This window comes from Lactuca serriola, chromosome 8 (assembly GCF_051521515.1).
Source record: "Lactuca serriola cultivar US96UC23 chromosome 8, Lser_US96UC23_V15, whole genome shotgun sequence".
In the NCBI taxonomy this organism is placed as follows: domain Eukaryota; kingdom Viridiplantae; phylum Streptophyta; class Magnoliopsida; order Asterales; family Asteraceae; genus Lactuca; species Lactuca serriola.
This window is the reverse complement of record NC_136415.1, coordinates 90,542,549-90,614,637: the sequence shown is the minus strand read 5'-3', so window position 1 is coordinate 90,614,637 and position 72,089 is coordinate 90,542,549. Positions and strand designations below refer to the sequence as shown.

The 72,089-nt window shown below is 34.3% G+C and overlaps 1 protein-coding gene and 3 long non-coding RNA genes across 5 annotated transcripts; 1 reads left to right on the top strand and 3 right to left on the bottom strand.

Annotated features, from left to right (window-relative positions):
• Positions 1–25,156: 25,156 nt before the first annotated feature.
• LOC145071137 (uncharacterized) lies at positions 25,157–26,200 on the bottom strand. Its single transcript, XR_013690265.1, has 2 exons — positions 25,822–26,200; positions 25,157–25,559 (listed from the first exon to the last, which is right to left on the bottom strand). It is a non-coding gene; the product is annotated as an uncharacterized LOC145071137 (long non-coding RNA).
• Positions 26,201–27,173: 973 nt separating this feature from the next.
• LOC145069296 (uncharacterized) lies at positions 27,174–29,878 on the bottom strand. The gene is made up of 2 exons (XR_013689424.1): positions 29,491–29,878; positions 27,174–29,026 (listed from the first exon to the last, which is right to left on the bottom strand). It is a non-coding gene; the product is annotated as an uncharacterized LOC145069296 (long non-coding RNA).
• Positions 29,879–45,666: 15,788 nt separating this feature from the next.
• On the top strand, positions 45,667–49,105 carry LOC145067795 (uncharacterized). 2 transcript variants are annotated; one of them, XR_013688886.1, is made up of 2 exons: positions 45,667–46,523; positions 48,441–49,105. It is a non-coding gene; the product is annotated as an uncharacterized LOC145067795 (long non-coding RNA). The 2 variants fall into 2 exon arrangements; XR_013688887.1 differs by having other exon boundaries at positions 45,667–48,326.
• A 9,367-nt stretch (positions 49,106–58,472) lies between these two features.
• Positions 58,473–59,083, bottom strand: LOC145067151 (L10-interacting MYB domain-containing protein-like). The gene is made up of 2 exons (XM_079014352.1): positions 58,766–59,083; positions 58,473–58,691 (listed from the first exon to the last, which is right to left on the bottom strand). Exons 1-2 carry the CDS (start codon positions 59,081–59,083, stop codon positions 58,473–58,475), a joined length of 537 nt encoding a protein of 178 aa, XP_078870478.1.
• Between the last annotated feature and the right edge of the window lie 13,006 nt (positions 59,084–72,089).

Sequence of the window (72,089 nt, the reverse complement as noted above, 5' to 3'; positions counted from 1 at the left end):
ACTCTTATTCACAAGTGGAATCAGCCACTGTCTCCTGCTTGGAACTCTTCCAAGTGATTGCTCCTCCGTTTAAGGTAAAGACCCAGCCCGACTGAGAGCGGAAATTATCCCTATCAGTCTGGAAGCTAGCATCACTATACCCTACAACTCTCAAGTCATCACTCCCACCGAAGGTAAGGACCCAGTCCTTAGTCCTTCGTAGGTACTTGAGGATATTCTTTACCGCAGTCCAGTGTTCCTTTCCAGGGTTCCCCTGATACCTGCTAACCATGCTCAAAGCAAAGGCTACATCAGGTCGAGTACACGTCATAGCATACATGATCGATCCTACAGCTGAAGCATAAGGAAGTCGACTCATTTCTACTATCTCAGCCTCAGTACTAGGGCTTTGTGTCTTACTCAATCTGGCATTACTCTGAATGGGTAACTCACCTTTCTTGGAGTTATGCATGTTGAATCTTTTCAACACTTTGTCCGAGTAGGTACTTTGACTAAGTCCAATTAGTCTTTTACTCCGGTCTCTCAAAATCCTTATCCCTAGAATATAGGCAGCTTCTCCTAGGTCCTTCAAAGAGAAACACTTCCCAAGCCAGGACTTAACTTCCTGCAAAGTTGGGATGTCATTTCCTATGAGTAGTATGTCATCCACATACAATACCAAGAAGCTGACTATACTCCCACTAGCCTTGACATAAACACAAGATTCATCTTCACTCCTAGAAAAGCCAAATTCCCTGACCTTTTCATCAAAGCAAAGATTCCATCTGCGAGGTGCTTGCTTCAATCCATAAATGGATTTCTCAAGCTTACACACTCTATTAGGGTACTTGTTGCTGACAAAACCCTCTGGCTGACTCATGTAAACATCTCCAGCCAACTTTCCATTAAGGAAAGCGGTTTTGACATCCATTTGCCATATTTCATAGTCATGAAATGCAGCTATGGCTAACAGAACCCGAATAGATTTAATCTTGGCTACTGGAGAAAAGATCTCATCATAGTCCACTCCAGGAATTTGAGAGAAGCCCTTTGCAACCAGTCTAGCCTTATAAGTGTGTACTTTACCATCCATGTCGGTCTTCTTCTTGAAGACCCATTTGCACCCTACAGTCTTACGACCTGGTACATTCTCAACCAAGTTCCAAACTTGATTGTCATACATGGATTGTATCTCGCTATCCATAGCCTCTTTCCATTTCGCAGACTCGGGGCATGCCATGGCTTCCGCGTAACTGTTAGGTTCATCCAGACCTACTAGTGTCTCATCACTAATAAGTGTCTCACCTTCCGCAGTAATATGAAAACCATAGTAGTGCTCAGGTGCATTCCTAACTCTCGTGGAACGTCTTAGAGGTACAGAATCGTCAATTGGCTCAACAGGAGTTTCCTCCTCAAGTTGAGGGCTAGGGTTTGAAGTTCCTTCACCACTTGACTCTTGAAGTTCTTCAAGGTCAATTTGCCTCCCACTGTCTCCTTGGCTTATAAATTCTCTCTCACGAAAGACTCCTCTTCTTGCTACAAAGACCACATTATCACTAGGTCTGTAAAAGAGGTAACCAAAGGATCTTTGTGGGTAGCCGATGAAAATACACCTCTCGCTTCGGGGTTCTAGCTTATCATGAGACTCGCGCCTCACAAAAGCTTCGCAACCCCAAATCTTGATGTGGTCTAGTTTGGGTACTTTACCAGTCCACATCTCGTGAGGAGTTTTGGCAACTTTCTTTGTAGGGACTAGATTAAGGATATGGGCGGCAGTCTCTAAGGCATACCCCCAAAATGAGATTGGTAGCGAAGCTCGACTCATCATGGAACGAACCATATCCAACAAGGTTCGATTACGCCTCTCAGCTACACCATTCAACTGTGGTGTCCTAGGAGGTGTCAATTGTGAGACTATCCCACATTCCCTTAGATAGTCGATGAACTCTGAACTAAGATACTCACCACCACGATCGGATCGAAGCATCTTAATGTTCCTGCCCAATTGATTCTTGACTTCTTGTTTAAATTCCTTAAACCTTTCGAAAGTCTCTGACTTATGCTTGATTAAATAGACATAATCATCAGTAAAAGTCAAATAATAACGATTAGCATCCCTTATGGCATGTTTGAATGGGCCACACACATCCGTGTGTACTAGGTCCAACAAACCTTCACCCCTCTCACAAGAACCTGTGAAGGGTGACTTTGTCATTTTTCCAAGTAAGCACGATTCGCAACTATCATCTGACTTTAGGTCAAATGATTCCAAGACTCCATCCTTTTGGAGTTGGCCTATGCGCTTCTTGCTTATGTGTCCAAGTCGACAATGCCATAATGATGCTTTATCCAAGTTATTAATAGAATCAATACACATCACATTATTTCCTAAGTTATCAACCACATATACTGTTTCATACACGCCATCACAAGGTAATGCTTTGAAATAAGGAAAATTATTAAAGAAAGCATCAATAGAACCAACTTCGTTATTAAATAAAAAGGTAAAACCTTGTTTATACAATGCATGAAACGAAATAATATTTCTTTCCATTTCTGGCGAATAACAACATTTATTCAAATCTAAACTAAACCCACTACTTAGCGACAAAGTATAAACTCCAATCTTGGTGACAGGTGTAACTTTCCTATTCCCCATGATTAAGTTTATTCTGCCTTGCTCCACATTCTCACTTCTTCTTAGTCCCTGCAAGTCACAACAAATATGAATACCACAACCGGTATCAAGGACCCAAGATTTAGAATGGGGTGATTTATTAGAAATGATAGTGTAAATACCTGCATGGTTGGGTTTAACTTTCCCATCCTTTCCATCTTGTTGGTACTTTGGGCAGTTCTGCTTCCAATGTGCCTTTTCATGGCAATAGAAGCATTCAGCCTCTTTTGGGTCAGAAGGAGTGATGAAACCTTTCTTGGTTCCACTTGAAGAAGAGCCATCAAGGGTCCTAACCTTGGTACCCTTCGAAGAACTTTTTCTCTTCTTCCCTCGTCCTTTCCCGATTGCCAAAACAGGGGCGGAGTTTGTAGGAGTAGAAGTAGTAACAACCGCCTTACCCTTAAGACCACTTTCCGCGGTCTTTAAGAGTCCTTGAAGTTTGCTGAGTGTGACCTCTTCCTTGTTCATGTGGTATGTCATGCGGAATTGATCATAACATGAAGGTAAGGAGTGCAAAATGATATATATTGCTAGCTCCTCGGGGAAGTTCACATTAAGCTTCAGCAAACGGTCCACAAATCTTTGCATTTTCTGCGTGTGGCCCGTGATGGGTTCACCATCCTTCATGCGAGTTGTTATCATGGAGGAGATGATTTCATACATCTCTTGACGAGCACTTTGATGGTATCTTTCCATCAAGTCTTGGTGCATCTCATAGGGGTAGAAATCTTCATAGGATTTTTGGAGATCCGCGGTCATTGTGGCCATCATGATGCATGCCACTTTGGTGGCATCTCTTTCATGTGCCCTAAACTCAGCGATCTCTTGAGGAGTAGAAACTGACTCATCAATCTCCTTAAGTTCCTTATCAAGGACATATTCCTTGTTCTCGTAGCAAGTAATCATCCTGATGTTTCTGATCCATTCATTAAAGTTAGATTCATCAAAAGTGACTTTCCCACATAAGTTCATAAGGGTAAAGGAGCCATTGGGATTAGAGCCAGAAGATAGTAGTGTTTGCAGACATCTGAAAAGAAGAAAGAAGGTTTTAGTTTAGATATAGAGATAGTCCTTTGTTGGATTAGTGTCTAAGTCCATAACTATTTTGGTATGTACTTGACCCGATTATGAGCATGGTCCTTTTGGGTTGCCTTCACCATAGCAATATGTAGGATGATTTAAGGAGAGAAAGGTTTAAAATATGATTTATTAATATATTATGAGAATAATATATTAAAGGAGAAATCATATTGTTTAATTAATATTAGTCAAGAATTAATTGTTAATTAATTTTGTGGCTAAAAGAGATTAATTAAACTTAGGGGACTGAAGTTGTAATTATAAGATAATTATAATTGGGCTATGGATCACCTAATAATATATAGGTTGGACGAATTCTATGGGAAGCCCATTAGAAATCGTCCAAGGGATATGTTTAAGGAGTCCATGGGCTGCTTAGGGCCTAAGCAGTCAAATTAGGGTTTCCTAGTTGTAAACCCTAATAGCCTACATGTATATAAAGGGCCCCTATGCCCCAAAAACGTGGACAAGTCTTCCATTAGGGTTTCCAGCCGTTTTTGGTGCCTCCCCTCTCTTCTCCTCTTCATCCAAGTTGTATATGGTGTTTGTGACTCCATTAGAGGTGCAGCACTTGAGGCACTAAGCTTTCTAAGGCTAATTCAAGCAAGGAATTGATTGTTATTGCTATATAACAATCAAAGGTAATTCTCTAAACCCTAATTCATTTTATAATATGTTAGATCTAAGTTTGTTAGTCTTGGATCCAAAGCATGTACAATAGAGAAACCTAGATCCAAGCATTAGGGTTTGTATGAGCACATAGGATTGTTCTTATGCATAAAACCCATCAGTGGTATCAGAGCCTTGATTGGTTTCAGTTGTATTTGATGCTTATATGTTTTATGAATTTGACATATTAGGGTTTATGGCTAATAAACCCTAAAGGCTAGGTAATTTTCGCAATTAGGGTTGCAAAACCCTTGATGGCGATTTTTGCTAGGGTTTTCCAAATCCTTTCCTTAGCCTCCAAGATTTTGAAATCTAGGGTTATCCAACCCTTGGATTTCGAAATTCCCTCCTTCCCCAAGGTTAGATCCTAAATTTTAGGGATTTGGATAATCCCATATCTTGTAATAATCTTTTAATTGTTAAATATGGTAATTAAAGATTTTGATTATCCCATCCCTTATTTTCGAGATTTAGAGAGGGATTCAAGGGATTAGGATATCTTAGATGTATAACTGGTAATTATCCTCATGATCTAGATAATCCCTTGTGATTTAATAATTTAAATTAATTGTTTAATTTATGGTAATTATTAAATCAAGAGTTTTAATATTTAAAATTTTAATTTAAATGTCTTAAATTCGAAAATTTTAAGTGAGATTAAAACCTAATTGTTTTGAAGAGTTTCAAAACTTGCCCTCAAGTTTTGGAATTTAAATTGTTGATTAAAAGTTAATTTTGAAAGTCTAAATTCCAAAACCCTAATTTTGAAAAGTTCAAATCTCACCCTCATGGTTTTATTAATTAAATTAAAGGTATGATTTACTAAGATAAACCACCTAGTATTTTAAAAGTGTAAAATACACCCTATACTATATATAAAATTAAAAGTCTAATATTATATATATGTATGAGTAAACAGTCAGTCTTACCGTTAGTAGGCCTCATTCACGAAGCTGGTCTATAAGGGGTGTTTAAGGAAATTGCCTATAAAATGGCGATTGAATGGGTATCCACTCTTACCCACCGCACTCTTGACTAGTGGAGGGTCGTTAGCCGAACGGGTAGGATAGGACAGAAACCTTCCATTATAAGTATAATGAAGTACAAAGTAACTAAATGCTTTTTCAAATTCCCAAATCATAGTTACTTTAGGAAAAATGTGAAATTGTATGCTAATCCATAGAATTACACTTCGTACCCCTGTCAAACGTTAGTGGAGCGTGTGTGGTTAACCGGCACACTAATTTGGGGATGACATTGGTAGCGAAGGGTGACTCGATGTTTGTCATAGATCAATGGAGCGTGTGTGGCTAACCGGCACATTGATTAGGTGATTGTAGCATTGGGTGCACCACGTGATTCGTATGGTTATTCACACCTAATTTGTGATCCTCGGCATCCCAGTCACAAATAGTAGGGCATAATCGAGATTAAACATGCCATTGAAAAGTTCAATGGATCTCAAAAGATCTAGGAGTTTCAATTCATTTAAAACTTAAACTTCCTTTTCGTTTTTCATGATGGAAATTGGTAAATCGTCATTTACCTACCTTCAAATATTCTGCAACTAGATTACGGCATCCCTTTTCTAGGTTGTAGAGTATTGTGTTGGATCCTAGCTTGATGTTTCATTTGGGTGTTACATCAAGAATTCTAATCAACTTAACTTGAATTTTCTCCCGTTCTGTAGATGTCTGAATCTTACAATGGTCTTCCCAAATCCCATGGAACAAGCTTTCCAAATGAAGATGACGTTCCGAGATATGATCAAGGAAATGAGAGTCATGCTTCACTTCCTCCACCTCCTCCAATCGTTCTCCCTGACCCACAAGTTCAAAGGCTTGAAAAATTCAAGCTCACTCAAGCCCTTTTGGCAAGTAAACACGAAGATGGGAAACCTGTGTGTGCACACGTCTTAGAGATGAAGTCACACATTGATAGGTTAAGCATGTTGGGTGTCAAGATTTCAAGCGAGTTGGTTGCTGACTGGGTTCTTCAGTCACTTCCTGAATCATATAGTGAGTTCGTTAGAGAGTACCATATGATGGATCACGACGTGACCCTTATTGATCTCACCTATTTGCTTATAGCTGCTGAATCAGCAATGATTTGGCATGCTAATCAAGCAAATTTGTCTGTTGAATCAAACTCCCAAACTTCAATGGACACTGGCAACATTGGAAGTCCAGAAAGAACTAAGTCTGTGATTGTCCGATGTGCTGTGCCAAAGGAGTCCATTTGCTTTTATTGCCAAAAGAAAGGGCATTGGAGACGAAGTTGCCCAAATTACCTGAGAGATCTAAGAGATGGGAGAGTCAAGTCGTTTGGCTCCACTTCAGGTAAAATCCATTATCTAACTCTTTTAAGTTCCTATTCTAGATTCTTAATACATGATGCGATAAGATTGCATTTTGATGTTTTGTAGGATCGAAGAAAAGAGAGGAAGCTTAAGGGAAGAAGTGAGCTGAATCTGATCGTGAAGAAATGGATTTCGATCGCATTACTTGAAGATTGGATTTTTGAGCTACTACTTGGAGTTAGAATAGATTGTTAAGAAATATGTAATAACATAGTTTTTCAATTGAGTTGAATTGTAAGGACAAAATTTTTCCGCAATAAAATGAATTTTGACTTTATCTTATTTATTTATCCTTGCAATGGCATGTATGAAAGAATTAATGTTTGAATGTTTCTATTATTAGCAACAATGGATTTGATTCTTAATTGTGTTATTTGTGGAAATGTCAAAATTTTACCAAATAGGGAGAGTTTCTCATCACCCAAGTTTCAATTGGACAGAAACTTGGAATCATGCAATGTGCATTGTATGATGAATGAAAAACTTTCACATTTGGGAAACTTAGACTAATTCTTTGGCAAAGTGTCAATTGAAGGACTAGGAGATCGAGTACACTAGGTCGTACGTTGATCAAGTCTACCATAAGAGTGACAAAGATATTCATCATGATTTACTAAAGTTTAGTAAATATGGTTATACTTATAAGATTGAGTATAATTCTGAGTTAACTGAAATAGTTTCAATCAATAGCAGAATGAATAAGAAGAATCAAGAAGGCAGAAAGATAAAAGTTTCTCTATTCTAAGAAGAAGGGAGAGTACCTTTTATTGTGTTTTATGATAAGTCTTTATGATTAAGAACCATGTCTCAATTGATCCTCTAAGTGAGTCTTAGTGCAATTGCATGTCTAAGAAGAGGAATCGAGAATTGTAGAAATGGTTAAATCAAAGAGTCAATCATACTTCGTTCCAATATCAAGTCTTAGAGTCATACTCCAAGATTGTGACATTGAGTGACAAGTCTTAAGTAGGTTTATAACACTCATCAAATGTGAAATTTGGAAAAGTTTTCTTATTCTTGCACATTAGAAATTGGTAAGTTGTGATGTCTTGGATAAGACAAAGACCAACTAGGACCAATTTGTGAAGTGTTTTGTCTTGATAAGAACTACACTAACTCTTGAATATTTGCTTTGTCAAGAAATGTTTCTTGACAAGAGAATCTTATATGTCAAGGAGTCAGTGGGAGTATTAATGGTCTTGAAAGGTTTCAAGAACAAATCAAGAATAAACCTTATCGATCATCACTAGCACACGACTTGAGGTTTACAACCTATCGTGCTGACATTATTTTGTTTTTGTGCCATTCCAATTGAGTTAATTGCGTATGTGAGTTCTATGAGTTCTCATTTGAATGCATACTGGAGCCTTAGTCGATGGAAAGTACATTGATATGTAAGGACAAGTTACTAAACTACTTGGAAGACATGGTGGGCACTCGTGTTACCATAAGGCAAGAAATCAAGATTAAGAAAGTTCAGTCCATATGAGTTTGGATTTGTCGCAAACCTTGGTTTTGACAAATTCACATGGATAGGAACTCATACACCATAAAATCTAAGTGTCATAAGATTCCCTCCTTCATGAAAATGACTGTGAGGAAATGCTTTCACTAAAAGAGATTTTAAGAAGATAGCGATTGTGAAAATTGTATCCTCAAAATTCGATTATGGTTACGGCATCCCTTTCCATAGTTCGAATTATGAGATTTGGCAATTAGTTTCAACATTTGGAACTTAGTAACATAAGTTCTGAATTGTTTAAACACACATATGAGCTATCTAAGACAAAGGTGTATAAGGTTAAGAAGCCTAGATAAAGGCTAATCGAAGCATCTGGTATTAGAAATATGAATTTCAGAAATTCAATAGGCATTGTTTTCGGAAAGTTCATTTGTTTTCTGAATACATGTCAAAGCTAGTGGGAGCATAAGTGTTATGCTTATATGATAATAATCATGATAGTGGGAGCATAAGTGTTATGCTTGTATGATTATTATGGCGAGTATTGCAAGTTAGCAATATTAATTATAAAAAAAACAATGATTCAATTTGCAAAGTTGCATGGGTTGAAAAGTTGTTTTAATATAATTAAGGGAGAGAATATTATACTTCGTTTCAAAATCTAAAGCTTAGATTGAGAAATTTTAATATTTTCAGTCAAAGGATACATTGTGTGTTCTTAAAATTCGATTATGATTACGGCATCCCTCTTCATAGTTCGAATTGTGAGAACATGACACATAAAATATTATGGCAAAACATGAAGGTAAGGAGTGCGGAATTGATCATAACATGAAGGTAAGGAGTGCAAAATGATATATATTGCTAGCTCCTCGGGGAAGTTCACATTAAGCTTCAGCAAACGGTCCACAAATCTTTGCATTTTCTGCGTGTGGCCCGTGATGGGTTCACCATCCTTCATGCGAGTTGTTATCATGGAGGAGATGATTTCATACATCTCTTGACGAGCACTTTGATGGTATCTTTCCATCAAGTCTTGGTGCATCTCATAGGGGTAGAAATCTTCATAGGATTTTTAGAGATCCGCGGTCATTGTGGCCATCATGATGCATGCCACTTTGGTGGCATCTCTTTCATGTGCCCTAAACTCAGCGATCTCTTGAGGAGTAGAAACTGACTCATCAATCTCCTTAAGTTCCTTATCAAGGACATATTCCTTGTTCTCGTAGCAAGTAATCATCCTGATGTTTCTGATCCATTCATTAAAGTTAGATTCATCAAAAGTGACTTTCCTACATAAGTTCATAAGGGTAAAGGAGCCATTAGGATTAGAGCCAGAAGATAGTAGTGTTTGCAGACATCTGAAAAGAAGAAAGAAGGTTTTAGTTTAGATATAGAGATAGTCCTTTGTTGGATTAGTGTCTAAGTCCATAACTATTTTGGTATGTACTTGACCCGATTATGAGCATGGTCCTTTTGGGTTGCCTTCACCATAGCAATATGTAGGATGATTTAAGGAGAGAAAGGTTTAAAATATGATTTATTAATATATTATGAGAATAATATATTAAAGGAGAAATCATATTGTTTAATTAATATTAGTCAAGAATTAATTGTTAATTAATTTTGTGGCTAAAAGAGATTAATTAAACTTAGGGGACTGAAGTTGTAATTATAAGATAATTATAATTGGGCTATGGATCACCTAATAATATATAGGTTGGACGAATTCTATGGGAAGCCCATTAGAAATCGTCCAAGGGATATGTTTAAGGAGTCCATGGGCTGCTTAGGGCCTAAGCAGTCAAATTAGGGTTTCCTAGTTGTAAACCCTAATAGCCTACATGTATATAAAGGGCCCCTATGCCCCAAAAACGTGGACAAGTCTTCCATTAGGGTTTCCAGCCGTTTTTGGTGCCTCCCCTCTCTTCTCCTCTTCATCCAAGTTGTATATGGTGTTTGTGACTCCATTAGAGGTGCAGCACTTGAGGCACTAAGCTTTCTAAGGCTAATTCAAGCAAGGAATTGATTGTTATTGCTATATAACAATCAAAGGTAATTCTCTAAACCCTAATTCATTTTATAATATGTTAGATCTAAGTTTGTTAGTCTTGGATCCAAAGCATGTACAATAGAGAAACCTAGATCCAAGCATTAGGGTTTGTATGAGCACATAGGATTGTTCTTATGCATAAAACCCATCAGTGGTATCAGAGCCTTGATTGGTTTCAGTTGTATTTGATGCTTATATGTTTTATGAATTTGACATATTAGGGTTTATGGCTAATAAACCCTAAAGGCTAGGTAATTTTCGCAATTAGGGTTGCAAAACCCTTGATGGCGATTTTTGCTAGGGTTTTCCAAATCCTTTCCTTAGCCTCCAAGATTTTGAAATCTAGGGTTATCCAACCCTTGGATTTCGAAATTACCTCCTTCCCCAAGGTTAGATCCTAAATTTTAGGGATTTGGATAATCCCATATCTTGTAATAATCTTTTAATTGTTAAATATGGTAATTAAAGATTTTGATTATCCCATCCCTTATTTTCGAGATTTAGAGAGGGATTCAAGGGATTAGGATATCTTAGATGTATAACTGGTAATTATCCTCATGATCTAGATAATCCCTTGTGATTTAATAATTTAAATTAATTGTTTAATTTATGGTAATTATTAAATCAAGAGTTTTAATATTTAAAATTTTAATTTAAATGTCTTAAATTCGAAAATTTTAAGTGAGATTAAAACCTAATTGTTTTGAAGAGTTTCAAAACTTGCCCTCAAGTTTTGGAATTTAAATTGTTGATTAAAAGTTAATTTTGAAAGTCTAAATTCCAAAACCCTAATTTTGAAAAGTTCAAATCTCACCCTCATGGTTTTATTAATTAAATTAAAGGTATGATTTACTAAGATAAACCACCTAGTATTTTAAAAGTGTAAAATACACCCTATACTATATATAAAATTAAAAGTCTAATATTATATATATGTATGAGTAAACAGTCAGTCTTACCGTTAGTAGGCCTCATTCACGAAGCTGGTCTATAAGGGGTGTTTAAGGAAATTGCCTATAAAATGGCGATTGAATGGGTATCCACTCTTACCCACCGCACTCTTGACTAGTGGAGGGTCGTTAGCCGAACGGGTAGGATAGGACAGAAACCTTCCATTATAAGTACAATGAAGTACAAAGTAACTAAATGCTTTTTCAAATTCCCAAATCATAGTTACTTTAGGAAAAATGTGAAATTGTATGCTAATCCATAGAATTACACTTCGTACCCCTGTCAAACGTTAGTGGAGCGTGTGTGGTTAACCGGCACACTAATTTGGGGATGACATTGGTAGCGAAGGGTGACTCGATGTTTGTCATAGATCAATGGAGCGTGTGTGGCTAACCGGCACATTGATTAGGTGATTGTAGCATTGGGTGCACCACGTGATTCGTATGGTTATTCACACCTTATTTGTGATCCTCGGCATCCCAGTCACAAATAGTAGGGCATAATCGAGATTAAGTTGTCATTTTATAGGCAACAACCTTATACCCACCTTATAGATCGGCTTCGTGAATGAGGCGTACTAGCGGTAAGACGACTTTAATCTTATACATATATATATATAATTATTAAATCATAATAATATAAGTATAAGGGTTGAATTTTAACTTTTAAAATTCTAAGGGTTGGAACTAAAGTTTTTTAATATGACTTTACTTGTTCCAAAACTTGAGGGCAAGTTTTGTAAACTTTCAAAACTTTTCACTTCTTGTAACTTCTGAGTTTAATAGAGTAATAAAATGAAGACTCTTCATTTTTCTAACTCTTGTGTTCTTTTAATGATTTTTAATTCAAGTGACTTTTGGTTTTCCATAACTTGAGGACAAGTTATGGACTCCATTAAAACACATAATGATCAAGAATTAATCTACCACATAGGTTACAAATAATTCCTATGATCATCTAAACATCATAAGATCAAGAACATGAACATGAACACTTTCATGAATCAAAACTACACTAAAAACTTTGTAATTTTGATATCTTGTTGTTGTAAATGGATTAGCATGAACATTACACCATCTAAAACAAGTTTTCAAGTACCAAAACAGTTTAGGGTAATGTTTCTAGTCCATTTCCAGCAACTAAAGTCGAAAATCTGCACTCTGTGGCTCCTACTCGCCGAGTGCATGAACCTACTCGGCGAGTAGGTTGAAGATACACATGAACTCGGCGATTCCCCCCATGGACTCGGCGAGTTCATCAGGCATACAACAAGTTTTTCGACTTTTTCAACTATTTTGCATCAAATATCAAACAAACAAGCCTAGGCTCTGATACCACTAATGGGTTTTGAGCATTCTAACACTTCCTAAGTGTACATGCAACCCTAATAAACGTTGGATCTATGTTTGTCTAAGATACATGCAAATAATTATTTTTCCAAGGTTCATATCCTAACTAGCATGGCATGGGGAACTTGAATCAAATAAAGCTAGTAGAAACACTTACCTTGTAGTTGTAGTTAATTCCTTGGAGTTTTAGAGCCTAGCACCAATAGTGTGGATGCCTCAAATGGAAATCACAAATCACCACAAACTTGGAACTTTGAGAGAATAGTCACTACTATCTTGAAATCGGCCCTCACCTCAACAAGTGTCAACTAGTGTGATTTCAAGAACCAAAGCCTCCTTTATATAGTGTGATGGATTAGGGTTACACCCATGTAAACCCTAATACCCATGTCTCTTCATTTCCATGAGATCCATGGGTTAAAGCTCCATGGAGTATCCATGGACTTTTCCATGCAAGCCTAGCCCATTCCAAATAAGCCTTAGCCCACACTATATAAATATAGAAGCCCATATTTAATTAGTAATATCTTTGATCTCTAAATTAATCCTAGATTAATTATAGATCAATACTAATTAAATAATATGATCTTATATTAATATATTAGAACTTATAATATATTAATAAATCATAACCTGTATTATTCTCAAATATTATCCATAAATTGTTCGGGTGAAGTGCAACCCAAATGGTCCATGCCGGGTCGGGTCAAGTACATACCAAATATAGTTATGGACTTAGACACTATATCCAACAAATGCTTTCACTAAGAGAGATTTTAAGAAGATAGTGATTGTGAAATTGTATTCTCGAATTCGATTATAGTTACGGTATCCCTTTCCATAATTCGAATTGTGAGATTTGACAATTAGTCTAAATTGTTTAGACACACATATGAACTATCTAATGCAAAGGTGTATAAGATTAAGAAGCTTAGATAAAAGATTATCAAAGCATTAGGTATTAGAAATATGAACTTAAGAAATTCAATAGGTATTGATTTCTGGAAGTTTAGCTATTTTCTGAATACATGACAAAGCTAGTGGGAGCATAAGTGTTATGCTTATATGATAATAATCATCATGATAGTGGGAGCATAAATGTTGTGCTTGTATGATTATTAAGGCAAGTATTGCAAGTTAGCAATATTAATTATAGAAAACAAGAGTTATACTTTGCAAAGTCGTAAGGGCTGAAAAGTTGTTTTGCTATAATTAAGGGAGAGAATATTGTACTTCGTTTCAAAATCTAAAGCTTAGATTGAGAAATTTTAATAAATTTAGTCAAAGGATACATAGTGTGTTCTTAAATTTCGATTATGATTACGGTATCCCACTTCATAGTTCGAATTGTAAGAACGTGACACATAAAATATTATGGCAGAAGATTGATAAAGTATAGTATCTTTATGTAAGACATTATGCATCGTGTCCCATACGATTCAGGTATAGGATTGATTTCAAGTGCTATTATATTTGACCATTCTAAAATTTTCCAAATGTCTAGCGCATTTAGAGGGAAAAAGGACAGAAATCGGTTTTGACTAAGATAATTAAACAGCTATCAAAGGACGATCCAAAGCTCGCTGAGGATTGGTCGCTTGTGAGTAGTTGGAAGTATGATATTGGATGGATCATATCGACATTATTATGAATAGATAAGATTCTATTAAGAATGAGTTGTCGTATGACAAATACGGAAATGTTTCCATGTTGGGAGTTGGATATTGAGAATCTATGTCTAGATTAGAAACTTTTATGCAAAAAGGATGTTCAAAGGAATGTACTTTGAGTGAGAGACATCATATCTATAGAATTGTTTCTGATAGAGATTGGCCAAGTATTGATGATTTTGAGCTATGACTTTACGAAAGAATCATTGCATAAAGTGTTAGAATCTAGCATAAGTAACAAGAATTTGATATTCTTATACTTATGATAAGGATTGGGAGTTGTGAAATGAGTATGATTGGAAATGTGCTCATTTGATCTATTTCACAAAGTAAGGACCGTAGATAAACATTGTGTGCATGCTGAGAGCATGGGACAAGTGTAGTTATAATTCTAGTAAGAAGTTGATTACCCAAAACAACAAATAATGAGTAATCAATATGGTGATTAAATAAAATGTTTTATTTATACCCAGAGTTTGGGGCCATATGGGATTAGTATTATTCTTGTGTTTCACTTTGCATGTTTTGACTTCCTGAATAATTAAATTGGTTCAGAACAATCAAATTATTCAAACGGACCACAGTCGTTCGTATGTTGGAAGTAGGTATGAATAAAGACCGTCGTGAATTGGTGTGTGGATTGTCTAAAGTGTATTAGACATAAGCAAATGTTTGCTGCAACGTTCATGAGTGCTTATGAATATGAGTTTGAGCATTGGATTAAACCCACGCTCACTTGGATCACTTCATGGATTTTATCATGAGTGATTGGTGAGATGATAATATCTTATATTCTTGAAACCGAGATGTGTGAGTTGTATCTTGCGAGTCGGTTACACATTGATAATATGTAAACGCACCAGTAACTTGGTGTCATAAAACATATTGTTGGTTGTGATTCGGTAAGTGAGTGCAAGCAAGCATTGAATCCAAGTTTATCCGTTACTTTTATCCAAAGTGGGATGAAAGCGATATATGTGGGCCCCTCGATGATTTAGTGATGACACCTAAGCGCTTGGCCAAGCCGAGACTAAGTTGATGTGTTCACTTGTAGTCTGTTGTCAGTTGTCATAAATCGGAAGTCGGGAAACAGTATAGAGAGAATGATTGAAATCCATGTCTCATATCTATACGATATCTAGAATGGAGGAATATATGATCCCTTATCTAAAGGACACGCTTCTGATAAGGTCAGAGTTGACAGCGGCTTTTGAAAGCTACGATTGCAGATCAGGATCTGAAGTCATACGCATAATAGTTATTAGACTTATCCAAGTGGGAGACTGTTGCATTAATGTCTAAGTCCATAACTGTTTTGGTATGTACTTGACCTGATGGTGCATGGTCCTTTTGGGTTGCCATCACCAAAGCAACTTGATAGGATGAATTATGGAGAGAGATGATTAATTGTGATTTATTAATATATTATGGGAATAATATATTAAAGGAGAAATCATATTGTTTAATTAATATTTGTCAAGAATTAATAAGAATTAACTTTGTGGCTAAAAAACATTAATTAAATAAAGGGGACTAGAACTGTTAATTGTGTGATAGTTGAATATTGGGCTAATGGACTCCATAGAGGATGGAGTGGACAAATTCTATGGGGAAACCATTAGAAATCGTCCAAGGCATCTAAGGAGGGAGTCCATGGGTTGCTTAGGGCCTAAGCAATCAAATTAGGGTTTCCTTGTTAGATAACCATAATAGCCTCACTATTTAAAGACCCCTAGGGCACCAAAAACGTGGCCAACTGATTCCTTAGGGTTTCTACACGTTTTTGGGTGCCTCCTCTCTTATCATTCTTCATCCTCTTGCTCTTGGTGTTTGTGACACATTAGAGGAGTGACACTTGTGACTCTAAGCTTTCTAAAGCCATTACACGGAGGATTTGAGATTGTTATTGCTACATAACAATCAATGTAAGATCCAAACCCCATTCATAAGTTAATATGATTAACTGTATGCTAGATCTAGGGTTTATAGCTTTGGATATTCAATTGCATGTTCATTAGACAAACTAGATCCAAAAGCTATTAGGGTTTGCATGTACACCATAGGAATGATGTTTTGCTCAAAACCCATCAGAATCAGCTACGGTTTCTTGTTTGGAACTTTTCCAAGTCACTGCTCCTCCATTAAGGGTAAAGACCCAGCCCGACTGCGAACGGTAGTTGTCCCTGTCGGTCTAGAAGCTGGCGTCAGTATACCCTCGCACCTTTAAGTCATCACTCCCTCCGAGGACTAAGAACCATTCCTTGGTCCTCCGAAGGTACTTAAGGATATTTTTGACCGCAATCCAATGAGCTCTGCCAGGGTTCCCTTGATATCTACTGACCATGCTCAAAGCAAAGGCCACATCAGGGCGAGTACAAGTCATAACATACATGATTGAGCCAACTGCGGAAGCGTAAGGTACTCGGCTCATCTCAGCTATCTCGACTTCTGTACTCGGACTTTGAGTCTTGCTCAATTTGGCATTACTTTGTATCGGTAGTTCTCCCTTCTTCGAGTTTTCCATACTAAAACGTTTTAGTACCTTATCCAAGTAAGTATTCTGACTAAGTCCTATTAGTCTCTTACTTCGTTCTCTCACTATCCTTATTCCCAAAATATAGGAAGCCTCTACGACGTCCTTCATAGCGAAGCACTTCCCGAGTCAGGACTTAACCTCTTGCAGAGTCGGGATGTCGTTTCCTATGAGCAGTATATCATCGACATACAAAACGAGAAAGCTAACTATACTCCCACTGGCCTTGACATATACACATGATTCATCTTCACTTCGTACAAATCCAAACTCTTTGACTTTCTCATCGAAGCAAAGATTCCATCTGCGAGATGCTTGCCTAAGTCCATAAATGGACTTCTCAAGCTTGCACGCTCTATTGGGATGCTTCGGATCAACAAAACCCTCTGGCTGAGCCATGTAAACATCCTCAGCCAACTTCCCATTAAGGAAAGCGGTCTTGACATCCATCTGCCATATCTCATAATCATGAAATGCAGCAATGGCAAGCATCAACCTAATAGACTGAATCTCGTTGTCTTACGTCCGGGCACATTGTCAACCGAATTCCAAACTTGGTTTTCATACATGGACTGAATCTCGCTGTCCATCACATCTTTCCATTTTGTAGACTTTGGGCCTGTCATGGCTTCCTTATAGCTATTAGGTTCATCTAGATTTATTAGTGTACCATCACTAATATACGTGTCCCCTTCGGTAGTAATATGAAATCCATAAAATTGGGGTTGAACTCTAACTCTTTCGGAACGTCTAAGAGGTAAGGACTCGTCAATTGGTTCAACCGGAGTTTCCTCCTCAGTTGAGCGCCAACGATAGAGGTTCCTTCATCACTCGACTCTTGAATCTCTTCAAGATCGATTTGCCTCCCACTATTCTCTTGGCTTATGAGTTATCGCTCTCGGAAAACCCCTATCCTCGCAACGAAGACAACATTGTCACTTGGTCTATAGAAGAGATATCCATAGGATTTCTACGGGTAGCCGATGAAAATACACCGCTCACTACGAGGTTCGAGCTTGTCGTGAGTTTCTCGTGTTACGAAAACTCCACAGCCCCAAACCTTGATATGTGCCAATGAGGGAGCTTTCCCTGTCCACATCTCGTGAGGTGTTATGGCAACCTTCTTTGTAGGGACTCGGTTAAGGATATAGGCGGCAGTCTCTAAGGCATACCCCAAGAATGAGATAGGTAGTGAAGCACGACTCATCATAGAACGAACCATGTCTAACAGAGTTCGATTACGCCTTTCTGCCACACCATTCAACTGCGGTGTCCTAGGTGGCGTCAATTGCGAAACTATTCCGCATTCCTTGAGATAGTCGTGGAATTCAAGACTTAGGTACTCTCATCCTCGATCGGATCGAAGCATCTTGATTTTCCTGCCCAATTGATTCTCCACTTCATGTTTGAACTCTTTGAACTTTTCAAACGTTTATGACTTGTGCTTGATTAAGTAAATATACCCATATCTACTATAATCATCGGTGAAAGTCACGTAGAAGCGGTTCCCATCCTTTGTGGTAGATCTAAAGGGACCACACACATCGGTATGTATGAGATCCAATAAACCCTCACCCCTCTCACAAGTGCCAGTGAAGGGTGACTTGGTCATCTTTCCAAGTAAACAAGATTCGCACGTGTCATCTTCCCTAAGGTCGAATGACTCCAACACTCCATCCTTTTGGAGTTGGGTTATGCGCTTCTTGTTGACATGTCCAAGACGACAATGCCACAAAGATGCTTTATCCATACTATTGGAAGAATCCATACACAACACATCATTTCCTAGGTTATCTACAACCATAACATTTTCATAAATTCCATTACAAGGCATTGCTTCAAAAAATAAAACACCATTTAGATAAGCATAAATTGAACCATTCTCATTATTAACGAATATCTAAATCCTTGTCTAAATAAACCATGAAAAGAAATGATGTTTCTTGCCATATCTGACGAGTAGCAACAATTATTTAAATCTAAATTCAATCCATTACTAAGCACTAAAGAATACACTCCAATCTTGGTCACAGGTTACGATCTTTTGTTCCCCATGATTAGATTTATTCTTCCACGCTCCACATCCCTATTTCTTTGTGTAAATACCTGCGAAAGATGGCTTGATCTTCCCATCCTTGAGGGCTTGCAGATATTCCGAGCAGCTTCTCTTCCAATGCCTTATTTTGTGGCAATGGTGGCACTCTGCCTCCTTTGGGTTTGGGTTGGGCTTAGCAGGATCAACCTTGGTCCCACTAAAAGAGGAACCATCTTGGGATTTTCCCTTGTGGTGGTTCTTTGAAGAAGCCTTCCTCTTCTTGCCCCTTCCCTGCCCAATAGCCAAAACAGGAGCAACGAGTGGATTGGGAGTTAGTGCAACAGACTTGTCCTTGAGGTTGCTCTCAGCAGTCCTTAGGAGCCCTTGGAGTTTGCTTAGGGTAACCTCTTCCTTGTTCATGTGGTAGGTCATCCTAAATTGGTTGTAGCATGAGGGCAATGAGTGAAGAACAATGTCGATAGCCAAATCTTCCCCAAAGTTGACATTCAACTTGTGAAGACGATCAACATACATTTGCATCTTTTGCAAGTGCACGGTTAGAGACTCTCCACTTCCCATTTTAGCAGTGATCATATTCGTTATGATCTCATAGCGCTCTGGCCTCGCGCTTTGGTGGTATCTCTCCATCAAGTCTAGATGCATCTCATAAGGATACATGTCCTTATAGGACTTTTGGAATTCGGAGTTCATCGTGGCCAACATGATGCAATAGACTTTCGTTGCATCACGCTCATGGGTCTCAAAGACAACCATTTCTTCGGGAGTAGCAATTTATGGATTGATCTTCTCGAGCTTCTCATTGAGAACATACTCTTTGTCCTCGTAACGCGCGACCGTGAGAATGTATCTTATCCATTCGCTAAAGTTTGATCCATCAAAAGTCACTTTTTGACAAAAGGCTCATTAGTGTGAATGAGCTAGCAGCAGCGTTGTTCACGTTAGACATCTACAAATAGAAAAGAACAAAGTTTGATTAGAGTTAAGTCCCTAATTAACACCCAAAATAAAAATTAGGGCTAGAACCCAACAACATTATCTACACATTAGAAAAGGGATGTCGTAATCCAACATGCAAATAATTTGGAGGTAAGTGAATGACGATTCACTAATTCTTTACCATGAAAACATAAGCTTTAAGTTTTAAATGTATTGAGAATTCCTAGATTTCTTTGAGATACATTGAACTTTTCAATGACATGTTTAAATCTCGATATGCCCCTCTAGTTTGTGACTGGGATACCGAGGATCACAAAGCGGGTGTGAATAACCATGCAAATCTACATGGTGCCTTCATTATTACAATCACCTATTCGATGTGCCGGTAAACCACACACGCTCCACCGAACTATGAAAAACAATGAATCACCCTTTGCCACCTTTGCTTAGAACCAATTAGCGTGCCGGTTAACCACACACGCTCCACTGACTTCTTAGCAAGGGTGCAAAGTATAATTTTATGGGATTGCATCAATTCACTTTTCCTAAAGTAACTAAGATTGGGAATTTTATGAACACATTTAGTTACTTTATATAGATTCATTATACTTATTAATGAGGAAAGGTTTGCCCTATTCTATCCGTTCGGCTAACGACCCTCCACCAGTCAAGCAAGCGGTGGGTATGAGTGTACACCCATTAAGCGCCATTTTATAGGCAACAACCTTATACCCACCTTATAGACTGGCTTCTTGAATGAGGCCTACTAACGGTAAGACTAGCATTTTAACTCATACATACATACATATATATATATATATATATATTAAGCCTGTAATCATATAATAATATAGTGTTGAATTTTAAACTTGTAAAATTCTAGGGTTTGAAATTTAAATTATTCAAATTAAACTTTTAATCACAAAACTTAAATTTCAAAACTTGAGGGCAAGTTTTAGACTTTTCAAAACATAAGGATCAAATAGGAAATAATATAAATCAACTAATTAGATTATCTCAATTTGATCTATTCAATGTTACTTGCAAGACAATTCACCAATTCAATTCAAATAATCAATTATTATCATATAAGGAAATTATTATTCAACTAATTGGTAATTATCTTTTGTTTGGTCAAGAATATACTCATATATATGATTAAGATCGGATTTTAATGACCCAAAATAGTTAAGACAAGTATCCTCAAGCAAAACAACAAGAAATCCCGAAACTAACTCCAACTGACGCTCGAACTCGCCGAGTTCCACTATGGACTTGCCGAGTTGGAGCTACTCGCCGAGTCCACATTGGAACTCGCCGAGTTCACCGGTTAAAATCACAAAAATCGATTTTTTCAAGCAACAAGCAATCAACCAAAGCATCAATTCAATAGAAATCAATCAAAGCTCTGATATCACTGATGGGTTTGAACCGTAAGAACTTTCCTATGTGCACATGCAAACCCTAATGCTTGGATCTAGGTTTCTCTAATTGAACATGCAATGTATCCAAGGCTTATAACTCTAGATCTAGTGTAAACAATTGAATCACATCATATGAAATCAGATCTAAAAGAATACCTTATGTTGCTTGCTTGAAACTTCTTGTTCTTGGAGCTTATAGTCATAATTGTCACTCCTCTAATGGATTACAAACACCAACTAGCAAGAGGATGATCTTGAGAGAGAGAGAGAAAGTGAGAAATCGGCTCTAGGGTTTCTTGCTTTGCATGAGTGCCGATTTCCCTCACCCAATGGATCTATTTATACTATGAGCTACTAGGGTTTCACCCTTAACCCTAATTGAATAACTTAGACCCTAAGCAATCCAAAGATCCTCCTAGATATGAGGCTTGGACGATTTTAAGGTATCCATAAGGATACATAGCCCAAAACACAACTATCACACATTTGACAGTTTATGCCCCTTTACTCAATTAACCTCTTTAAGTCACCAAATTAATTCTAAATTAATATATGACTTATATCAATCAAATAACATTATTATTCCTTTTAATATATTACTCTCATAATATATCAACAATAATATCTCTTATCTCTTTACAAATCATCCTGTCAAGTTGCTATGGTGAAGGCAACCCAAAAGGACCATGCACAACCGGGTCAAGTACTTACCAAATATAGTTACAGCCTTAGACACTAATCCAACAACTGAGTGGGTCAGACTTGGGAGCCTGGTGAGCACATAGGGTTTTCAACCCACAATAAATAAGTTATTTAATTTCATCAATCAACAATAACCCGATTACCCGTTCCCGTTATCCTCACTTTACGTCCCTAAATACCTATCATAAGGGACCTAGCCTAATAATGATCATCATCGGGATGGACACTACTGCTAAGGGGATTCCTCAGCAACAAATGTCCTTAAGGCAACCATGTGGGGGATGTAGTACACCGGTGAACACATCGTTCACAAACACCTACAGGTTGCGAGCCTACTAGTGTTCCACTGGACTGTCTAGAAGAGTCTGTGGTCGTCATCCATACTCCGCTAGATGACATAATCAACAACATCAACATTGAGGCCTCTCATCATTTTAACACACGTCATCTATTACATCTACCCATGTTTTACCCCAACATTTTCGTAGATATAAAATACATACACAATTTAAATCATTTAAAACATATATAAAAACGTTCATCCAGCATAGACAGCAAGTATTCAGATAATATGCACACATAGCACGTAATTTATATAAAATACTTCATATCTATGTGTAAGCTGAAAGTAACTATGCACTCACCTGATTAGGTGGTGACTCGACACTCGGACAACACTTCGTTATTGTTAAAACAATTTCCTTTGGACAAAACCTAGTATCAATATCACTAGGGTTTAGTCTAACATTAACCGCGACTAATTAATAGTCTAGCTATTATTATTATTATTATTATATAAGCGTTGAAAAACACTCTATATAACTCATAATAACAGCCCAAATAATTATTTTAATGACCTAATAACATTACTATAATTATTTAAAAGCTATATTAAAAATTTCATAGGTGTAGCTCACTTAAAGCGGATTTTAAAGAAAACCGGGCTTCGCTTGGAGCAGCGTTTCGAAACCGAAAGACCCTTTTTCTCAGGACTCCGGGAGCCTCGGGGCTTCCTTCGGGTGCTAGGGGTTCACCTAGGCTTAGGGGAGCTCAAAATGGGCTAGAGAGAGAAAGTTTTTAGAGGGAGAATGAGAATTGGTGTGAAATGCTCGGATCCCTTCGCAGCCTTTTATAGGCGGTCGACAGCTCGGTTACGCTGTGCGTTCAGAAGGGGGACGATGGGCGTTCCTCGGATAGGGTTGCCAGCTTCGCACCAGCTGGCTCGCACATCGGATGGGATAAGACCGAAGCTACGCGGGGCGTTCCGACCTCGTACATGACGCGTAGGTGAGGCGATGTGGCGCGATCCGACGGGTGCTCTGCGATCAGCGATGGACGGCTGAGATGAGGCCACGTCATCCCTCTCACAATAGACTTCGTGATTTCGATTCCAAACTTCAAAAATTCGTATCTTCCTCATACGAGCTCCGTTTTTGACGTTCTTTATATCCACGCGTAGGCGGGAACGTACTCTACAACTTTAGTTTAGACTCCGTCGGCTAATTTTGATTTTATTTTAAATTTTATATTTTTAACAGGCCGGGACATGATTGGTCCGTTAAAAATCCATAACTTCTTTATCCGACGTTCGTTTTCGTTTGTCTTTATATCGTTACGCTACTATTAACAAGATCTTCGATTCTCGTTTAGGTTGTGCCGGCTAAAAACCGCTCGATCTAATATTCGAACTTCGGGTTGTACACCGCTAAGCCGAAATTTCGAAAAATCATAGCTTCCTCATACGAAGTCAGATTTGGGCGTTCTCTTTATGGACGCTCTCGGTTTAACGTATTCTATGCCTTTCGTTTAGATTGCTAAGGCTAAAACTCGCTCTATCGTAAATTTACTATTTACGCTTCCCGGTATCGTGTCGGTTCCGTCGCGAAACTTCGACGAGTCATAACTTCTTCGTTACAACTCGGATTTCGGCGTTCTTTATATCTCCAGAATCCTTGTTTCGACCACTACAACTTTATGTAAAGATTCGGGTATATCTCACACTTTAATTCTGACGCTTATTTTTGTCATTTATTTACTATACATTTATAAATAAGTATTAAGCACACAAATACACATAATTCACATAATACTCAAATATTTCATCTTTAATATTTCAAAAAGAGTTACAATAGTTGACATAGACTATTATATCATCTAAAATGCTTAGCCCCGAAACGCGGGCATTACAATATCATTTTAGAACTCATGTTATAGAGAGGTCTTTTCGATAAGAAAACTTATTTTTTTGTCTTTTATGTTTATTATTATGATGGAGGGTATGGACATGGTATTGGAGGATTTTTTTGGTCAGAGTTGTTTCGTGGTGCTTTTGTTGGGACGGAGAATGTTACACTCACTCGTTTGTTGTTTTTCGGTGAGTGGGAAGAAACAAATATTACAAACTTGACTAATGTTCTTCATTGCTTTTATTTAGTTTATGGGTTAAATATCAACTTGCTGAAATCTATTTTGTTTTTTGTCATAATTTATGAGCATGAAGTCGAAATTATGGTTGTTGGGTATGGGGTGTCCTGTTGCTACTCTCCATTTTTCGTATCGGGTCTTCCGATAGTAGATGTCAATATGGGAAGACTTGAAAGTTAGAGTGTGGTCGTTTAGAGATTTAAAAAGCGTATCGCTAATTGAAAAGTTAAATTAATTTATGTTGGAAGTCATTTGACTTTGATTAGGTTTGCTATTGGCAACCTTTGTATATACTACATGTTTATGTTCAAAGTTCTTAGAATCATTGAGGTTTATGTTCAAAGTTTTTAAAACATTGTGTAAAATGTTAGAATCATTAAGGTCTCATTTTCTTTGGTGGCGAGGAAAGTGCAAACCGCACCACAACTGCATTTACAAATACTACAAACCAAAATTGTACCATGAAAATGCAAAACCACATTATGGGGTGAGGACGATTTACATGGTTTTATGTACATCCTTACATACATGTGTACTTTTGTATTAGAAACACAACTATCTATAATCATCTCACTTTATCTTGATTTTTTAGGTTTTGGATTCAATTTCCTAGTTTTACTATTATAAATGCTTACAAGAATCAAACTATCTTACTTGGTAAAAAACTAACTTTTAAAGTAGATATTTTTAGATTTTTTAAAATTAACATTTTATGCTTTATACAAGAATACATAAATTACAATTATAAAACTTGACATTAACGTTTATAATATTTATGATGTTAAAGTTATTTTTCTTGGCAAATATCGTAATATAGATAAATACATGTATCTTAAAATTTATATTTTTTTACCATTCAAACAATTTATATTTCTTCATGTGCTAACATAAATTTCCAGTTTTCGCAAGCTAGATTAAAAATAATCACAAATGCCTATTAAAAAAAATCGATAATTCCCCCAAAAAAACCTTGTCAATGGGGTAGACTAGAACAGTAGAACTGAATGCCACCTGCTATAAAAGAAGAACTGCACAAAATTAGGGTTTGGGGCAAAAAGAACAGCTCAGACAACAAAGAAACGAGGCATCAGAGGGAAGGGATGTTTCTAAGGGTGGTTGACCCCCTCTGCAGCCCATGATCTTCGATTTGCCCCTTATTATCAACTGCCCTTTTCTACGAATGATGCTTGATCTGAAGTCTTTGAGTTATATCGATGTTTCTTTTTCCCCTGAAACTATATCGTAATATCATGTCCTCTTTTGATCATATTCATCATAGAGGTGTACAACAAAACCGGTTTTTTTTTTTTAATTTGGATCTGGATCCGGGTCCGATCATCGGAACAATCAAAATCAAAATCATAAGTCATTACGCTTTGTTCTCGAGTTTTTATAGAAAGGTAATATGAAAATTTTGAGGTGAAAGAACAGCGAATCAGAGGCGATGACGAAGAATTTGTTGTTGTCTGAGTAAATCGGGCAAAGTTTGAGACTTACCGTATCTTGGCGGGGTAATTTCCAGAGGCTTGGTGATGGATTTTCCACCATTGAAGCATCTCTGATTTTTGCAGCCATGGCGATTTGTTCCTCTTTGCTCTGATTATTAATAGATCTGAGTCTCTATGCTTTCTCCCACTCAATTTTCTCCTTTCCTTTTTTCACGATTTATTCATCACTTAAATTTGGGGTTTTGAAATTAGACTTTAAAAGAAAAATCCTTCACTGTTTCCAAATTAGTATGGTTTATTGAAATCTTGTAGTTGTAGAATGCACGCAAAATTTAGGTTATTCAATTTAAGCCGATGATAATTTCCAAACACAAAATAGTGCATGGATTAATGAGTGTTTGGAATTGTTTGTATAAATTTAAATTGATTGTTACCGTATTGGCTCATAAACTACTTGGAGTAACAAGTTGAATAAGTTCTTTGGCTGTTTTTGGATTGTTAGTTTTGTAAGGCTGTATTCGGCGCTTTGCAGCGGCTAGCTTATTTCGAGTTTTTTTTTTTTTTTTTTTTTTTTAATTTTATGTTGTCGTGTTTGAAAAGCTACTTAGACTAGTTTTTTTAAAAATTTTCAAATACACTCCTTAATTAATTATAGAAACATATATTTTTACATCTTTTTTTATGTAATTTTATATATTTCAGCTAGTTTTACCAAACATTATTTTTTATCAGCTAGTTTTTATTTAACAGCCTATTGCATTTTGGTTCCTTGGTTCCTGTTAAGTTAAACTTTGATCTTTTTTTTTCGTTCTTAAACACTAATAAGAAAAAATGTTTTAAATGAACAATCCCATAGGCCCTATTGAATTTGTTTTGCATAGTTGCCAACATGCCAAAACAAAGACATTACGTTGGATACCGGTTGGAAGACTCATATTAGATGAGTTAATTTAATAAAAATAAATATAAATGTAAAAATATTTAAGAAAATTGAATTTATAAGAAAATAAAAATAAATAATGAATTATTATAACGAAAACGTTTTTTATCTTTTAAATTCAAACAAATAATTTAAACTAGAAAGGTGACCCCCGTGTTGCGGGGTTGGAAGGTGTCGCTTTTGTGTGAAATTATAGTACATTGTTCTAATTGGTAGCTAGAGTAAAATATGTTGCTATTGTCTACGTTTCGCTCATTTACAAATACACAGATATGTTGTAGTATGCTATAATATAATGACCCCTTTGTGTTGCAAAATAAATAGCAAGTACGGCAGCAACACCCTATTAAAAAAAGTAAGTATTACCTCTCGAATATTAAATAAACCAATTGCTAAGGCAATGTTATGACCAATATGAAGACCCTATAAAACAAACATAAGCAGTATAAAAACATGGACAATGTTTCAATACAATTTTCTAAAAATCAGTTGAGTATTAGTAATCGTATACAAATCAACAATACACACACTTTCGGTAATGGATCAAGTAGCATTGATGCAAAAAAAAAAAGAATCATATTTTGACCAATTTACCAATCAACTTGCATCAACTCCTTTTACCATAGTAGAAACGTCATATGTTCTTCCTCCGTTCCTACAATTCCATAAACAACCGTCTTATACTAGTATCACTAATAATAACAATACGAATAATGTAACTGGTACGACTTAAAAGAACAAACTCTAAAATTAACAATTTTGATTGAATTTATGGCTTGTTCTGTTATGCCTCCGATTTTTCTGTAAGAATTTTGTATATAAAAAGGGAAGTTTAACAACATTAATGAATGAATATAAACTTGAAAGTGTTTATATTCAGTAGCATGTGTGCCTAAATTCATTTCATACATATCATCGTGTCATCGTATTTATAAAAAATTAAAATAATAAAATAGCTGATGAAAAAATAGATAAAAAATCACTTGCGGTTGCGAATGTCCAACATACTTGCATTAATCGAACTGGCATGAGTATTTCAAAATAACGGGATCCATCTAAGGATCCAACATATAACACCTTCCAAAAAACATAATTTGAGTGATTTAAAAGATGACTGTGATTGTCACCGGAGCAAATGAAGTTGGTTTTGGAAGTGACAATTTGGCTTTGAAGATTCGAAATTGATGTATTCAAGTGGTCACTCCCTCTTAATCCAACAACACCACTAGTGCTCTGTAATTAGCAAGCACAAATTCAGTAAGCCCTAATATAAAATAGAATTTCAGAAACACTCACCTTTGACTTTTGGGTATTTGAAGTTAAGTTTCCTCTCTTTCCATGGTAAAATACTATGTTTTGAACTTTGACCAATATACCTTTCCAAAACATGAGGATCCAGATCCTCTTTATGAGACATTCCAACATCAGATTTTCTATAACTATAGTAAATACTTTCTCATAAAGATACCCTCCTGTGTAATTTGCAAATGAGTTCCTAAAACTAACAATGTTTTCTTTATTCTCATGTGGGATTCTTTCGCCGAAATCAGAAAGGGAATCAGAATCTGAATCAAAAGGGTAAGTGTAATCACCCTCTCATGTTACTCATTCTATTACTACCAATTAATTAAAATTATGATTGAAATGTGTCAATGTAAAAAAAGATTCTAAAAAAGGAAATTAACATATCTAGCAACATCAATGTAAAGATTATGATAAAAAAAAATTTCCAAACTTTTTTGCCTCAAATTATATTAAAAAAAATATATTTTAAGCATTTAGACGGAATTGACACTCCAATGAATATAATCTCAATTCCAATTCCACATAATCAAACCAAATTAACTAAAAACCGAATATAAACCAAACCAAATAATCTCAATTCCATCAGTTGGTTTTGTATGTTCCATAATGCAATTTTTAGAAATCAAAGACAAATGGCTAACAATTATTTATTTCTCATCAACATACTATGCTAGTGTGCTACTATTAATGTGCACCTCTTTTCTCACAATGGTCGCTTAAGTGGGCAGTTTGCTAAGAGAATATAATATTTCTTTAATGTGTTGGGTATGTATAAGATTTTGATGCCAATATCAATTACAATTGCTTCTATAAAAATTTGAATGGATTAGTAGTTTTAGTGTAAAAAAATGTCAAAGATTTAGTAAAAATGATACAACTTACTATCAGAAGTTTCTGCATCTAAGATTAGATCAAGTGCAAATCAAAACAAGGAACTTGAATGCTTAACCCACAGAGGTTGAAATCACCTTGAATGTAGTCATCATCAACTTCCATAAACCCCAACAGTCTGTAAAAAATATCACACAAAGTTTCAATCTACAATGAAAAGCATATCAATTTGGACAAACATAAACATTTTTTTATCCTTTACATGTAGTAAGCGGAAAAATATAGTAAAGGACAATCTGGTTCAAGCATTTCATCAAGCAGCTGGGATACATTGTGAAACTCAACTTCAAAACTCAATATCAACTGGGTAGGGCATAATTAAATTTCATGTGTAATTGGAGACCTGTTCTATTAAAATGTAATGAATTTCACCTTACCTGTAAGGAAATTGAGTGACCTAGTATCTATTAATCTAGTCACATGCTTCAATTTTTATTAGCAAAAGCAATCCTGCCAGTATTGGGTTTTCAGGTCTTCAAAGAGACATGAAGGGTAGATTAATGTCGGGAAACTGAACAGGGTAGGCCATCTGATTTCGAATGAATAAAATCGGAAGCGACCAAAAGAAGCAATGAAAATTACCTTGTTGCAAGTAGCTTTGATGGAACCGTCAACGCCAAGAACGAAAACCCACCATAAAGTCTTCAGGCTCAGCACCTAAGATTGTTAGCGGTAGTGAGGCGGCGGAATTCCACCAAAAGAGGTGGTAAACAAAGAGGCGAGAAGAAGGAGTCAAGAATAGAAACAGGGAATCCGGCGTGCGAAACCATTGCAATCGATGCTTCCCTCTGTGATGGTCGAAAATGAGGAGTGGGATGTGGAACAATGGGAGACAGCGGTGGAGAGGCTGGGAATGATTTTTGAGACGAAAGGGAGGCACAAAGTCGGGGGAAGGGCAGGGATTAATGAGAAATGGGTGGAAGGTTCTCAATTGCGGTGGGAAGGATCTAGAAACACAACCATGGAATAGAGGATAGTAACTGCACGGCAGGGATTAATGAGAAATGGTAGAAGGTTGTAAGTAGAAGGGCTGAAATTAACAAAAAAAAAGGGGGTTGTTTACTATTAAAATTCTTCAGATCTTTAATATATATATATATATATATATATATATATATATATATATATATATATATATATATATATAATAAAAAAAACTAATAAATATTAATTTTGAGAAATTTGAAATTAAAAGGTAAGTTTATTAATGAAATTTATATCCATTTATTACTATATTTATGAAATTATTATATTAAAATATTATCTAAAATTTAATAAAATAGAAAAAACTTATAAAAGGATATGTGGAAAAAAAATAATTCAAAATAACCACAAAATGACATTTAACAAATTGAATGAGAGTGTTACAAGCGACAAAAAAAATTTCATTTATTAGAGTTCATTAGAGAGGATTTGATATATATATATATATATATATATATCGGAAAAAAACAAAATTGTAAAAATGGTCCCTATAATACATCAAAAATTACAATTTTGGTCTAAAAATTTTGGGAGTTGCACGACCGATCCGAAATTTTGATTTTGTTATGAGTTTGGTCCAATTTGTTTTGATTTTCTTCTAAAAAAAATGATGAATTTGCTCTTTAATTTTGTTTTTTTTTATTTTCTTTTTATTGCAACAATTAAAAAAAAATGCTACCTCTATCCCTACCCCACCCCCTCTCTTTCATATCATAATTGGTCACACTATCATTACCACCATCACACCATCATTATCACCCTCACCCTTGGTCACTGCCACCAACACCAACTTTGATCACCGCTATCACCTTAACACAAATTTACATTCCTGAATAACAAAGCACTAAGATAATTCCACATCATCTGATGGATTCAAACACTTTTTTTCCATATTTGAAAAATAAAACAATATATTTTCCTGATTTGCAACCTTAAAATCAAGAACAATAAGATTTTTAAACCTATAAGAACAATCAAATTTGTAACAAGAATACATTACTAGATTTGAAAGGACAAGAACAAGAAGATTTGTAAAAGTACAAGCAACAAACAGATGGTTTGGGCGAGTTTAAACCCTAACAAAACCATAACATCTCTCTCTCTCTCTCTCTCTCTATATATATATATATATATATATATATATATATATATATATATATATATATTTCATGGGTTCGAAATTGGATCTAGAAAGACGAAAAAAGGTGGTATGAGCTCCAACAACGAACATACGTGTAGCTTCAACAACAAACATATGGTATGGGCCCTTTGACGGTTTTGAAAACACTTCTTATGAGCTGTTGGTGATAGCAAACCCTTTGTCTCATCAAATCCTAACGTTGCCACCACCATCTTCATATCTAGAAAGGCGTAGCTAGGGTTTTTAAAACCCACAAATATTATCTTTATTAGAGCAAACCCTAGCGCCACCATCTTCATCACAACAAACCTAGCGTCGCCAACATCTTCAAGTCTGAATACCCACAAACATTGTCATTGTCGCCGGTGATTGATTAGGTATCTAAGCTCATAACTATAATTGGTATAAACTTGAATTGATAGTAGCACATTCCTTTTGGGTTGACCTCAAAACTAGGAATTAAACATGATTATTTTGGAGAGAGATAAAATGATTTATTATTTGATTAATAAATTATAATATATAATTTATTAATATATTGTGAGAATAATATATTAATCAGAAATTAATTAGAATTAAATTTGAGATTAATTTGATTAATCTATAGTGCATGGGCTGTTTGACTATTTATTGATAGTTGAGGAAAAGACTCTAGAAACTCTTTAAAAGAGGTTGGACGAAAACTTATAGGAAGGGACTAGAATATTCATCAAAGGGCTCTTGGATTGAGGCTCATGGGCTGCTTGGTCACCAAGCAAAGGGATTAGGGTTTCCTCCTTAAACCCTAGCTTTGACACTAAGCTATCTCACCTATATAAAGAGCCTTAGGCTTCAAAAATTTGGCACTCCTAACTCTAAAAGAGTTATAGCCAAAAATCTATTCCTCCCTTTCCATAATCCTTAGTTGCTAGTCTTGGGTGTGAACCATCAAAGACACAAGGCTTGTGGTGCTAGCTACCAAAGTTTTAAAGAAGATGGATTCAAGATTGTTTACAATAACAATCTAAATGTTGGTTTTTCTAGTGGTATGAATTAGTTTGTTCATAGAAAATTTTTGTATGCTAGTGATCATATTATGTTGCTCTATGAGAAAGACATAGATCAAACTAGGTTGTATGTCCCCTAATCAATTGAATAGTTTTCCGCTTATGGCATTGTAGTTGTTACCTAGATTCTACATCAGCGGTATTAGATCTTAGGGCTTTCTTTCGTGTATTTGCACATTGGTGAATCGAAAAAATAAACCTGGTTTTTGTTTAGTCGCAAGGACGTGAGCTCGGTCAGATCCGAAAATCTAGAGTAAATCTGCACTAACAGATTTTATATGATAAATATTTGCTATATTTTATCCCTAAATCCGATTTTGGTGTATCTATGATGATAATATAAAATCCTAAAAGTTAGGAGATTAATATTTAACTTTATTAATTGTTTTTGTGATTAATATGATTGATTTTTTTAATGGTTAAATAATTCATTTGGATATTAATGGAACTTAATAACTAATGTCAAATAATATTTGGTTTATCTTAAATTTAAATTATTTTAATTTTGAAATTTATTATAAACCCTAGCATTTTGAAAAGTTTAAAATACACCATTATAATATATGTAACGTAAAATGTCTAATATTACCATATGTATAAAACTAAGACAGTCGAACCGCTAGTACGTCCCATTCACGAAGCCATACTACAAGAGGAGTTTAAGGAAGCGGCCTATAAAATGACCGTCATTAGGTATCCACTCTTACCCATCGCTCCCTTGAATGGTGGATGGTCGTTAGCCGAACGGGTTTGACAGGACAAAATATTTTCACTAATAAGTATAATGAATTATAAAGTAACTATATTTTTAAAAATTCTCAATCTTAGTTACTTTAGGAAAAATGTGAATTTGTATGCTAACCCATGAAATTGCACATTGCACTTTATAAGTCGTTAGTGGAGCGCATCTGGTTAACCGACACACTAATAGGCACAAATAAAGAGTGGCAATGGGTGTCTCGAAAATTATCATTGATTAATGGAGCGTGTGTGGCTAACCGACACATTAAAATGAGATGATAAATGACATCGAGAGTACCAAGATAATTTGCATGGTTATTCACATATTGTTTGTGATCCTCGGTATCCAAATCACAAATGGAAGAGCATAATCGAGATTAGACATGCCATTGAAAAGTTCAATGAATCTCAAAAGATCTAGGAATTTCATTTAAAAACCAAATTCGTTCAAATTTTGTTTTTTGATGGTGAAATTGGTAAATCATCATTTACCTATCTTTATATGATTTACAATTAGATTACGAAATCCTTTTTCTAAGTTTTGAATTATTTAGTTGGATCCTAGCCTTGATATTTCATTTTGGGTGTTATATTGAGGATTATTCTTATCTAATTAAAACTGTCTTTATTTTATAGAAGTCTACTCCAACTGAGACTTTTGGTTCCTCCTTATACAACAACTACAACAACTTATCCTTGTTGAACATCTTTTCTAAGGTGAAATTTGATGGCACCACCTATACCGATTGGATGCGCAACATTAAAACGACCCTACGTTTTGAGGACACGAAATATGTCCTCGAGAGACCATTGGATGAGATCGACAAAGAGAAGACCACTCCTGAAGAAATGGTCACCTACAAGAAACACTATAATGATGCCATAAAAGTTACGTGCATCATGGTGGCTGTCACAACTAGAATATTAGGGTTAAGATTCCTATCCATGTACAAGAAAATTTCCTTTATGTAACCTTGCATCATTTCAATTAGTGAAATTCACACTTCGATGCTATTTAGTTCATAATCTCATACATTGTCATCCAAGTCCAGACCACCCGTGTAGCCCAAAAACTTAACCCAATAAGCTAAGTCCACTCAACTTTGGGCCTTACCTCAAGCTTTCTCAGCCCAAGTCCCTATTTGGGCCAAGAATATCTTATTGGGCCCTAATGGGTCGATAACGTCTCAACTTGGTGCTTTTGGGCCGAAAACTCTCTTTTGGGCCCTAATTGGCCGAAATTTTTTATTTAACGTGGTTTTGGGCCGTAAGACCCTTATTGGGCCATAAACATCTTTCTTAGACCATAATTGGCCAAATACCTCTATTAGGTATTATTTTGGGCCAAAGACCCACTAATGGGCCCTGTAAGGCCGAAAACCACTATTAGGCCCCCTATTGGGCCAAAAGTTCTCATTTAAATTCCATAAACTCATACTTGGACCGAAAACCCCCTTAATTGGGCCAATGACTTCCTAGAACATTATTGAGCCGAAAAAACTCTTGGACCAAGTCAAGTTCGAAGCCCACAAACATTCTTGGGCCAAACTTGGGCCAAGAACCCTCTTGGGCCGGTTCGGGTTTGGTTGATAAAAAGAAAAGAAAAGAAAAGAAAAGAAATAATCTAAGAATGACACCTCATTATTGCATGACAAATAACCATGCTTTTAACCTACATGCATCTAGGAGGGGAATGATTAACCAATATATAATAATGCACTAATCTCTCCTCTATCTTCCCTCTTAATCGACCAACCCCTTCCCTCCTTTCCATAATTTATTTCAAACTTCACATTTTCATCTCATTTTCTCTCAAGTTATATTGATTTCTCAAGGAAAATTTCGAGCTCTACACATCAAGGATCGATCTTAAAGCTTCTTGGTAAGTTCATATCAAACATAAGATGTTTTATTTCCAATTTACACTAAGATCATCCCTCAAACAACCTTATTTTCATGTATTTTCTCCTTAGAACACCCCTCACTTCGAAAATCTCCTCAAGGAAGCAAGCTAGGGCCAAAAACCTTCTCCATCTTCCTCTAGAACTCAAAAAATCCCCCAAGGAAAGTTTCATACCCCTTATTTTCAAGTTTTCTTTCTTTTGGGGGAGGATACAAGTCTAGTCTTGTGTTAGATCTTTGTATATTTGCATGTATTTGTGTGTATGTATGTTTATGTGTGATGAAATGCTGATACTTCACGCTTACACTCCAAGAACTCGAGATTTTGCTAAGTCTCAAGTTGTTGGAGCTTAGTTATCTTGATATTGTTTCATTTATTTTGGTGTTTCTCAAAAATGGAAACAAGTTGCTAGGTGAAAAATTGATTCTCTTGATCTGTGTTAAAGTTCACAAAAATATGTCCAAGAAAATGTTAAAACAAATTTTTGTCATGGAAACTTGAAAAGTGGAAAGATATGGAAATTTACACTTAAAATGGTAAATTTTTGAATATATGAATTTTTACCACAAACACTTGTAAAAACGGGTCATTTATGACCATTTCGGTAAAAATGGGCTGTTTTTATAACAATGATAAAAATGGGTTATTTTTGAAAATTATGGTAAAAATAGTCTATTTTTGACAACTATGGTAAAAATAGATTATTTTTTTTATAGTTATCGTAAAAATGGGCTATTTTTGACAATTATGGTAAAACTGAACTATTTTTGACAATTGTGGTAAAATGGGCTAATTATGACAAAAGTAGAAAAAATAGGACAAACTCACTTTTCCACAAAGATTTGTGTGTCATAAGTTGTCTGTCAATGATAGTTTTTTTTACACTCCTAGTAAACTGTGTAAACTACGACAGAAATTATTGCGTGTCATGAACTGTAGTCGAAAATACACAACAGTAACATTATTTATAACGTCAAATAATGGGATTCAATATTTACGTAAATTCTATTAAGGCTCTTATGAGACACTCCTTCACTCGTACCTACCTAGTGTACATCGTAAGTCCTGTAGTTATAACCAGAGTCTCCTGGAGGGAAAGTGAGATATTGTGTATAGAACTATTTACGGGGTTGACACCCCCACACCTAAGCTGCTCGCTACAGCTAGACAGACCAGTCTAGGGTGACAATTATCTTTAGAAACCGGCTCCTGAAGAACGTCAAGACATGCGCTCTAGTCACATCAGTATGGTTGTAACGACTCACATAGAGAATAACAATATTAATTTAAAATTTACACAAAACATACACTCTACTCATTTTATAAAGTACAAAACTACGTGTCGTTTATTTTGCAACTAATTTCACCACTTTGGTCTTAGGGTTTTAAGACCACAACTTTTCGTATAACAGAAAATATAGGATTTTCAGGGAACGCTTTCTATATAATTTCAAACAAGGTAAACAAAAAATACACATACAATTATACATGATTTGAAACGAGACTAACAAACTATTTTTACATAAAATATTGGATTTTCTGGAGTTTACAAACTAATACAAAGTTTTCTTACAAATATGCTTATGAAATCACCAACATTCTATGTTGACGCTTTTCAAAACGACTGGTATTCTCAAGGACACAGTAAGCAGGTTTGGCAGCTAATGATTTTGGATAACTGTTGTATTTTGAAATATCATACATTATGTTATTTTTGGATGTAATTTCACGAACAAACACAAAGTTGTAAACAATGCATGTTGGTATCTGAATGTATGATGTTTGGTTGCTATGCCTCGTTTATAATCATCTGTTATGATTTTTGGGTTTTAGGTAAAACAAATAAACTAGAAAACAATTCCTAAGTTCACCTGCAACCTACTTTGGATCTATATTTTAACTATTGAACATATAACTTTGAATTACAAAATAAGAACCCTAAGGAGAGATGCTATTTTCGAAATTAACAAATTAGGGTTTAAGAGTTACATACCTTTCAATTGTTATAGCAAATAATTGATACTCCTTTTTTATCTTGATCTTCTTAGAAGCTTAGCACCACAAATGCAATGCCTCTAATGGAGTCACACCCAAAAACTAGAAAGAAGGAAACTTGAAGGAGAGACGTTAGGGTATGCAAAAATCGGCCCTAGGGTTTCTTCAAAGAAGGAGTGACCAATTTTGAGAGCCAGGAGGCTCCTTATATAGCTGAGGGATCTAGGGTTTAGGGAAAACTCTAATGTTCCTTTGCTTGGGGCCTAAGCTTATCCAAAGGCCTTATCCAAGCCCCTTGGACGAAATCATTAGGGGTTCCCCAATAGATTTAGTCCACCCCCTCCCAAGGAGGTTCTGGAACCTTACACTCAACTATTAGATAATTGCAAACTAGTCCCTGTACTTTATAATTAATATAATTAACCCCAAAATTAATTCTAATTAATTTCTGGCTAACTATTAATTAAACATTATGATTTCTAATTAATATATTAATATTTTAACATATTAATAAATCATTTATATTAATTTATTAATCTTATAATAAATCAATATCTCTCCTTTCATAATTTCCTTGTCCGATTGCTAGGTTTGAGGGAAACCCAAAAGGACCGTGCTGCTATCAATTCAAGTACATACCAATTATAGTTATGGGCTTAGACACCTAATTCAACAATGATATTACAAGATAAAGTCACCCGCCCCCGTACGTTTCCGCCGTCCCGGTTTGGGGGTGTGACAAATGTTGGATTTAGTGTCTAAGCCCATAACTATAGCTGATATGTACTTGACCCGAGAGTAGCATGATCCATTTGGGTTACATGGCACCAGAACAATCTGAATGATGGACTTTTGAGAAGAGGATATTTATGATTTATTAATATATTATAAGTTCTAATATATTAATATGAAATCATATTATTTAATTAGTATTAACCAAAAATTAGTTTGGAATTAATTTTGTGATCAAAAGAGACTAATTAAATATAAGGGGTTGATTTGGTAAATCATTCATTCTTATAAAGTGGGCTAATGATCCATAGTTCTTCATGTTGGGCTAAACCCATGTGGTGACCCATGGATACTCCATGGAGGTTTTAACCCATGGAGCATGAGGGATATGGATGGTCATTAGGGTTTACATTTGTAACCCTAGTTTGCCACACTATATAAGAGACCATAAGGCTACCAAAATTGACACCTAAGTGATAGGAAAGGAGGGCTAGCCGATTTTGAGTACAAGTATTCTTCTCTCAAGTCATTCCATTTGTTGGTGGTGTTGTGTGAAGCATTTGAGACATCAAACTTGGGGTGCTAGGCTCTTAAAGGTCCAAGGAATCAAGCTAATGTCATTCTACTAGTTTTTTTATTACATATACTTCATGATATGATAGTTAGGATGAAACCTTGGAAAAATGAATGTTTGCATGTATAATAGAGAAAACATAGATCCAAGGTTTCTAGGGTTGTATGCATATCTTAGGAGTGTTAGACTGCTCAAAATCCTTCAACAGATTGGTATCAGGGCATTGTTTACAGTGAACTATCCTATCTAACCATACAAAATAAAAGATATGCATGTGTGTGCATATTAGGTGTGGTGTCATAATAAGAAACAATTAAAAGTCTTTAAAAGAGTTGGACATCACGGTTAAACCCAAGCATTTATGAAATCATATTGGGGATAAATATAGCCTGATCAACTATATATATTCAAAATACGATCAACATGTGTTTGGGAGTGATCAGGGTGGACAACGAATCTAAAACTCACCACCTAATACCCAAAAGTTTTAAGGAATCGAACATAAGCAATTAAAATACTATAGGAGTATTTTGGCGTTGTGTGGAGTCTTCATTTTATTTTCTTATATCTTCTCTTGTACTCATATTCTCTTACAGACAACATGGCAGGATTTCACTTGCTAGGCGACCTTTATTTTCCCAACCAGGGAAATGGAGGATGGATAGAGGAGGACCCAGAAGAAGAGCCAATGGAAGACCCGAAAGAGGAAGAAGTCGACGAGGAAGTCAATGAGGATGAATCGGATGCAGAGTCCTAAGTCATCGACACACCATACATGGCTATGGTACCCACACTTCGGATGGGCTCCAATGGCCCTATGCCCCTCGTGGGCACATGATATATGGAGGTGGAGCAGGCATCAGGGTCAGCGCCCACCGTTTGTCATGGAACAGAGATTTTACGACCATAGCCATAGAGGGACAGCGGACCGCGCTCTTCCGATTATGGTCAGAAGGATCAGGGATATTGGCGATTAGGCCCAAGCAACCGCTAATAAGATAAATGGGATGAGGGTCGTGGTGGAACGCACGGAGAGGCAGACCCAGGACATAATGCGGGAGTATCCGGAACGACAGGTCGCACTACAGGCGAGGATACGTGTTACCGAGCGCCAGCTAGCCAGACTCCAGGGTACTTCCACTTCGTCGTCGCCTCGTCGGCACCACTAGATACATCCCGATGTGAGTAGGACCCATCCTACTCCCCGCTGCTATTGATGAGACTTCCTTTTCTTTTACTTTATGTATGTGGGACTGTCCCTACGATTAAGTAATTACACTACTCGCAGGGTCGTTATGCTAGCATATTTTTTTTTATTCTCTATGTACTGTAGACCTTTCGAAGGTCAATTTTCATGCATTTATGTACTAAGAGTTTATCATTAATGAAACAGTTTTGTGTTTGATTTGTGATGTTGTTATCTGCTATGTTCTCCATTTTCATTTATATTTGATATAATACAGTTCAATTATAAGTACACTCGAACCACCGTAACTGTTAGAAACAAAGGGATTCATAAACTCATCGCAATTCCTGTCTCATAGCAGGAAAATGCCTAGAAGACATATTCACAAAAACACTACAGCAGCAACACCACTACCGCCGCCTCCACCGGAGATGAACTCTGCTGATTTCTAGGCAGCAGTCTCGGCTGCGGTTACGAAAACTTTAGCACACATCAACCAGGGCACTAACGGGGGTGGTAACGGAAATGGGACAGGAAGTTCCAATCATGGGGGTAACCAAGGACCCTAAAGAACATGTGTCACACCCCGACCATCGGCAGAAACACCGGGCGGTGTAACGTCATTTCTCGTATCATAGTTATCAACATCCTGAAAACACATGCAATTTAAAGTACGTCAACATAAAGTTGGCGAGTCCACATGTTTTGACTCCATATAAAAAATAATACATTTTCCAAGCTCAAAAGTATAGTTTTGAAAGTATTATTTTGACTTTCCAACGTTTAGTATATATATCCTAGGTATAATGGTTTACCTACCAAATAAGTATATACCTATAAGTCTTATATATTATAACTATAAATGTTTGTAATTCCATACAAACTAAGTTGCTACGTATAAATCTTATTTCAATTCTATACGAGTAAGTAGGATAGGTATAGTGGTCTACTTAATATACAAGTAATATACCGACTAGATTCTTATACTTAGAGTATAAGTCTTTGGGAAACTTATACTTAACATTCATACTTGTATATCGACAAAGTATAATGCTTCTAAAGTTGTTCTACCATGAGTCTGTAGCTGCAACTGTATGACTTAGTTTTATACCTCTTATTATTATTACAAGGATCAATCATTGCGGTAGTACAAGGATTACACCTTGCGGTAGTACAAGGATCACACCTTGCGGTAGTACGACAACTATAATTAGAATTAAAAACAAGTTTTATCTTGACATAAAACCAATAACAAAAACATATAACATACCTGGTTTTATCTTGACACAAAACCAATAATAACAACATACTTATCAATTAACATATAGAACTTCTGAGTATAACTCTGGAACCATATCGCACACAACATATATATAGAATCCTAAGTATAACTCAAGATCTACATTAGTATACTACTATAACAATAACATGCTAAGAAGTTGATAATAGTTGTATATATTCAAATAAGAAATAACTATATGCAGGTTATTATAACTATCTACGTTGATATTGATATACTATCATATAGACATAATAATAATGTATATATAATATTTAGCATGCGTTTTCCCCCAAAATATTAGAAAGTGGGGCCGTGAAACTCACCTTAGCAGCGTGATTTTATGTAATCTAAGCAGAAACGGTCAACGGTACGAGGTCGTCGGGGCTCGGGAAGCGAAACGACTTCATCAAAGGAGAGAGGAGGAAGGAGATCAGGTGCAAGAATGGCTGAGGTCGAACTTGCTGTTTATAGGAAGATTTTTGGCCCTCACGACGTGAGAAATGATAGGTTCACGTCGTGAGTTATGGCAAGAGTCATCCCATAGCTTTAACGCGTGTTTTCTAGCCTCGAATAGTGTCCTGCAGCGTCCTCACGTCGTGAGCTTTTGGGTTATCGTTCCGTAGGCTTCTAGAAGCAAAATGAAGAGGTTTGAATCCTCACGTCGTGAGTTTTTAGGCTCACGTTGTGAGTCCAGTCAGATTAGGGTTTCTGACACGTGTCGTGCACTCAGACAGCTGTAACTTCGGAAGGTCGTAACTTTTGCATACGAACTCCGTTTTTGACGTTGTTTATATCCACGTGAAGGTATTTACGAGCACTACAACCATATTTTAAACTCAAATAGCTAATTCTAAGCCTATTTTAAATTCCATATGTTATAGAGATTTTATAGTGTTCGGTTTATCTTAACTTCTTCATGCAAAGTCAGATTTAGATGTTCTCTATATTTTTGGAATCGTATGGACGTATACTTTGATTTATACCATAAAGTATGTATGAAAGTTCATATTTATATTAGAATTATCATGAAATACATAGTGAGTTTACTACATTACTAGTTTAACAAAATCACATTACATGATTGGTATAATCACATGTGATTGTTATTGACCTATTTTGACTAGTGTTACAACATGCACCTACAAAGACTTCACCAATGCAAAACCGAGGTCATTCAACGGAAGTGGAGGCGTAATAGCTCTCACTCGGTGGATCTAAAAGACCGAGTCTGTATTCGAGTTTTGCGGGTGTCCAGAGGAGAGCAAAGTTAGTACTTTTTGTTTCTACCTATATTATAGTAATTATATCAACTATCAAGATAAATATAACAATTAAAAAAAAAGATTAAAAAAGTTAATAGATTATAAAAAAATATTTAATTTCTCTTATAGTAATTATAAAGGTCAAAACATGAAATTTGAGTGGTAAATGAAAGTAGCCTACTATAAAAGGTGAGTTTCTCCATAAAATTAGGGTTTGGGGCAAACAGAGAAATTAGGGTGTGTTTGTGTAAGTTTATTTGTTGGGCTTAAGCTTATGAGCTTAATAGCTTAATAACTAATTAGTTGATTAGCTTATAAAGTAAAAAAAATGTTTGGATTAGCTTATAACTTATAAGCTACCAAGCTCTTTCTAAAATAGTGTTTGGGTTAGTTTATTTTTTGTAAAATGACCAAAATGGACATGCTTACAGTACAGAATTGGAGAAGAGAGTTATGGTGTTTGGGGAAATGAAGAATAATGGTAAATACATAAATAAACATAAAAAAGCTCATGCGTTGAAAAAAAAATGAATTGAATGGCTTATGAAAATTGGCTTATTTTTAGGTAAAATAAGCTCATAAACTTAAGCTAATAAACTAACTTAAACACTAATTTTTTTATAAGTCCAAAATATAAGCTCATAAACTAAAAAGCTTGAAAAATAAGCTAAAACAAACACCCTCTTAGACAATTAAGAAACAAGGCAGGCGAAGGGAAAAGGATGTTTCTAAGGGTGGTTGCCCACCTCTGTAGCCCATGATCTTCTATTTGCCCTGTAATATCAACAACCCTTTTTATATTCAGGTCTCTGTTTCTACTGCTTATCTTTTTATCTTTTCTCATAGAACAATGATAACATATCCATGTCTATTTTCAATTATTTCTTCTTATTATAGCATCTTCAATGGTTACTATATGGAAGACTTGATTCATTCACAACAATGCAACTACAATACTTTTAGATAAAAACCCAAATAATTAGAGGCGATGATGAAGAATTTTAGTTGTCTTGAGTAAATTGGGCGAATTTTGAGACTTACCGTATCTTGGCGGGGTAATTTTCGGAGGCTTGGCGATGGATTTTCCACCATTGAAGCAACCGATTGCAGCCATGACGGTTTGTTCATATTTGCTATGATTATTAACAACTCTGAGGCTTGATACTTTCTAGTTTCGACGACTCATTTTGATATTTTTCATTTACCAAGATTCGTTCATCTATTATAAAAAATTAAAATATTGGTTTGTGTTTCTTTGTGCATTTTTTCTAAAACAAAAAGGAAGAAAAACAGAAATTGAAAATGCATTTTACTAATTTATTTGGTAGAATTTATTTTGGGGTCACTAGTTTTAAAGAGGGTATACACAGAATACGATTTGGTTTAAAATTTGGATGTAGTAAACTTAAGTCATCTTTGTTTTATTCTTGAAATGTCTTGCAAACATACCCAAAATGTGTTGCACAAAGTATGAAATTAGAAAAAAAAAACAAAAGAGTAAAATACTATAAAAAAGCAACATGAAGCTTATTTGTATCAACGACTATCGTTCATCGTTCCCTATTGTTGCAATGAGCCAATGATCGATGATCCTTTTGGTTGGCAATATGTACTCAACATAAAGATGCACACAATAGTTTCGAGTTGCACTTACATTCATGTATAAGCTATGGAAATTTGCAGCTTTTGGAAGAAACTTAGATCTTGTACAAATGTTAATTTTACGATGTAAGGCCCTACGTAATTTTTTTATAAATATGATGTTAATCATTGTATTAAGCTGTTGGGGCATATATTTGTTGTTTATTATTCCCATTGATAATAAACCTATGTTAGTGTAAAGTTGTTATTTGATGATTGTATTAAAAAATGTAGAAGTTACTACTTTTCTGAAATGTGTATGTTTGGTGCCCTGTTAAAAAGGGATCACAAATTTGACCACTTTCGGGTAATAAGTATAAATGAATAACCCATGTTTATTAAGAAAAGCAATATGTGTACATCAAGTTCAAAACTACGAGTTGTGAATTTTGAACTAGTATTTAAGGAGCACCACTATGGAAGTCATAAAATAAGTTTTTGTTTTTGTTCTTCCCAAACTCACTTGATCGCCAATATGCAAGTCATAAATTAAGTTGTGCCTTTTTTTTTTTTTTAATTCACCAAGCTCACTTGATCACCATTATGTAAGTCATATAAAAAGAATTTGTGCCTTTTTTTTTTCTTCCCCGAACTCACTTGATCACCAATATGTAACTCATAAAATAAGTTTTTGTGTCTTTTTTTACTTCCCCAAACTCACTTGACCACCAATATGTAAGCATTAAAATAAGTTTGTGTTTTTTTCCAAACTCACATCTCGATTCTCAAAGTTTGATCTTTTTGAAAATTTTGTCATTGAAGCTCAATTGGGTAACTTTTCTACCTTTTTTCTTAAATATATTTAACAACATAGAGTTTGCAGTTTTTATTATTCTTTCAAACATAAAAAACATGTGTTATTTGAGATGGTCATGACCTTTCTAACTTATCCAAGCTATTATGTAGACTTTTGTGAAATCTACTATAATCCATACTTATGGACTTTTGATTTGTAGTTATTAAGGACATATTTGACAATATTTCCTAAAGATATGTTTTTCTTTTCCATGTTAGATAGCATTATTGTAAATCATTTTCTATATATTATAAATAATAGAACTCCCACATATGTGGTGAGTTCCATAAAACTTTCCGCTAGTCTTACAATAGTCTTTCTTTTTTGATGTTTTATTTTTACATAATAACACATTGATAAATTCATCATAAAGCCGTTTGCCTTTTCCTATTAGAGTGTTGCATTTATAGCTTTTTTATGTTGTAAGGTATTATAGAAGCTGATTATAATAACGATTTTTGTCATACCTAATAATGACATTTTTGTTTTGTTTGCATATTCTACAACCCTGTAGACAATAAATTATGTACCTCTATAATTTCCATCTACACCCCCCCCCCCCCCCCCCATTTAGTCATTTTTTTTTATTATTATTTAATAAAAAAATTAATCAGCACAATTTTTTTTTTAAAAAAAACCTTATTTTAATAGTCAAAGCATCTTCATTTTTTCATCTATGGTTTTCATGACTTTTAATAATGTTTTTTATATCAAAAAATAACACTCATTTTAACAATCAAAACATCTTCATACCATATATAATTTATTTTTATTTTGTCATCTTGTCTTTATCTTTAACAATAAAAAAATCATTTTTTCAATCATCACAAATCAAACCATATATACAACAAGTGAATCTTATTTTATTATTTTTGGTTGTTAAAATTTACATTTTCAACCCTTTAACTTTTATGATATATTCATTTTCTTTGCATATTATTCAATTGTTTATCTTTAATAATAAAGAAATTGATTTGATGTTTTATTTTCTTCTGTTGTTATATATATATATATAATACGATCGATCGATCAAAATCATTCAAAATTCCATATCTCATATATCTATGTAAACATATCTACAACAATTGAATAATACTGCGGATTTTCAGACTAATCAACATTTTTTTTCCATGCATTACTTCCAATTATACCATTATCTTTTCCAAATCAATTCCTTTATTATAACATTATCTTTTCCATGCATTACTTCCAACATCCTTTTGACTTCGATGATTGTCCATTCATTGCACACATTAATGAACTCGTGGTCAAGCAAGCATCTAGTCAGTATGTTTTATCCTTTATACTAAAAGTGATATATGTTCATTGTTAAAAAAAACCTATAAATCCTTTTGAATTCATATGTGTAATCTTCACATTTGCCACAAATCCATATGAATTCATGTGTAATCTTCACATTAGATTCCAGTTCTATTATGTTTAAAACTCTTTTTAGGTTCAAATATCTTCTTAAACTGTTTTTGGCCCGGTCCAGTCTAAAACCTGAGCCGAAACATCTTTTTTATACAAACAATCGCATTTATTTGAACATTTATATTGAAATGTTTGAATACTATTTAGTCATAATTTTGAATTTCATATCCTGTACCTAAAAGTAAAATAAAAATAAAATCGGTAACGCCTGATAAAAACAAATAGAAGGTCAAAAAGTAAATTTAAATGAGAAGTGGAAATGACCTGCTATAAAACGCAGAGCTCCGCCAAAAACTAGGGTTTGGGGCGAAACGAACAACTCAGACAACAAAGAAACAAGGCATCAGAAGGAAGGGATGTTTATAAGGGTGGTTACCCGCTTCTGTAGCCCATGATCTTTGATTTCCCTCTATTATCAACAGCCCTTTTCGATCCTCAAAGCTTTTCCCTATATATATACAGAGTGGATTACAGATATCATACGCTTGATCTACAATCTCTGTGGTTTGGACCAATGTCTGTTTCTTCGTGTTTCTTTTTTCTTTTCTTAACAGTTTCCTTTTGATTATGTTCTTCAAACAATCAAAAGCAAGAAACTACATTCAACCCTAAAACATCGAAACCCTAAATCAGAGGCGATGATGAAGAAATTTTCGTTGTCTGAGTAAATCGGACGAAGTTTGAGACTTACCGTATCTTGGCGGGGTAATTTCTGGAGGCTTGTGATGGAATTTCCACCATTAAAGCAGCCGAGATGTTTGCAGCCATGGCGGTTTGTTCCTCTTTGCTCTGATTATTAACATATCTGAGCCTCGTTACTTTATTTCTCTCATTTTCACATTCATTTTGCACGATAGCCCCCATCTCTTAAATCTGGGATTTCGATATTTCGCTTTAAGTAAGCTTTTTTACTATTTATGGTGTTAAACTTTTTATTTGGATTCTGCAAAATCTTTTCAATGGTGTGAGAGGAGCATGGTGACCAATCTAAATATGGATATATATTTTCTTATCTCACAGAAAAAGAAAAAAAAACAAACATAGTGAGTCGCTCATTAATCATCTGTGATTTTAATTTAAAGAACCTGAACTTTTCTGAAAGTGATTTGGCAGCATTTGCCTTAAATTTGCAAAATGCATTGCAATTTTTAAATATTACCTTCAACTAAATCTTAGAATTTAGTTATTTTTTTTATTAATTTTTAATTTTAAAAAAAGTCAATACATGTTGACTTGGAATTGGGCAAAATCAAGCAACAGACGAAATTTGGGTTATCTTTTTGAATCCTTTTTGTTCCCAAATTAGGTGCGAAAATACTCAAGTAGAATAATAACCGGTAACAGGAATATAATAATAAATTTAAATATTTCTAGATAAATACATTAAAGACATCAAAGTTTGACAACATTTTTTGTTTATCATGAATAAAAAATCTTGTTAAAGTTTAATGGATTGTTTTTCTTTTAGTTATTCTGAAAATTTGAGCTGTCAAGTGCTAATTTCATGTTCATCTATATTTTTTAAAATTATGGATCGTATGAAATTTTGGTTTAAAATTCATTTTATATGTGTTCTTGGCCTCAAAATCTTTTGCAAGCTATTCCCTTGATCTTTTTTTTTGTCCTCTTGTTAGTAGTTTTAGTTGTGAGTTCAATCATCAATGTTCAATTATTTAATGTTGGAGGATTCTTATAGGTTCATTAGGGTTTCCGGACTTGTGAGTCACAACATTCATATTGTGAGGTTGTTCAAATAGTCGAACTCTATCCTTGTACCTTAATCTTTGCCTATAGATGATACTGCTAAAGGCAGACTACTTCAACCTCATAAACATAATATGACCAAATTTTGGGACCAATCTCCCTGGTTCCTTAACACAAGCAAAAAAAAAATAAGAATTTATTTTCTAGTTCAAAACTCTTAACGAACAAAGAACATGTTCCAAAACTTTAAAAATGTACATTTTCCTTATATGGGTCTTAAAAAACATGTATGGCCTCTTTTAGGAAACAATACATCCAATAAAAATTGTTATAAACAAGAACATGGTCAAAACTCATAGTAACTTAGGAATAACCGAACAAGTCCGAATCTCATAAGGTATATCTCTTTTGTTTCGTTAAAGTTTATGTTGTTGGTTTGGACTTGTTACTTTGTTACTTTTTTGTTGTTATTCTTGTGTTCATAAAATTTATGAGGTTGCGGCTGGGGACGAGATGCTTTTTAGCACTCTTTGACCAACCTTGGTACTGGGAGGACACCTTGTTAGAAATTGTGTAATACGATAGTATAATTATGTATATATTACAGAAAACGAATTGAAAATACTATCAATAAACATACACAAAAAACTTACAAAAAGAAATTACTAATTGTAATCAAGATAGAGGCTTGCAAAGCAATGTTCTAAAACATAAATCCGTCCCTATTAGTGCAATAAGATACAACTATCTTCGATCAAATTCTTGCACTAGAACTTGATTTCTGAACTTGATTAATGAATCTACTGTGTGTATTCATGAAATTTGAGAGAAAATTTTGATACGTGTTTTCTGGTCGTTCATTCAAGAGTACTAACAAATCAGATTTGACTTCTTTGTGAACATTTGAAATACTTAATTACCTTGAGTAACGAATTTTACAACCATGACACCAACACACCTAAATGATTGAAGGAATATGAGAATTTGACTTATTAAGGTAATTAAGTATTTCAAATGTTCACATATGGGTAATATTGTTTTTTTTGTACTCATTTACCCAACTAACTTGTTTCAGCAGTTCATAAATAACCAACTTTACCGGCTATTGTAGGTTTTGAGTGATGTGACATTTATGTGGCATTGAGAAGTGTTTACATTATAAGAAGGGTGAGATACGAGTGCTTATTAATTAAAACCCTAGATCGATCGATGACATCTTCTTCCTCATCCTTTTCTTCCAAACGACAAGACGAATTGCAACCGAATCATCCATGTGATTGTGACTTGCCATCTCGTGTGAAGACATCAAGAACCCCAGACAATTCTGGAAGGAAATTCAGAGTTTGTCAAAACTCACTGGTAATTCATATTTTTTTACTTCTTCATCCTTTAATTTAACATGTTTTTATAAATTTCTTGAAGAATGGAAAAAGTCCAAGCTGTAAATTTTGGCAATGGTTGGATGAGGATGAAGGGAGGAAAGATGGAAGAGGGCATTACAGGATGAAAGTAGAAGAAAACTGCAATCTTACCTTGAAAATTTGTACCTTGGAGAATGAAATCAGCATATGCATGATGAAAATTGAAGAAGAGAAGAACAGGAATAAACAAGAACTTGACAAAGTCGATTGGAAATTATTTACCCGTAGACTTGCATTAATTTTCTTGTTTCTCTTGTATGTCAAAATGTTGTTTTAAATTATGTACTATGATGTAGTATGACTAAATTATGTATGCTTTTGTGATGTTTTCAATGAAAAAGGTTATATTCTATCATTGGAATGGAATTTTACATTGTAATGGAATTGTTATTAAACTTGGTAGTATAAAAGATAGTAATAAACATTGTAATGGAATTGAATCATTGGAATAGTAGTGTACAAAACTTGTAATGTTATTGTGAATCATTGGAATGGAATTGTTCAAACAATGTAATGAATTGTGATTACATTGTAATGGAATTGTGATTACAATTGATGTTCTAAAAGATGGTAATAAATTATAAACAATACAAATGGTATTAGAAAGATGTGCAAAAGATGGTAATACATTATAAACATTCAAGGGAACATTGACTTCAAAAGATGTGTCAAAAGTTTTACATAACATAGTTAAACATTCACTACACTCAAAAGATGTGCAAAAAGTTAAACACTACACACTTAAACATGCATTTAAGCTATTCCAACTAGTTTTCAAAAGATGTGCCAAAAGATTCCAAAGTTAAAAGATGTCAGTCAAAGATGCCAAAAACATTAACAACAATACAATAAGCCAAAAGTTAATCCAACTTATACGGATTGTCATCACTGCTTCCCTGTTTTCCCTCTCACATCTTTCTTATCTTCAGTTTTGTAATTCTTTCTGAAAGTTTCCTTGCCCTCTTTCCCACTACAACTTGAAAAGCTAGTATTTCCTTGGCCTCTTTCCCACTACAACTTGAAGTGCAAGTTCAAGTTGAAGATGCTAACCAAATTGTAGTTCAAGAACTACAATTTGGTTAGCATCTTCAACTTGAACTTGCACTTCAGGTTCAACTTTAGCTTGAACTGCAGGGTGAACTTCAACTTGGTTAGCATCATGAACTTCAGGATGAATTTCAGGTTCAACTTCTGCTTGCACTTCATCTTGAACTTCATGTTGCACTCCATCTTGGACTTTAGGTTCTACTCTATCTTCAACTTCAGGTTGCACATCATCTTCAAATTCAAGATCAAAAGAGTCAACATCACTTTCAAGTTCTATTTCAACTTCATTGTCACTGTCAATATCAACTTCATGTGCCAATGCAACCTTCACTTTACCTGTTTTGCATTACTTGAAAAGTTAAGTTATGCCAAATATGTTAAGTTATACAAGTTATATATAAATTAATATATCAAACATACCAGCTTTCTTGGATTTGTTTTTCTTTGAACTTGCATTTGATGATTCCCCAATTGGTTTTTGAGGACAGGTTGTTCTATTATGCCCACTTTCCTTACATATGATGCATTTCATCACACTACCTCTTTTTGTGATTGAATTTTTTTCCTTGGTTTTCCCTCTCAATCTGATCCCTTTCCCTTTTTGTTGATGCTCTTCCTGGTAGCCTTCTCCTTTTGGGGGGCAATGGGCTGATGTAGTCTACATGAGGCCACATGTCACTACCATTTAGTGGGTTAATGGTATACCTGTAACAGTTTAGGTACATTGATGTGGTAAACCATGGTGACACATACTCCTCTACATCCCTGTTGAGGCTTGCAATGCAAGCATACCCATGTACACAAGGGTAACCTGTTAACTGCCATGTTCTGCAGGCACATGTCCTGCTACCAATATCCACAACATATGCATCATACCCAAGTCTGACTTTATACTGTTCATAACTAGATGGTATTACTTTCCAAAACCTGTCCATGTACACATGTTAAAAGACAAACATATATAAGGACAAACATGTTAAAAGACAAACATATAAAAGGACAAACATTTTTAAGCACTTACCTTTGAAGATCCTTAAGCTTGGACAACTTCAACCTAATGGTAGGGCATATGGTTAAATCCCAAGATTGCCCCTTAATCTTCTGTCTATAAAGCCTCTCCATAGCATAAATTCAAATTTCTTCTAACATGGTGATTAGTGGTTTTTTCCTAGCAACTTCAATCACAGAGTTGAAACTCTCAGATATACCATTTTCATATGCATCACAAGCCCTATCAGTTTGAAAAAATGCTTTACTCCAAGTATGAGGGTCCCTTTCCATCAAATGGTCATAAGTTAGTGGCTCTAATTTCTTGATTTCATTCACGTGTTGTTCAAAATTTGCAGGGGTAGTAGTTGCACCCGCATACCAGAAAAGCTTCCTAAACAGTTGGCCCTTAAACCTTTTCATGAAGTTAGAACATATGTGACTAGCACATTGCCTATGCTCTGCTGCTGGGACCCTTTCCTTCACAGCCTCAAGTAATCCCTGTTAGCAATAGACACAAAACTTAAACAACAAAACAAAACATAAGCTAAAATAAAGATGGAAATAATAGAAATTGATTACTTTGTGTTGGTCTGATATCAAGGTTAGTCCATGCTCAACTCCCATTCCAAGGTCCTTAATTAGAAGGTCAATAAACCACTTCCATGTTTCTTTACTTTCCACTGATACAACAACCCAAGCAATGGGATATATATGGTTATTTGCATCTCTACCTATAGCAGAGAGCAACTGACCTCTGCATATGCCATTTAGGAAGCAACCATCTAGTCCAATTACCCTCCTACATCTACATCCATCTTTACTGTTGATCCAGGGTTAGTTCTTTTTATCTCTTCTCCATAGCTCCATGTTTTTGCATAATGCTCTTTCAAAGTAACCTCTATCTCATGAAATGCATACTTCCTTGCATTTCTGCATTGACCAACACTTGCAATCAAATTAAATTTCTTGTTAACTTTAGCTTTCAACTTCCTTATACTCATCTTTGGTTTCTGAAGTATATGATTCATGAAATGCTTTGCTATCCATTTATAGGTAACAATGGACCCAAATTTGAACACTCTTGCACAATTATCCATATCATTCAGAGATTTAATCTGGAATGATTTTTCACTGCTCATCCAGGTTGCCCACAACCTAAAGGGACAACCTTTACCCTGTTTATTTGTCTTACCTTTACAACATTTTACCAATAACCTTTCATGATCACTTTTCTCATACCATAAATCATATCCATTTTTGACAACATAGTTGGTGATACACAACTTCATTTCCAATGGATTAGAAAACTTCATACCCAAAACTGGCACCATTTGCTCCAATTCTTGATTCTCATGATGGACACGGAACACATCCTTAAGCTTCCCATTGTTTGCTTCCTCTTCATCATCATCATCACTAATATGCCCTGAAAGTTTGTCCAAGAATGGGTCTCCAACAGTTTTATCAAAAGTATGTTCCTCTTCATCATCCCATTTATGTTCATATTCCATTGTCATTGAAACTTCAGAATCCTTGTCATCCTCTTCATCCAACTCATCCGACTCATACCCTTTACCAATTGCTAAGAACTCGTTATCAGCCCAATCAAGAATTAGTTCATTTCGGTGGTCAATGTACATATCTAACTCACTCTCAAGACTATCACTTTCCAGACTATAAACAGTTTCCACTAACTCCCAATAATCAGCATCACTGTCGATTCTTCTAATACCCTCACACAAGCTTTCCTTTCTCATACAGTAGTAGACATCATCACAGGCTCCATTGGTTAATTTCTTAAGCCACAAAAGAAACTATTTATACATAAATCCCCCAAAATCCACATCACGTACATTTGTTTTTACGGGGTCTAAGTACACCAATGGGTTTGGCGAAAAGAATCCATTGTAATGAATATCTATAGATACATACATACCTATAGATGAGGATACCATGCTAGCAGTCGACTTCAATTCCAAGCCCTAATCGTCGATTTGATGTATCGATTGATTTCTCACAGAAGAAGGTAACCAATGTGTGTTAGCTGACGATGACGAACCCTAATTAAATGAGAAAGGGGTGTAATGGCCACATAAGATTCCACTTAATGTTACCAGCTAAAACAGGTAATAGCCGGTAATGTTGGTTATTTTTGAACGGATGAAAAACGTTAATTGGGTAAATGAGTACAAAAAAAACAATATTACCCATATGTGAACATTTTAAATACTTAATTACCTTAATAAGTCAAATTCTCTAGGAATATTTGTTGAATGGTCCAAAATATTTATCAACTAAAAAGTAATTAATTTTCCAAAATCCAGATCCGAAGACATTGCTAACTAAATTGTATATATTTTTCCAAAAATTTGTAAATTTTTATGTACCTCTACTGGTTTGATAAGATAATAGTTTAGGTGGAAGTGTATAATAATACACTAATCTTTCACGTGAGTATCGTCAAGAGATTTAGATATTCTTTCACAGTTTTTTTTTTTGTTTTTTTTAATATTTAAAGATAGATGTTCAGTAAATGTATTGTTTGTATGTAATTTAACTATGTTATTAAATAATTTTGTGACTTGATTAAATTTAGTAATATATGTTTTTTTATATGTAAACCGCGTGATATTTACTAAAGTACTACATAGTACGCCGCACTATATTAATATTTTCTAGCAAATACATTAACTTATACAAAATGGATGTTTATATATTACAAATAAATGAATAATTCATGAAAAAGTTATATATTAATCAAAATAAATATGTACATCTTAGTATGGTTTACCATGACGTGTTGGTTTAACAAATTCTTTAAAAATCTAGAAATTAATAGATATTTCTAAGATGATGATAGTGGTGTTAAAGATTTACTTTTCGACAAATTTTTATTTGAGAAAATGACAAAAATAATCATTTATACTAATTACATTACAAAAATAGCCAAAAAAAAAAAAAAAAAAAACGAAGTTGCAAAAATAACCATGAATTTCGTAGATGGAATAGTCCCATCTGTGAAATGGGCTTTTCATCTGCGAATGTACAAGCAGCTAAAGCACAGTTGTGTTTTAGCTGCTTGTACATTCACAGGTGGTTTATTATTTTTTTATTATTTTTTTTCTCTATATATATTGAAATTGTAGGGTAAAATCGCAGATGGAATAGCCCCATCTGCGATTTACTCTCATTCCATCTGTGAAATTGCGGTTATTTTTTTAATTTTTTAATTTTTTAATTTTTTTTTTTTTAAGTTTAACTATGAAATCATTTGGTTTGTAGCTCGGTTATATCTAAACGTACATCACCAACATCAACATAATGTCCGTAAACATGCTTTTTTTTCATTTTTTTTATTTGAATTTTTTTTCTTTTTAGTTTTATCTACCACACGTCTATTCATAACTTTAACTTCTTGTTCGGCAACATTATTTCGTAGTCAAACCAATTGATTTCATAGTCAAACTAAAAAAAAATAAAAAAAAATAACCGCAATTTCACAGATGGAATCAGAGTAAATCGCAGATAGGACTATTCCATCTGCGATTTTACCTTACAATTTCAATATGTATAGAGAAAAAAATAAAATAATAAAATAATAAACCACCTGCGAATGTACAAACAGCTAAAGCACAGTTGTGCTTTAGCTGCTTGTACATTCGCAGATGGAAAGTCCATTTCGCAGATGGGACTATTCCATCTGCGAAATTCATAGTTATTTTTGCAACTTCGGTTTTTTTAGCTATTTTTGTAATGTAATCGGTGTAAATGGCTATTTTTATCATTTTCTATTTTCCTTTTAGTTTAGATAAAACCAAGAAATATATCTTGTTAGCTGATGCCATTACTAGTTTAACTTGTTTTTATCCAATACGCTTAATTAATTTACTGAAAATGTACAAAGATCAAGATCTGCTTAATTTGTTATGAAAGAATAGAGCAAAACTTAAGATCTAGCAAAAAAACTGTTAGAAAAAAATGACGAAGCTCAGATCTGTAAAACAATCAGAACAAAGAGGATTAAACCGCCATGGCTGCAAACTCACGGCTACATCAACGGTAGAAACCGAAATCGGATGAAAATCCCGATCACTTTCAATATGATCCCGCCGGAAAATTGCCACGCCAAGATACGATAAATCTCAGCTTTGCCCAATTTACTCAAACAACTAGAATTTCATCATCATCGCCTCTAATGATTGAAAAGCAAAAAGAGTAAACTACAGTTTTGGTCTCTGTGGTATGATATTTACTTATAAACTTCGTTTGGCTATGGTTTGGGGAAATAAAAGCAGATGTACATCAATCGATTGCCATTTCAACAAAATTATAGATCCCCCAACCAAGTGGCCTTTGGATCGACGGAAGCAATCAAATATCTATATCCTCAGAGTTAAAACTTTAAAAGATATATGTGTTTGATTTGGTTCGACGTTTCCAAAAAGTAGAAAAGAAACAGAGCGATACTTGTACATGCATATGTCTATATATATATAATATATATGTATATTTATGGGAGGTTGGAATTTGGGGCAAAACTGAGTCACCGGCGACGGAGGGGGCAACCACCCTAACCTTCCTTCTGCCACCTAATTTCTTTAGTTGTCTGAGATTTTTATTTGCCCCAAACCCTAACTTTGTGCTGGTGATCTGCTTTTATAGTGAGTGAGTTTCTCTTAATAAGTTGCCTCCGTTTTATTCATTTTAATTAACGAGACACAAAAATTATTAGAAGTCTTTGTCTAATAATCATTAGGATAAGGGTCGTTTGATAGTTGCTGACTTTGTTAGAACTGACTTGGTTAAAAACTGATTCGGTTAGAAGTGCTGACTGTGTATATATCTGAGTGAATTTATGTTGTTTGATTATTTATTTGAATGGTTGTGCTGAATGAAAAAATGACCATATTACCCTTGTGTTGTCTCTTGTGCTGGATAACAAATTATAAAAACACAAATTATCATATAAAATCCAAATTAAACATACATTAATTAAAATCCAATTACAAAATGTAATACAAAATCTAAATACAAATTGTCATACATAATAAAAAAGTACACTATTTAACGTGAACCATTTGAAAGTAACTGATTAGCAATCTGGTCACGCAAAGTAATCATATAGTTAACGGCTTCTGAACCCCATTATATGCCTTCTATGTTTTGACCCTCATTTCCTCCACCACCCACATTAGGAGTAACCATAGTGTTTTGTTCAAAGTTCGTAAATAATTAATCTTCGATATCATATTTCCTTATAAAATTATGGACCGCAACACAAGCAATGACTATGTCTCTTTGCACTGAAAAAGGATAAGGAGTCATTTGTTTTAAAATTGGAAATCTCGCCTTCAATACACCATAAGCACGTTCAATGTAATTTCTAAGTTGTGCATGAGCATGATTGACCCTTTCTTCTTTAGTTAAAGCTTTGTTTCTTCGAAAATCGGCTAACCAATACCTAGTATTGCGGTAGGGAGCCATAAATCCACGGGTGTTAGTGTATGCAGCATCACAAAGGTAGTATTTATCTGTAGATGTATGACAAATTTATCATATAAATAAAAAAAAGATAAAAAAAAAAACGTATAGTAAAGTTACAAACCTGGTGGAGGGAATGGAAATCTGGAAGTCGTGTTAAATGCAACTTCTTTCAAAACTTTAGAATCATGTGTTATGGCCTCCCATCCATCTCATACAAAGGTGAATATCATATCAAAATTACAAAATCCAATTACATTTTGATAACATTCACCTTTTCCTCTTCCCCTATAACGAGTTTGTTGATCAACAGGCACAACTGCATGTACAAGTGTCTATCTAGTGCACCCATTGCTCCGGGAAATATCTGCATTATCCATCTATGTCGTTCTGATGTATTTCTTGTTGCATTAGACGAGGTTGGTACTATAATTTCTTGTGCAAAACACATCATTGCACGTAAGACCTCATGAAAACATTGATGAATTGTTTGTGTGGAGTGATGAAATCTTTCTTTAACGGCTCGAAACGTTCATTATGTCCTATAACATGTAAAAACATATCCATCTTCTCTTCAACGCTTATCGTCCTACTAGATTGCAACTAATTTCTTTCTGTAAAGTGATTGCATACTAGTACAAATGCATCTTGTGAAAGATGTATCATATCGAAACATTGTATAGGACATTCGTGTATCAAATCTTGCGTATACACATACCCCTTTGCTACCTATTCGCTAGCTCTTATTCTTTTAATTATTCTGTGCCTTTGTTGGACCAACATCAACCAATACCACGAGAATATAAGAAAATATAAAAGTCACCTTCTTTATCCATGTGTCCTGTAAGATGTCAAATACAAATTACATTTTAATCAATAACATAACAAACCGTAACATGTAAATACTGATAGGTTTAATACAAACAATCCTATGTGTGCATGCAACCCTAGTTGGATCTATGTTTTCACTATAAGACATACAACTTTATGAACACAAAATAAACCCTAGCATGCTTCTATAATTTTCGAAAATTACATAGAAGTGTAGTAGACATACCTTTGTTGTTATATAGCAATAACAACTAGTTTCCTTGATCTCTTGAACTCTCTTGAACTCTTGAAAGCAAGCACCACAATTGTAGTGCCTCTAATGGCTCACAAACACCTTGAAGCAAGAAGGCAACTAAGAGAGAGAAGGGAATGATGCTAATTTCGGCCCTAGGGTTTCCTTGGAATCAAGTGGCCTGAAATTGAAGCATAGGGCATGTATTTATACTATAGGGTGCTAGGGTTTTAGTCTAAACCCTAATGGACAGCTTAGCCACCAAGCAGCCCAAGGAACCTTATGGAATAAGGCCTTGGACGAAAATATGATGATCCTTCATCATAATTTCGTTCCCCCTTAGTCCATTAGGTTTCCTAGCCCAAAACTCAACTATCACACATTTGACAGTTTATACCCCTTTATTTAATTAATCTCTTTTAGTCACCAAATTAATTCCTAATTAATTGATGACTAATACTAATTAAATAAATATGATTTCTCCTTTAATATATTATTCTTATAATATATTAATAAATCATAATATCTCCTCTCTCATATCAAATTACCTTGTCAAGTTGCTTTGGTGAAGGCAACCCAAAAGGACCATGCACACTCGGGTCAAGTATATACCAAATATGGTTACTGACTTAGACATTAATCCAACAAATACTAAAAGCATAACATTCCATAACATATAAATTCATATAACATAATTGCATCTAAGAAAACAATCCATAACATAACTAAACCGTAACATATTAAAGTTAAACAATGAACCATAACATACTAAAGTCAAACAATGAACCATAACATACTAAAGTCAACCAACTAATCCAAACTTTCTTCCCGCATTTGTTACCCACAACTCACAAATTTACAAGTTAAGGCGCAACCAAATTTTCCTATTACCAGCACTTTCAGCAAATAACATAAGAGCAGTGGTGTATTTCAAATCATATTCTCCCCACTCCAAGCTTGTCAACTTCACCATACAAGCATCCATCTCTTTGTCAAGATTATTTGCTTCCATGAATGCTTGTGTAGCCTTGAGAATTTCTCTTCCAACTTCTTTCAACTCATCATCAAGTGTGGTATCTTTAGGACCATTTTGTTTGCCCCCCTTGTTTTTTGTCCGCCCAGATGATTCCTCACTAGTAGCTTAAGGTACTGTTGAGCTTGGGGTATCTGCATGAGGTGCTGGCTCATACATCTCTGTATCCTCAAAATCATGTGTACTGAAGGTTTCATTGGGATGAGGTAGTGTCGAAGATGGCCCCCAACTGCGAACACCGGTCGAGGTCGCACCATCAAATAGTTGGGTACAAAGTTCAGGGCAAGGGAGGGGTGCATTTCTCAGCTTATCTACATACTTGTTCAACTGTTTGAAAATTTAAGAAATATTATTAAACTAGTAAAAAATTAATATAATTTAAAAAATATGTATATATGTACCTTCTCTTCTGCTTCCCATTCTTCATTAGTCATGTTAAAAGAATTCGTTACGGGATTATAAATATTTCCTGTTTTGTTTTTAAGTTTTAACCACGCTGCATACTTTGCTTTTAAATAGTCGTATCGGTTTTTCATTTGTTTTTTGTTGACAATAAAATTATGATGTGTTTTCAATTTCTCCGCGACCACAGCCCATGAGCTTGCTTTTAGGCCACTACCCTCCCGGCCATTGCTTGTTAATTCTTGTATACATGCTTCCAAAAAAGTTTTGTCCACCAATTCCGACTCCCAACTAACCTTAATTGTTTTATCCGTCATGTCTATTGTAAAAAGGAAAAACAAATAGCTAATCATCTACATAACACAAATTTACAAATAAATCAATCATAAATGTGATTTCATCACATTTTTAACAACATATAACAATCTTTTATTAACAAAAACACATTATGAATTGATTTTATAAGCATCCAACAATCTTTTATAAACAAAAACACATAAATGTGAGTTCATCATATTTTCAACAGCATATAACAATCTGATTTTACGTCAACATATAACTATCTGATTTTATGTCAAAAACACATTATGAAATCAGATTTCATAAACAAAAACACATAACAAATTGATTTTATGCACAAAAACACATAAATGCGAGTTCATCATATTTTCAACAGCATATAACAATATGATTTTATGTCAATAGCATATAACAATCTAATTTTATGTCAAAAACACATTATGAAATCAGATTTCATAAACAAAAACACATAACAAATTGATTTTATGTTAACTATTCAATCTAATTGAATCCAAGAATAATGAAAGAATTGATTTCAAATTTTGATTTCAGAATGAAATCAGTAATTTCACAACAAACATGAAGGGTTTTATGATTTCAGGAAAAAACACATTATGAAATCAAATTTCATAAACAAAAACACATAACATATTGATTTTATGCTAACTCTTCAATCTAAATGAATCCAAGAATAATGAAAGAAGTGATTTCAAACTTTGATTTCACAATGAAATCAATAATTTCACAACAAACATGAAGGGTTTTCTGATTTCAGGAAAAGAAAAGCAAAAAAAAAATCGCAGAAACATACCTACAGTGGCGCTGTGTGGTTGTCGCCGGTGTTGTCTGGTCTTCGTCGGAGAAGATGGCGCAGCAGGCAGCAGAAGATGGTGCAGCAACAGCAATCGATGGGACTAGTTTTGTGTAGACGAAGGAGGCTAGAGGCGATAAAGGGCAAGGGCAAAAATCGCTTCTCTTATTTCCCAGTCAGGAAGTATTTTTTTAATGACCGAGTCAATGGAATGGGATGGAGTGGGCTGACCGAATCAACTCTAATATGTCAATAACAAACAGCTCAAACAGGCCCTAAGTGTAAAATATACAACCAATCTGTTTAAAGGGGGCTTGTTTGAATTATAAGGTCGGGTTTAAAAAATGATAAATTAAATATCCTTTTATATTTTCTTCCTACTAATCCTCCTATCCATTTAAATGATGACATGTGTCATATTAGTATCCTAAAATATCATTAAATTTTATTAAATGAACATTAAATATTACACATGTCACCATTTTATTGGATAGGAAGATATGCAGGAACAAAAATTAGGAACATATTTAATTTCTCTAAAAAAATTATTCAAGAAAAGACCATCAAGTCCAAAAAAAAAAAAACAACGTACATCTAACAAATATGTTTTTCCGAATAGAATCTACATGGAGATCCAAGTCTTATGTGAGGTTTATTGCTTCCACATTCCTATGTAAACGGAAGCCCTCTTGCTATAGAGTTGTGGTATTCATTTGATACACAACGATATATTAAACCTACCATTTTTCCCATGTAACCCGTTACATAATTCAATAGTCTCACTAAGACTCCTCGTTAGTATTGAGAAAGATGGTTCATATTTCAAATCATTAGGAAATCTGCTAATGAGGAGAATGGTATAGGTGTTCAAAAATAGCTGAATCTGAATAATCTAAAATTCCAGAAATCCAAATTTTTGGATATTTGAAATTTGAATATCCTATTTTTCGGATTCAGATTTCGATAGTCATTTGGTAAATTTTTGGATATTTCAGATATCAAATATTTGAAGAATATTGTTTTACTTAATTTTTAATATTTAAAATTGTAAATATATATTGAATTTTTAATGTTTTTATTACTCATACTAAACAATTAACTCCATAATTACACTAAAATACAAACCATTGATTTTTTTCTTAGAATGTAAGATCCACTACACTTAGTTCACGAAGATATTACGTATACTCTTTTTTATTTTTAATGTGTAAATATTAAGATCTTTTTTATATGACAAAAGGTTATATGTTGGTTAGTTAACTTGATTGTTTAATTGATTAAAACTTAGGGAGAGATAAAATTTTCAGATTATCCGAAAATTCAAATACCAATTCAGATATCAAGATCTACAGTCCAAAATTTTTGTAAATCTAAAATTTCAAATATCGGTTTTGAACATCCCTAGATATAGGTGGATGTTCTATCTTTCGGTGTGCATATGCCATATTCGAGTGATGATTTTACTACGTCAAAAGGTCATGATCAACATGCTTCCCATATCGTTGACTAATCTACAATGTCTCTAAACCTTATGTGCTCAACCATCCGCTTATGTAGTCGGACCACCTGCTCCTACATACTCCTGCAGTCAGAGCACCTATTCCAACTCCCTTAGTAGTCGATATATCGGATGACGACAAAAGCTCTTCCACACCATCCTCTTAAATATTGTAATCTATTTTTACTTAATATTACAATTGTAAGTTTGAATATTGTTTTAACTTTTAAGTTACCATATACCTCAAGAAATAACATCAAAGTATGTATTGGAAATCCATCGCTACCAAAAAATGCAATTTGGTCACACAACCAATAAGGAAAATAATGGTAAGTATAATCATTATAAAAAAAATATTTGAGCTTATTTGATTTTAGTAACGTTGTATGAAACTTAGGGCAAACATGGAAGAAATATGAAATTACATTTTTCATATAAAATGAAAAAAGTAGCAACTTTGAAACTTAAGTAGTCTAACAAAAGGACAGTGTTATGGAAAATTGAAAAAAATGAAGGTTCGAATATAAAGAGGACATATAATATTAAACAATGTAAAAAGAATAAAGTTAAATGGTAAAAGAATGAGTAAGTTATGAGCTTGTAAAACTTGAAGAAAAATCATTTTATGAAAAAATGAAGGTTGGAATATAAATATGACATATAAGACTAAACAATGTAAAAAGAATAAAGATAAATGGTAAAAGAATGATTAAGTTATGAGCTTGTAAATTTGAAGAAAATTCATTTTATAGCTGATTGAAGTGTCATAATTTCAAGATACTAACTCTATACCTTAATAAATAAATATCTAGAAAGATTCATAATAAGGCATAAGAATGAAAGTTATAGACCTTATAATAATGAAAATAACATAAAATTGATTCAAGAATATAAGTGTGGCATCCCTATTTTCATAGCCAAAAAGACCGTTTGATGCTTATTTAAAAAACAGTGTTTGTTTATAAATGCGAAATATGTCCTATTAAAGTATTTTCGAAGAAAATGTTTTTCATTGATTATTATAAATTTTGGGATGTCATAACTAATATAAGAAATATAAGCATAAACGTAAATATTACAAGTCTTACAATTACTCATTGCACTAATGGCCTATACTCCTTTGAATCTCTCAGTGGATTGACCCTTCATACCATTACATGTGATATAAAGAAACTGAGTGGGCCAAACTTGATAGCCTGGTAAGCACATAGAGTTTCCAACCCACAATATTAATATTAATATTGTGGGTTGGAAACTCTATGTGCTTACCAGGCTACCAAGTCTAGCCCACTAATATTAATATTAATATTAATATTAATATGAATATGAATATGAATATCATTATCATTATCATGATGTCACAACTAGCATTTTGGGCTAGGAAGTTCTGTTCATGTGTAAATGACTCTTAGCGTATCTTGTAACCCTAAATTTGATATAATGCAAATACTTCATTCAAAAATAACAATTCAAAGTGAAACTTCCTAGTGAAAGCTCTAAACCTAATTCAATACGCCACATTCACTCAACTTTGGGCTTCAAACCCTCACTTTCCGGTTTAAACTCTTATTGGACCAGGATTCTCTTATTGGGCCTAATGGGCCAGTAACCCCTCAACTTGGTTCTTTTGGGCCAAGAATCCACATTTGGGCCCTAGTTGGACCCACATTCATTAAACAATAGTATTTTGGGCCAGAAGACTCTTCATGGGCCTTATCGAGCCGAAAACCACTCACTTGTTCTCAAGGGCTGAAAAAAAGGATTAATAACTCACCAAATATGTTAATTCCGATTACATATTCCCATTATTCTCACTTTTCGATCCTAAAATGATAATCTCAAAGGACCTATCCTAGAGGATCTCTGTAACAACGAGTAAACAATACTACATTTGGGATTCCTTAGCAATACATTTCAGTAAGGCAATAATGAAGGGGATAGAGTACTCGAATGAGCACACAATCCGTACCCCTGAATAGTATGATTCATTAACACCTACAAATTATGAGTCTTCTAGTATTTCACTGGATTGTCTATAAGAGTTTGTGGTTGTCATCAATACTTTAATAGATGGCTGCTCTCAGTTGGGCGTGGTTTCTCACCATTACGTTATCTCTTGTATGATCTCTCACCATTATATTATCTTTGTTCTCTCTCTATCCTTTTTACCCAATACAATATAAGTATTATATATATATATATATATATATATATATATATATATATGTGGATGTTATTTACCTAATATTAAGTATAGGACCATCTAAAGATACATAATTTTAACAAAATGCAATCAATTCTCTCTGCCATCCTTCTTGTATCCTCTATAAGGCTAGATGGTAGGATTTGTACATATTATTATGGAGTTTTAAATATTTAATTTTGCACCACAAACCATGTACAAGAATACATTATCAATTACCTATAAGTCTTCATATTCAAATTTAATATAGAAAACTATAGTGAAAGATTGAAATTGTTCTTTAAAAACACAATAAACTTCTTCCCATAACATATCAAAAAGAACCATACAAGTATACATATGGTAGGTATCAAAGAAAGTTATGAAGTCTACTAAATGTCTAATATAAACAACACATTTGAAACATATAGATGTTGGGGATAAATTATGAAATCAGAAATAATATGAGCACAAAAGCAATAGAAAGAAGCTAACAATGAAAAAAAAATATGTTTTTTAATCAAAATAAAGTCAATTCTGATGGTTCTATACTAATATTACATACATGACAACCACATATTCAATTTTCGTAATATATATATATATATATATATATATATATATATATATATATATATATATATATATTACGAATAATGTAATTATCTCATTTAGCACAAATATCATGAAGACAGATAATAAGCATATAAGGTATCTAAGCAAATTAAATACTTGATATCAATGTGTATGTTGAAAGTAACTATACACTCACTTAATAAAAATGGATGCATTGGAATTTGAGCAGAACTTCGCCTTGGTACTTTATCTTTTCCTCTGATGTGACCTAGGTTCACATTACTAAGTCTTAGTCTTATATTATTGGCAACTAATGATAGTCTAGATTCCTCACTAATCCCGACGTCTACATCAAGATCTAAAGATCTATCAAGTAAGGAACAACCAGGTAGGATCATATCTGTGGTAGGGTCCGTTTGGTATACAAAGTATACTGTTTGGAAATCTCACTTTAAACACCTCACCAAATCTAGCTTAGACATCATCCCCATAAGTAGATCAATCAGTATAATGACTTGGAATCACTGATAAATCTTAGTTATATGTTCATAATAACGACTATGACTATAATTAAAAGTTACACTTGAATAAAATAAGTGTAGCTTAACTTACATAGCTTTTAGCGAAAACCGGGAAATTATGCGTGAAGAACTCTGACTCGAGAGTTCTAATTGCCATCTTTCTAACACCGCAAGGCCTTGCTAAAGTGGTCAAGAACTGGAGAATAAAGGGCTAGAGATACAACAGAATTCCAGAGAGCATCCAGACGAAAGGGGTGAGAAATGAGGCTGCAAAACACAATTTATATAGGGCTGAAAAGCAAAAGTGCGTCATGCACTCTGTCGGGATCGTTGTGCTAATTGTTGGGGCACTGACATGGCCTTGTATAAGTGGTGACGTGTGTCGGCAAGCTGCTGCAGTGTCAGGCCACACCGCACCTGTTGTTCGTGTACGCGACGTCATGCAAAAATTCTTATTTTATTCAAAAATTCATATATTCTTCATACAAGTTCCGTTTTCGACGCAATTTATATCCACACATAGCTATACACGAGATCTAAAACTTTTGTTTAGACTCTGTAGGCTAATTCTCATTTTATTTTTAAAGTTATATAAAAATCATAACTCTTGTTTAAATTGTTTTTTCTAACGATTGACCGATTTTAATTTCGCTTTTTGAGCTTTATATTGCCACTCTGAAACTTCGAAAAATCATAATTTCCTCTCACGAAGTTAGATTTGAACGTTCTTTATATTCATGCTCTCGGTTTTAAGACTACTATGATTTTCTTTTAGATCACTTAGGCTAATAATGTGACAACCCGATACTTTTCCAGTCAACAAAATTTGATTCCGTTAAATAAATTTTCGAATTTCGAGTATTTCCGTTAAGTTCGTAAGGGTTAGAAAATAAATTAATATATATATATATATATATATATATATATATATATATATATATATATATATATATATATATATATATATATAAAGTTTATATAAATTTTCGGAACCAAAAACAATCGAAAACCAAGATTTTTTTCCTCGAAAATCAGCCAAACTCGTTCAGCACATCGTTTTCGGCCGAAAACGCTCGGGCCGAAAACCGATCTCGTCCAAGAACCCATCTCCGACCGAAAACCCAACCGCTATAAAGGTCTTCATCCAAGAATTTGTTCATTTCTCACCCCTTTCCACCCGAAAACAATTTCATTTTACTCCCAATGATCATCCAAGAACACCCTTATCTTCAAGAAGGAACCTTCAAATCTTCATATTTTTCCTTAAGAACACCAATAACAGTCTTCATATCTTCAAGGGCTGAAAACACTAGTAGAACCGAAATACTGATTTCGGCCGAAAACCAGTTTCCGACTGAAAACGCCTCTGGACCGAGAACCTGATTCTCAGATTGAGCCTTGACCGAAAACCCTCCCTTCCACTTCAAACACTCTCGGTAACTATTCCTAACACAAAAACATGTGTTTTATACAAATGACTTCGAACGAATTTAATACTTTTGCAATCGGTACATACAAGAAATCGATACATTTTATAAAATATTCAATTACTTTATCCCTTTTTGTAACTTGTTGAGCATAAGGGAAGTTTTTCAACATACAACTATAATTGCAAAGTTTTCAGTATAATACATAACATACATGCAAACTATAATAGATATAGTTTGGGATCCATTATATGATTTCACTAACTCAAGAGCTTTATACAAAAACGAACATATAAACTATGATAGATTTAGTTTGTGGAACACAATACTACTTTTCCCGAGTATAAGGGACGCATTACTAAATAATTATTTAAGTATAATTATTTTACATTACAGAGTTCATTACTACAAGGTTATGCATACATTTACAAAGTGCAAAAGAACACTACAATACTACACGTAAACTAGTTAATACAGGGTTGTGAGGCACTACTTCAATTGTATCCTCCAGGGTACAAATCTAAATCCTATACAATATAATCAGAGTCTCCTGGAGGGAGAGCGTGAATTTGTGTCTAGATCTATACGGGACTGACAATCTCACACCTGAACTACTAGCTATAGTTAGACAGGCATGCCTGAGGTGACATATGTCATACCATCCGACGACTAAAGAACGTCGTAGAGGTCACTATGTCATATCAAGCATGGTTATACGAAACTCACAATAGTATAAACTAACAAATTGTTTACGGGATTTCATTTCTTTAAATAGTTTTATTTTAAGTAATAAAACTACTATACATTACTGGTGATATCCAGGGCTGTCATACAAACCAATACTTTACATTACTAGTGGTAGCCAAGGTTTTCATACAAGAGTTTTTCATACGAGACAATACAATCCAGTTGGTGGTTTGCAGCCATACGTACAACAATATTTATATACAATTTCAGAATATAGTAACAAACATACATTTGGTGTTACAGTCTAAGACTACTTTTCACTGCTAAAGAAAATATTGGATTTTCTTGAGAAACATACAAACATTTTCACAGATTCAAAGACAAGATTTCATTACAAAAAATACTTATGAACTCACCAAATTAAATGTTGATACATTTTCAAAAATACTTAGAGTCGCGTCTTTTATACTTTTGTTATACTTTTGATATACAAGCTATGTATCGAACAAATGTAAATACCTTAAATATTCAATTGTTGTGATACTGTACATGACGTCCTCTATCTCCGAACGTTTCCGCCGTCTCGGTTTGAGGGTGTGAAAAATAAATATTTTATCAAAATTTCACTTTTTACGATGCGCAGATTAGTGTCGGTTTAATTGGGAAACTTCAAAGAAGCACAACTTCTTCAGACGAAGACATATTTTAGTGTTCTTCACATGTACGGAATACTTGTCACATATACTATAAATTTGGTGAAGATTATTTATCCGAAATAATATTCTATCAAAAAGTCATTTTTAGCGTTCATTATATCTCAAGTGACCAACCCCAATCTACGGGTGTTACAAATATCTCCTTCTTTGGATGATCACATCCCGAAATCATCAACAAAACATGACTTGTATAATGACTCCACACATTACCTTTCCATCCAAGGGAATAATCGTAACTCTTATGACTTTTTTATTGAGTTTCTAACTCTTAGACTTGGTGATGGTGCTTAATCATGCAGACGCTATTCCTTTTAAATTCGATCTCCGTTTGAGGCTTCTGCTCCTAGAATTGATTTAACCTAAGATAATGTATTACTTCGACTATCGTAACAAACCGATGGGTCATGCTCTAATGATCTTTCATTGTATGATGCAACGGCTAGATTCAAGTCTTTTTGGGTCAGACTCTAGCACAAAAGATACATTCCTTTATATTCTGATGTGATACAATCACATTCTAGATACAGACCGCTAAATCATAACGACAATTGTTATACTTCTATTAATCGCTTCGATTATCTTTTAATAAATTTGGATTTTTTTACAAGTTTTAATAAATCGAGCTCGATTGGTATATCTATCGGTTTATAGCAGTGTACTTTCATTTCTTCCGCATCATTTGCATTTATTGGACACGTTTTCCTTGATATTCAAAAAAATGTTTAGAGCATTATTGAACCTACATAGAGAAACATTGTACTCAGAAAATGATCATAAGAAAGACACGCTTTTTTAGACTGCTTTAACCCGGCCTTCGACAAACCAAGTTTTTAAGATCAATAGTCTTGTTGACAAATCAAACACATCTAACCTGCACAAAAAAAAAATAGTTATTTAACTTGCATCGTTTTGTTATAGGTATTACCTGGTAGAAACTGTAAAAAAAAATAAAAAAGCATATATTTAATTAACCTATTTCACCTCAAAACAGGTGATACGATGTTATTTATGTATAATCTACACATCGATTAGCTCGTTTTACGTCAAAAATGATAACTCTGGACTATAAAATGAAACATGCTACTATATTATCGTTTTTAATCCTCCGTATAATTACCATAAGATAATATAAGTTGCCAAATCACATATGTTTAATTCAGAATAGTTAAGTTATAAAAAATAATAAAGAAGACATGGAGTTTCATGAAACAGTGTTTTGAAGAGTTTACCTTGTTTGTTCTTATTCATCATCTTTGCTCAACCATTTCCAGCCAGAATCATGCCTTCATAGAACCCTAGTCGGATTGTCTTTTGACTCGACTCCAACCAGTATTCTCGATCATATAAATAGCATAAGTGTTGATTAACTATTATCGTAAGCTCAATTTGTCACTAATATATAACTGGAGTTTCAAAACCAATTTAAAATATGTATATTTGATTGCTTTAAAATCATAATTATAATCCATAAAAACTACCAAATACACATACCTTTTTCACCATGTTCAACAACATACCCACTGTAACCCTTAACAATTGATTAGGCAACTGCTCTTAACAATTGATCAGGCAACTGCTCTTTATCAAGCAAAAACTCGAAACCAAATACACATACCTTTTCTGCTGATGTTCTATAGAAGAGGCACTACACACTAGACCAAAGATATTTTATTGAGAAAAAAGGGCTTTGATTTCAACAAACGATTAAAAGTTTCAAATGAATTTCTACTCAAAACAGTTTTAATAAAAATTAGAACTATGTTAATAGAAGGATAGAAGACGAAAAATAGTTATTAACATGAAAACTGTGATCAGACTACCTTACCCATGGATGAAAACTTCTGGATTGAGCTCTGTAAACAAAAAGAAGCAAGAAATAAGACAAAGAAGAGTGTGAAATGAACTCTATATGCAAAAATCCAAATGATTTCCCCAACAACAATTAAGGTTTTCCTTTTCACCCATATCAATCTAGATAAATCTTTGTCTGCTCGACAGAAACATAACTAACCTCTCACAGATAGCTATAAATTTTTGACCTATGGAGAAAGAAGATCGATTGAGATGGGGGGTTTCAAAAACAGAATTTAAAAAAAAAATCAAAAAACATAAATCTACAAAATCGAAATCAACATCTAACAAATTGTTTGTATTTGTAATCAATTAAAAGTGGTAGATTCAATTTTGGATAGGCTTTGGTTGTTGATTTCTTAAGATGTAGATAGAAATAGATTTAGGTATATCCCTGCTTTTATGCCGAGAACTTTAAAAACGGCAGAAAAAGAAGGTGGGGGAGGCACAGGAAATGGGAGTATTAAAACTGATTTGCCGATTAATAAGAGTGGATGATGTCGAGTATTGATTGCATTGAATAGACGGTAAAAGCAAGCTAAACAGAGGTGTGGTAATGACACGTAGCAAGAAGACGGTGTAAAATGGTGACATGTGGCAATTTAGAAATTCTTTTATTAAGAATAGAGATAGAGATAGAGAAGAGATTAAGAATAGAGATATTTAAGTAATCTTTTTCTATAACGGCATAAATTTTAATTACAAAACTAAAACCAGGAGGAAGTTAGCCGATTACAAATTGTATTACATAATAACATGAGACACAAGAACTGAATACATAACCTAACCAAATGCTCCAAATTTTGGGGACTCTATATGCAACAATGCAAATAGCATTGTACTCTTCTATTATAATTAACAATCTGCTCCAATATGGCAATGAACTTCGATGGCTTCTTCAAATGTAAAGAACATCCAATCCAGTATAGCAATGAACTATGGATCTTCACCAAAATAGCAATAAACTATTTACAAATTATCAAAACTATCACCAAACCAGTAACTTTAATTATCACACATGGCAATGAACTTGGAAGGTTTCATCAAAAATCAAAGATAGCAATCAAAATTAACATAAACAACGTTTTTTTGTAATTTTTGTTATTTATAGAATTTTCAATTTTGTTCCTTTGTATGAAGTATACCTATTCAATTTGCATTTGCTCAATAAAAGACAATACCTTCTCTTTTATGAATTTAATCACTCATAAGTTATATAAAATTTACAATTTAATTACTACTCTCAAACACCCTAAAATCCAATTACCACACAGAGATGTCTTTTAATGACTTGTGAATGTAAACCTCTAAAACACAAGTGGCAACAAAAGTAGATACTATTACAGAAATACATCAAAAATATACCTAAAAAACTCTTATCGTTGGATTGGTTATCACAACATTTCAAAGGTTTTAAGCAATAAATTGTGTTTTTCTAAGGAAAACTAAACAAATGGCAAATATGTACCAAATTAACTACTGAAAAATAAAACGACCAAAAAAATTAGGGTTAACAAAATCAATTGAAAGATTTAAAATTTAATTTAATAAAGAATGAGGCTCAGATCTGTATATACGTATCAGAACAAAGAGGATTAAACCGCCATGGCTGCATACATACATCACGGCTGAATCAAATACAGAAACCGCCGGAAAATGCCCCGCCAAGTTGCAGTAAATCTCAACTTTGCCTGATTAACTCAGACACTTAGAATACATCATCAACGCCCCCATTAAGCACTTTTATGAAAAACAAACAAAACATGAGTTGTCTTAAAAAGCAATCGCAAACACACGCTTTGTTTGTATAAAATAAAGACAAAATTACATAAATGGTCCTGTGATTATCGGGTTAGAAATCTCACAGCCAAACACCCCAACTGGGATGGGTTATGAGATTTTCCAATTCGATGGATATTGCACAGCTGTTTGATGGTTGAAGATGAAGAAGAAGAAGAAAAAGAAGCGATCTATCAATCCATCGATTCATCGACGTGTTTTTTTTTTTTTTTTGGTGACGATATATGCATAATGTTAATGCCAAAAGAGGGTGTTGATTTTGGGAGCAAAACGGAAAGTCATTAGCGGCGGAGGGGGGCAACCACCCTTACGAAACATCCCTTCCCTCTACCGCCTCATTTATCGTCTGAGTAATTTTGTTTGCCCCAAACCCTAGTTAGGAGATGAAGCTCTGTTTTTATACAGAGGGTTTATTCCTTATTTAACTGAATTTCCTGTTTTGACCTTTAGCGGTGTTGCGTGTAATATGAGTTCAAATGGAATAAGATCATATATTTTCTTAGTTTTATAATTTTATTATCTTCTACTAAGTTATAAGTTAAAATCAAGGTTACAAAAATAATTAAATTTTTAATGTAAAAAATTATATTATTAATCAATTACTTCAAAAGTATATTGCTATAGTTGATATACTATTTTGGTTTCTAGAAAATAAAAGTCCGAAGAACTTATTAAAATGTCATATTTTGCAAGAAAACTCAAAATAGCAATGTATTTTGAAAGTACATTGCTATAATTGACATGAATTGTTCAAGATACTATTTTGTTGGAAAAAAACTTAAGAACTTATTAAACTGTCATATTTCGCAAAATTGATAGCTCGAACCTAGAAGTAAAATGGTTGATAAAACCTAAGAACTTTAATCATAAATATATAAAAATCATGATTTTCATGTAAATCATAATTGTGCTTCGGTTGTTCTACAAGTAGGCTAAAAAATATGAGTGATTTAT

Coding starts and splice junctions, on each gene's coding strand:
- LOC145067151 (XM_079014352.1), bottom strand. CDS start 59,083: ATGACGGATAAAACAATTAAGGTTAGTTGGGAGTCGGAATTGGTGGAC. Junction 58,692..58,765: donor AATGGGAAGCAGAAGAGAAG/GTACATATATAC, acceptor ATTTTCAAACAG/TTGAACAAGTATGTAGATAA.